The sequence below is a fragment of the Phragmites australis genome, chromosome 3 (genome assembly GCF_958298935.1).
Source record: "Phragmites australis chromosome 3, lpPhrAust1.1, whole genome shotgun sequence".
NCBI lineage: Eukaryota > Viridiplantae > Streptophyta > Magnoliopsida > Poales > Poaceae > Phragmites > Phragmites australis.
Window position 1 is genome coordinate 17,293,707 of NC_084923.1, and position 71,113 is coordinate 17,364,819.

The window sequence follows — 71,113 nt, forward strand, 5'->3', positions numbered from 1 at the left end:
TAAATATAGCGCTTACACAGGAGTAGGGTGTTACGCCTCCGTGCGGCCCGAACCTGTCTGAAACCCGGTGCACCCATTTTTCTCGCATTAGGGCGATCATCTCCCACCAGCCATCGCATTAGTTTCCGTTCCCGCTTATTTCCCAAACAAGCTTTTCCAGGATCATCCCCCCGGCCGAATCTCTAAAAAGGGGTCTCTCGGGATCCCTGCGACAGGAGTTCACCCTCCGACAGCTGGCGCGCCAGGTAGGGGGGAATATCCCTGGATTGTTTGTTTCACTTTTTTCCCACAGGAAAAGATGGCCGGTGGGCACCGTCTCCAGCGTTCCGGCTCCACTTCCAGTGACGGAGCGCTGCCCGACGCCCGAGAGAGCCCCGTCGCTGCTGCGTACCAGCGGCAGCCGTCATCCACGTGCGCGGTTTTTCCCGCTCAAGGGGATCAAGGCGCTGGGCCCATCAGGGCCGCCGCCGCCGCTGCCAACGTACTTTCCGACCCCCAGCAGGTGGTCGGGACCCCGGCCGCTAGGTCCGCCTCTGGACCACGTCGGGTGCCGCCTCGGCGCAGGCTCGCTTTCAGCGAGGCCAGCCCAGGGAGCGCGCTGCTTGCAGCACATGCTCTCCTTAGGCATCCGCCCGTTCAGGCCACGCCGAACACTCCGGAAGGTCGGTGGATGCAAGATGTCGTCGCTTTGGTCGGCACTGCTCGTCGCCAGGTGCAGGCCGGGAGTCCTCGCGCCACTTCTCAGCATGGTGCCGCCAGAGCCGGCTCCTCAACGGGCAACACCCGCACGGGCCGAGGGGTCTCCAGGCGGAGCGCCGTCCCCCTGGCCGTGTCTGAAGCCCGGGACCTTCGTTTGCACCTTGACGAGCGGAGGGGCCACGAGGATGCCCGAGTTACTCTCGAACGTCAGCGGGAGACCCGGCAGGGGGTTGGGGCAGAGGACCAGGCTTCCTCTCTCCCGGCCCGTGGCCACCGGGGATCCCCGGCTCGCCGCTTCTCGCCACCGAGAACCCCCGCTCGCGCTGCGGGGTACGGCACCGGTTGCCGTGCCTTCACCACCGAGCTCCGCCGGGTTAGGTGGCCTTCCAAGTTCCGCCCCGAGCTGCCGGAGAAGTACGACGGGTCCATCGACCCCGTCGAGTTCCTCCAGATCTACACGACGGCCGTCCAAGCGGCCGGAGGCAGCGAAAAGGTGATGGTCAACTATTTTCATGTTGCCTTGAGGGGTTCCGCCCGCTCTTGGCTTATGAACTTACCCCCAGGGTCTATCGGCTCCTGGGATGACATGTGCCACCAGTTCGTGGCCAACTTTCAGGGCACGTTTACGCATCCCGGTTTGGAGTGCGACCTCCACGCCGTCCAACAGCAGGAAGGGGAGACGCTACGGCGATTTATACAGCGTTTCAGCCAGGTTCACAACACTATTCTGCGAGTGGCCCCCCATGCTGTTATTGTTGCTTTCCGGCAGGGCGTCCGTGATGAGCGGATGCTCGAGAAGCTAGGTACGCACGAGATCGAGACCACTGCGGAACTCTTCGCACTGGCCGATAAGTGCGCCAAGGCTGCGGAGGCCAGGGCGTGGCATGCTCCTCGCCCCGCTTCTGACCAGCCAAGTTCTTCCCGCTCTGATAAGCGGGAAAAGAAAAAGAGAAGGAAGCGCGAGGCCGCTCCCGTTGAGCCAGCCCAAGTCCCCGCTCACAGGGTGCCGCAAGAGCCCGATCACCGGCAAGAGCGTCGGCTGGGTGTCGATCGGCGCCCCGTCAGGGCCCCTGCTCGGGCTCCTCCTCGGGCCTCTGTGCCCGCGAGGGCCCCGGCACCGGCTAGGGCGCCAGCTCCAGCAAGAGCCCCGGCCCCTGGCCGAGCTCCTGTTCCAGCGAGGGCCCCCGCTCTCCCGGGGCCCGAGCCAGGTAAATGGTGTCCCATACACCTGACCAGATGGCACGACCTCACGGAGTGTCGTACGGTCAAAGGACTCGTGGAGCAGCGCCAGAGGGAGCGCGACGAGTCCCGCGGAGGAGGCGATATTGAGGTCGCCCCCAACAACGCCGAGCTCGGCTTCCAGGAGCCCGAGCATGCGGTCGCCTTCATTGACGGGGGCGCTTACACACCCTGCTCGCGCCGTGGCATCAAGGTCATGCGACGCGAAGTGTGCTCGGCAACCCCGAGCGAGGAGGCCACAAGACCCCTGAGGTGGTCGGATGCTCCGATTACGTTCAGCATGGCTGATCACCCCGCCAGTACTGCAGCCGTGGGACGGCTACCTCTGGTAGTGTCTCCCACTATCTGCAATGTTAAGGTCGGCAGAGTGCTGATCGACGGTGGTGCCGGCCTCAACCTCCTTTCCAAAGAGGCTTTTGAGAAGCTGCAAGTGTCTTCCCGACGCCTAAAGCCGTCGCTCCCCTTCTGTGGAGTGACCCCTGGGCACTCCCTGCCCCTCGGGCAGGTTGAGTTGCCTGTTACGTTCGGGAGCCGGGACAACTTCCGCACGGAGTGCGTCCTCTTCGATGTCGCGGAGCTCCCTCTCCCCTACAACGCCATCCTCAGGCGACCGGCGCTTGCCAAGTTTATGATGGCCGTGCATTATGCATACCTTACGGTTAAGATGCCCGGCCCCGCAGGCTCTATCTCCGTGATCGCCGACTCCGGCGGCGCCGTCTCCTGCGTTGAACAATCATACATGGCTCTGGTCTCAGCGCAGGCCGAGGTTGATGGCTCTACAGGGGGCCCGGGACCCTCTTCATCCAGACCCCGACTCGCCGCCGACACCTCTGTTCCAACGAAGGTGGTCGAGGTGGGCGAATACGCTACCCAGGTTGTCCGTATCGGCAGCGACCTGGGCAGCAAATAGGAAAGCGCGCTCGTCGCCTTCCTCCGGGCTAACGTAGACGTGTTTGCCTGGCAACCGTCCGACATGCCCGGGATCCCTAGGGAGGTGATCGAGCATCACTTGGCCGTGCGTCCGGACGCCCGCCCGGTGAAGCAGAAGGTCCGGCGGCAGGCGCCAGAGCGCCAGGAGTTTATCCGCGAGCAGGTCCGCAAGCTCCTCGACGCCGGATTCATCCGAGAAGTCCTCCACCCCGACTGGCTAGCAAACCCAGTCATCGTCCCGAAGGCCAACGGCAAGCTTCGCATGTGCGTGGACTACACCGACCTTAACAAGGCTTGCCCTAAAGATCCTTCCCCTTACCTCGCATTGATCAAATTATAGATTCAACTGCGGGATGTGATCTTTTATGCTTCCTAGATGCAAACTCTGGGTATCACCAGATTCGCATGGCCATAGGGGACGAGGAAAAAACTGCTTTTACCACCCCGGTGGGGACTTATTGCTACATGTCAATGCCTTTCGGCCTGCGCAACGCTGGATCATCCTTCCAGCGCGCTATTCGTATCACTCTTAACTCGCAGGTTGGCCGCAACGTCGAGGCTTACATCGACGATCTCGTGGTCAAAACCCGAAACCGCGCCACCCTGCTCGAGGACCTTGCCGAGACTTTCAACAGTCTCCGCTCTACCCGCCTCAAGCTCAACCCGGAGAAATGTGTCTTCGGGGTGCCGGCGGGCAAGCTCCTTGGTTTCTTGGTCTCTGGCCGAGGGATCGAGGTCAATCCAGAAAAGATCCGGGCCATCGAGCAGATGCGACCCCCGGTTCGACTCAAGGAGGTCCAGCGCCTCGCCGGCTGCATGGCAGCCCTCGGGTGCTTCATCTCCAAGCTCGGGGAGCGAGGGCTCCCCCTCTTCAAGCTTCTGAAGAAATCCGGACGTTTTGACTGGACGCCGGAGGCCGAGCAGGCCTTCCGCGACCTAAAGAAGTACCTTACTTCGCCACTCGTGTTGGTGGCTCCCTCCCAAGGTGAGCCCCTACTACTTTATGTTTCGGCCACTCCACAGGTCGTGAGCATAGTGCTGGTGGTGGAGCGCGACGAATGTTCGGGGCCGGGTGCTGGGTCCCAGCTCCCAGAGGCCCCCGACCACTCACTTGTCCTCGTGGCTCCCCCTGGGCAAGGGGTCGAACCCGAGCACACTGCTCTTCCCAGCCAAGGAATCGAGCCCGAGTACCCGGCCAGCCCCGACCATACCGCCGACCCTGGGGGCTGTGGCAGCCCCCCGGGTGGGGCCACCATCCGGGCCCGCCGGGTACAGCGACCGGTGTACTTCGTCAGCGAAGTCCTCCGGGAAGCCAAGACAAGGTATCCCCAGGCGCAGAAGCTACTCTATGCCGTGCTCATCGCCTCCCGGAAGCTGCGCCACTACTTTCAGGCGCACAAGGTCTCGGTGGTTACCACTTATCCACTGGGACCCATTCTCCGGAACCGGGAGGGCACCGGGCGCGTTGTCAAATGGGCGGTCAAGCTGGCGGAGTTCGACCTACACTTCGTCTGTCGCCAGGCAATCAAAAGCCAGGCACTCTCCGACTTCTTGGCAGAATGGACGCCCGTCCCCTGCGTCGTCCCAGAAGAAATCTCTACCTATCCCGGGCACGACGCGCCCGGGTACTGGGTCATGCACTTCGACGGTTCCCTCTCGCTTAAAGGCGCAGGGGCCGGAGTGGTTCTCACCTCCCCAACAGGTGAAGAGCTCCGATACGTCGTACAGTTGCAGTTCCGCGCATCCAACAACATGGCGGAGTATGAAGGTCTCATCGCCGGCCTCCGGGCTGCGGTGGGGCTCGGGATTCGTCGCCTCCTGGTCAAGGGGGACTCCCAACTGGTCGTCAACCAGGTATCCAAGGAGTACCAGTGCACGGATCCTCAAATGGCGGCGTACGTAGCTGCAGTCAGGAAGCTTGAGAGACGCTTCGACGGCCTCGAATTGCGGTATATCCCTCGCCGCGACAATGCTCCGGCCGACGAGCTCTCTCGCCTGTCCTCCTCACGTGCGCGCGTCCCTGCCAGAGTCTTTGAAGAAAGACTCGCACGGCCTTCCGTCCTGCCTGCCGAACAGGATGAAGGGGAAACCTCGAACTCAATTCAGGGGACCCCGGCGGTGCCCTCAGTGGGAAGCCCCGTCAGGGCGCCGCCGTCCGGCGAGTGCGCTGTGCTCGCCGAATGTTCTCAAGATGCCTCGTGGATGTCTGACATCCGAGGGTACTTGAAAGAAAAGTTCCTACCCGAGGATGAGGCATCTGCCGAAAGGGTTGCTCGGCAGTCCAAACGCTATGCCATAGTAGATGGGGATCTCTACCAACGTAGCGCAGGAGGTGTCCTCCTGAAATGCATCTCTCGGGCAGAAGGCGGCGATCTTCTCGCTGAGGTCCACGAGGGCGAGTGCGGTGGCCATTCATCGTTCCGTACGCTGGTCGGGAAAGCCTTCCGGCAAGGTTTCTACTGGCCTACAGCTCTCCAGGATGCTTCCGAGCTGGTTCGGCGCTGCAGGGCGTGCCAGTTCCATGCAAAGCAGATTCACCAGCCAGCTCAGGCTCTCCATACCATTCCCCTGTCATGGCCTTTCGCGGTCTGGGGTTTGGACATTCTGGGTCCATTCCCCCGAGCAGTCGGGGGCTATGCATACCTATATGTCGCTATCGACAAATTCACCAAGTGGCCGGAGGCGGTCCCAGTCATCAAGGTGACCAAAAACACGGCGCTCCAGTTTATCCGTGGCATCACTAGCCGCTTTGGCGTCCCCAATCGGATCATCACCGACAACGGCACTCAGTTCACTAGTGCCTTGTTCGGAGACTATTGCGAAGATCTCGGCATCAAGCTTTGCTTCGCTTCCGTCGCTCATCCTCGGAGTAACGGGCAGGTCGAGCGCGCCAATGCGGAGATTCTGAAGGGCCTCAAAACCCGGACCTATAACGTGCTCGCTAAGCACGGGAAGGGATGGGTAGACGAGCTACCAGCCGTGCTGTGGGCCAATCGGACTACGCCAAGCCGCGCCACCGGGGAGACTCCTTTTTTCCTCGTCTACGGCGCCGAAGCAGTCCTCCCCTCCGAGCTCACTCTGGGCTCCCCTCGAGTGCATGCATACTCCGAGGGTGAGCAGGAGCATCAAAGGCGCGACGACGTGGATTACCTGGAAGAGCGCCGGCGGCGTGCTGCTGTCCGGGCGGTTCGGTACCAGCAGAGTCTGCGGCGTTATCATCTGCGCCATGTCCGGGCCCGGTCTCTCGAGGTGGGGGACCTAGTTCTCCGACGCATCCAGTCGCGCGAAGGAATGAATAAGTTGTCCCCTGTGTGGGAAGGTCCCTTCACCGTGATCGCGGTCCCCCGGGCAGGTTCTTTCAGGTTGGCAACGGAGGAAGGACAGCCACTCCCGAATCCGTGGAACATCGAGCATCTCCGACGCTTCTACCCGTAGATGGTCGTGCTCGCGGCTCAGGTCAGCAAGGCCGGGGGTTTCTCCCCGCCCGAGCAGTCTGAAGGCTTCGCCCCGTGGGGTAAGTCGCTGTCGCCCAACCTTGTAAATATTGCACATTAAGTATTTCAATAAGCAATCGCTATGTCAAAATACTTTTTCTGGATTCCGTATGTTTAATCTGTCTGGTGAGGAGCTCGGTTGTGCGAGAAAAAGTTCGCTCTCTCTCTTTCCCCGCTGACAAAAGAATCCCGATCGGTATGCATGCGAGCAGTCACCGCTGACTTATGTCCGCCATGGTAGGTTGTGGTGTTCGGTGTCGTGACAGGCTCCCGGGCACTACCGAGTTTCGGGGTGCTCCGGGTAATCCCATCGCTCGAGCTGCTCGAGTAGTCCGGAGCTCGGGCCCCCGGAGCGGGCTGTCGGTGCTCGGTCTGGTCTGTCATACCCGGGCGCCATCAAATCATAGGACCTCTGGGTTATGCCTCTGCCCGCTCTTGTCCGCCGGTTTGGGTGTTCGAGAGGTCTCGGGTCGAAAACAAGAGTAGTCTATAACAAGTACCGCACTGGCAGAGCGCGCCAGACAAAGAAATCCTATTTTCTCCTTTAAAGTCACAGGCTGGCGATCACAAGCAGCTCGGCCGCGAGGGCTTCAATGCCCCGGTCTTTGGTCGGCCCCAAGGGTCCTCGGGTGGTCCTACCACTTAGGCGTGGGTGGTCGAGATCACCCGACCCTAGGAGCCTCGTGCACCTCCAGGCGCTCGGGCGCCCCGTAAAAAGAATTAAGTTCCCGACACCTGAACTCGGAAGCACATCCCTCCTGGATCGATGGGCCGGAAGGCCGACAGCTGTCCGGTGAGTGGTTATATTCAGACAAATCTACCTTCAGTAAATTTATGTTCCCGAGTCATTCTCGGGGGCTCTCGCGCTTTAATCTGTTCGGTGAGGTGGTTTCCTCGCACGCAAAAACCCTACCGCGTGTCTACTTTTTCCCAGAACGACAGAGCGGTTTGCAGAAAAGAGTAGCGCGCGTGCGATAATGTTTGACCGAAGCCCTTCGTGGTGGTCGTGGTGTTCGGTCCGCTTTTAAAGACCCCGAGCACTACCGAGTCCTCGGGTGCCCTGGGTAATCCTATCGCTCGAGCTACTCGGGTAGTCCGGAGCTCAGGCCTCGGGGGCGGGCTGTCAGTGCTCGGTCCGGCCCGTTTTAAGCCCGGGCACCACCGGACCGCGAGGACTCTTGGTCACATTCTCGCCCGCACGCATCTCCCTTCTACTAACTGAGTGGTCGCAAAGTGAAAAAGTGTTCAGTAGGCACGGCGTGTTCCAAGCGGGATCGATCTATCTCCCGGACAAGGGAGTCTGTGTCTTCATCTCTTAACCTAGGCAATGCGGACTCGCGGGAGCTCGAGGGCTGGCTGCGCCAACGTCAGCGATCAGAACAACTTCGTTTCTCGGGGATGGGAAGGTCGGGAACGGCCCGACTGAGTACTCCCCGGGACTTCCAGGCAGAATACCAGAAGAAACATCAAACACACAGAGAAATTGGAGTTGCGAGCCCAAGGAGAAGCTGCCATTATATTCACAAGACATATACAAGGCGTTTTCTAAGGGTTCACTCCTAATATTTACATCCATTGAGACGGCAAAAGAAAGACAAAGGCTACAGAAGATCTAGTCGGCGGCGGAGGCGTCGGCTGAATCCTCTGAGTCATCCCCGGGGGCTGGCGGCGGCGGCACCTCTCGCCTAAAGCCGGCCGCTACCACGGAGGTGGTACTCCGGACCGCTGCCCGGGCGGCCTCTCCCTCAGCCTCGACCACTCCCTCCCGCACCGGCTCCAGTGGGAAGTTCGGGTCCCTGCTTCGGTAGCAGGCCAGGACGTGCTCGGCCACGGCATGTGCCAAGCCACGTCCCTCCCGGGCGGCAAGTTCCTGGACTGCCCAAGGCAGGGTCTCGAGGCGCTCGCAGACCTGCTGCAGCCCCAACACTTGCCGTGCGGGGCCGTCGCCCTTCTTGTCGTCGACAAGCCGTCCGAGACCACCCTTCTCCACGGCCCGTCGCATCCGCCGGAGTATGTCCTCCAGCATATGCTCGAGGTTGACCCGCGAGACAAAGGCGGTCTCGAGCTTCTCCCTGGCGGCCCGCAGCTGTGCCTCGAGTCCCTGGTCCCCGGCCGGACCGGAAGAACCGCCAGCCGCGGCGGGGGCGGCAGCCTGCTTCGTCTTGGCCACCACCTCGGACAAGGCGCGTTCGCGGGCGGCCAGTTCCGCCTCGTGCTTCGCATTCTCCTCCGCCCTGGTAGCCGCGGCGGCCGCCGCAGCAGCAGCTTCGCCCTCTCGGCGACTCAGTTCGCCTTCTCGGCGACTCAGCTCATTCTCCCGCCGGGCCAACACATCCTCCTGCTGGGCCACCGAATCCTCCCGGGCACCGAGATCCGACGCCGATAGCTCATTGTCCACTTCCCGGATGGAGACGTCCTCCTCCCAGCGCTTGAATTCTTCTCTGATCTTCCGGAGGTCGTCTTCCCAGCGCTGGAGGTCGGCGCGCGTCTTCTCGGCCGCGCCCTCCCGGCGAGCCAGCTCGGCTTGCCGCTCCTCCGCAGCCTGCTCCCGAGCTGCGACTGCCACCTCCCTCTCCTGCGCCTGCCCCATCCTGGCAAGGGCCTCGGCAGCTTGCTGCCTCGACGCCTCGGCCAAGCGGGCGGCGTCTTCTCGTTCCCGCGCGGCTTCTGCCCGCGCGGTCTTCAGAGCTTCTCGTTCCCGCGCGGCTTCCGCGCGGATGTCTTCTAGGAGCTTCTGCTCCCGCGCGGCTGCCGCACGGGCCTCCTCCTGGGCGCCCGCCAGCTGCGCCTTCTCCAGTGCCAGGCGGGCGCGCTCGGCCTCGAGCTCCCCCTCCTTGGCGTTCACCACTGCGCCCAGCCGCCCAACCGCTATTTGGACGCCTTCAATGGCGGCCAGGAAAGGATCGGCGGGCTGACCGGGCACCGGTGGGGCCCAGGCTTCTCCGCAGAGTGCCTCCAGGGGGGCCGAGCTCTCCGCAGGGCCTTGCACCGCCATCCGCCCCGGGCTCTGCCTGCCCGGGGTAGGCTCCGCCGGAGCCAAGGTCTCGGACGGCGGTCGCATTCCCGCATCGGCCGCCCTGTCCATCGGCCCCGGCAGAACATCCACCTCCACCGTTATCCGCCCCGGGCTCTCCGCGCCCGGGGTAGGTTCCGCCGGCGCCCTTCTCTTGGTCGCCGCCTCCGCCTCTCTCCCAGAGGCCGCCACGTCAATTGGCGCCTCCGCCGTTCCTGTGCCGGCCTCCGTCGGCGCAGCGGGCGGGCTCGGCTCTGGCCCCGGCGCCTGTTCTCTCTCCGTCGTAGCAGCGCCTGCGGTCGGCCTACGGGAGACAAGTGAAAATTGTCAAAACTTAGTTCGGGCCGGAAATGCCCATGGAAAAGCAAGAAAGAAGACTCACCGATACCGCCATTTGGCCGCTGGGAGCCTGATGTCCGGGTCCGGCGCCGTCGGTCCGGACCCCTCCCGTCGCCTCTTCCGCTGGGGGCTCGGCTGAGCCGCTGCGCGGGCCACGGGCGCCGTCGTGCGGGCCTCGGGTGCCGCCGCACGGGTCTCGGTCTCCGCCGTGCGGGTCGCGGGCGCCGATGCAGGCCCCATCCGCACCAGGCGCGGCTCCAGCACCGGAAATGCCGCCGCTGCCGTCGGCGACGGCGGAGAGTCCGGCACTAGGATCAAGGCTCGGGGACGCTTTCCCCGGTCTCCCGACGCCAACTCCTCAACGACTTCAGTGGCGCCCTCCTCTCTGGCACGGCGGCTGCTGCTTGTGGCGGCCCCGTCGCCAGCCCGCGCCGAGCTGCCAGCGACCTCCTCGCCAAGTAGTTCCTCCAGCCCGGGGAGTTCGGAGGCCTCAGGACTCCGGCTTCTTGGCCGGTCCACGGGCCCCTGGGCATCGAACTCCGGCAGCCCCGCCATGATGGCCACCCGGTTGGGGTTGGCACAGAGTGCCATCTCCGGCCACGGGAGCTCCGTCCGGCTCATGTCCTCCGTTCCGGTGATCACTCGGGTCATCCCCCGCAGCTCCACCTGCCCCAGATCCCAGCTCGCGCCAATCTGGGTCCTGGTGATGTCCTCCGGCCCGGTGTAGAACCAGCTTGGCCGGGCCCGCTCTCGCAAGGGCGCCAACCGACGGCGCAGAAAGTCCACAACCACCATGACTGAGGTCAGCCCGCCCTCGCGCAGTTCCAGGATGCGCTCTAGCACCGGCTTCAGTCTCGCATCTTCTGGTGGCGGCGCCTCCCACGTCGATCGCCGAGGTTCCGCCGCCTTCTCTCGCAATTCGAGGCGCTCGTGGGGGTCGATGTCGACGAAGAACCAGTCCCGTCGCCATTCCTCCCACTTGTTGTGCATCACCTGGGGAATATAATGGTCCCCCAGGCCTTCCCGGAGCCGAAGGTTGCAGCACCCTGCGACGTCCGCCGTGGAGTGCCCCCTCTTCTTCCCCACCGGCCGAAGGACGAAGAAGTGGCGAAGCAGCGTCGCCGACGGCATCACCCCCACGAACATTTCGCAGAGATGCGCGAAGACCGCCAACGCCACGACGGAATTGGGGCTTAGGTGCACCATTTGAATGCCGTACGTCTCCAGCACTTGCAGAAAGAAGGCGGAGAACGGCGGCACTAGCCCCGCCGCCACGAAAGAGGTGAAGAGGACGGTCCGCCCAGGGACGGTCGTCGCCGGCGTCAGAGTCGCCGGCCTCACCACCACGGCACCTTCCTGACCCTCCGGTACCAACAGCTTCCTAATCTTATCCGCCGCCTCCTCGTTCCTCAGACGAGACTCCGGCAAGATGCTGTCCGAAGTCTTGTCCCGGCGACCTCCTCCAACCCTCGTCATCTCGTCAGGATGGAGGGTGTTTTTTGGTGGTGAAGAGAGAGAGAAGGGAGAACGCTCCGGTCGCCTGGGAGTTTCCTGAGGGCTTCGGAGCACAAAGAAGGCAGGAGCGCAAGTGCAAGAGAGCGTAAAAAGGGGAACGGACCGATCCATTCCCCCTTTTATATCTCAAAATTCAAAAACTGCCGCCCGAACGGTTCGCTCGGCGAAGCATCGCCTCGATCGACGCCACTGCCAGGCGAATCTCCCGCCGATCGCGCAATGTCAGCGGCTGCCAGGCGTATTTTCCTCGATCTGCGTAGCGACCGCGCGTGCCGCCCGTATGATCATCATACCCTTCGGAAGTTGTGTGGACACGCGTCCACTCATTTTCCCGTTGGGGCGTGCTTGAGGTCTAGGTCCGCAAGGGCCACCTCTCGAAAGCTTGCCACATGGCGTCCGCGCCAGCCTCGGCCTCGGTCGCGACGAAGGGCCCATTCGCAGTCTCCGTCCCATCGGCTACCAACGGGCCCGGGGGCTACTGTCGGTGTATTCAGAACCAGGGGTCCCTAAGTCCCGAGACCAGGCCGGCCATCCGCCGCATTTCTCCACCGCCCCTGTCACTTCGTCAAGACGAAATGATTACGCCTTTCTCCGTGGCATCTTGGCATTCGCATCCCCTCTTTCCCATTCAGGATATGTTGAGGTCGGCGCGCCTATAAAAGGAAAGGATGGAGAACACTAAAGGAGGATCCCCCGACGAACCAGACCGAAGAGGGATCGGAAGTGTGTGAAGAAGAGGACGCAGACGTCCGAACCAGCTCAAGCCAAGCTAGAACACGAGAGCCTCAAGCTCTTTGTAAACGGCTCTCCCCTTGGAACCAGATACATCCTTGAAGAATTCCCTTCAAGGATAAATATAGCGCTTACACAGGAGTAGGGTGTTACGCCTCCGTGCGGCCTGAACCTGTCTGAAACCCGGTGCACCCATTTTTCTCGCATTAGGGCGATCATCTCCCACCAGCCATCGCATTTGTTTCCGTTCCCGCTTATTTCCCAAACAAGCTTTTCCAGGATCATCCCCCCGGCCGAATCTCTAAAAAGGGGTCTCTCGGGATCCCTGCGACAGGAGTTCACCCTCCGACAGCTGCCATAGTGGGTGGTGGTCCAGAGCCAATCGCCCTTGTGGTGGTATCCGCCATCGTAAAGGTCCTCACGTCGTTGGCCGGTGCTATAGGCACCCAAACTCCAAAAGAGAAGGGCGGCAACGAGACCGGTGGCAATGAGGGTGGTGGCCAGATGGTAGACAAAGTTGTCATAGGTGTTGCGGCTCATGTAAGATCATTGTGGTGGACAACATGATGGCGAGCAACACCATGGCGTGGACAATGACATGATCGACGACGGCATGGACGATGCGGTAGGACGACGACGAAGAAGGAAGTTGCAAGTATGCCATGTATGGGGAAAAATGGGTTTGCCATGGAGTAGTGCTCACCATATGGGAGAGGCCTTCGTGCCACTCTGCTTGTAGCTGCAATTGCTCAGTGGAGATCAAATTGTTGATAACGTGTTTCGGTAGTAAAATGTAGAGAGACGGGAATGAATAGTAGAGTAAAGAACTTATCTTCTTGATCAATAATGTGTGTGTGTGTGTAGCACATGAATGGGTGGCAAGGCCTCTGTTGGGGATGACAGTTGCCCCAACAGATGTCTCTTCATTAGTAACCACTGATGGTAGTCAGTTGCTAATCGATCATATGTGTTTATCCTTGTTTGGTTTGTAACACTCCCTCTTGATCAATTATTTTAGTTGTAAACTTCTTGTTGAAAACTCCTCTAAAATCCTATAGGAAAAATATGAGTGGAAAATAATATGTTGATATGCCATTAAAACTCCTTTAAAACCCAAAGGGAAAAGTAAGGAGAAAATGATATGGCATATATTGGTTATTGCTTCATTGTGGCTCATATGAGAAACCTAAATAGGAAAAACTCATTGATGAGGTTAGAGAACAATAACTATGATGTATGGATCATATTAAAACCTCTGAAAATCACTTAGAAAAATAGGAGGAATAATGTAGATATTGCCTCATTAAAAACATTATATGAAAAACTGTATAGGAAAAACTCATAAAGGAAAAGAGTGTAATATAATATGAACATGTTATTATTCAAGGATCAACTCCCCCTTGAACTTTACAAATCTCTAAGTCGTTGCATACCAATTCCATGAATATATTTTTTGAAATGTAGAAGTTGGTAAGAACTTGGTGAATAAATCAGCAAGATTATCAAATGATTTAGTTTGCAAGATTTCTATTTCCCCATTATTTTGCAATTCATGAGGATAGAACAATTTAGGGGCAATATATTTGGTTATATTACTCTTTATGTAACATATTTTCATTTGAGCAATGTATGTAGAATTATCTTCATCAATTAGATAATTGTTGGTGATGGAACCAATACCACATGATTGTTGTATGTGGTTTATCATTCTGTGAAAACATACGCATTCACGTGATGCTTCATATAATGCAATTATTTTAGAATGATTTATGGATGTAGCCACTAGAGTCTGTTTTAAAGACTTCCAAGAAATGACTGTTCCACCGTGTAAGAACATGAAGCATATCTGTGATCTGGTATTGTGGGGATGTGATAAGTAGCCAATGTCAGTGTATGAAATCATATTCATATCTTATTTTCTTTGAAAGAAAAGACTAATATCTATGGTGCTTAGGAGATATTGAAAGATATTCTTGACTTCCGCTCAATGGTGTTTAGTTGGACCAGCGATATGCCAAGCTAGTAAGTTCACTACAAATACGATATCGGGCCTAGTGCAATTTGTAATATATATAAGCGCTCAATGACACTGAGATAAGGAACCCCGGGTCCCAGTATCTCTTCTCCTTCCTCCCATGATCTAAATGGATCTTTCTCCATATCAAGAGATCGAACAACCATGATAGTCTTGGATGGATATGATTTGTCCATATTGAATTTTTCCAATATTTTCTAGGTATATGTGGCTTGGTATATTAGAATACCTGAAGGAAATGCTCGAGTTGTGTACCTAAGCAAAATTTGGTTTTACTCAAATCCTTCATTTCAAATTTCATCTTAAGATGATTGCATACTTCATCTATATATTTTGTATTTCCAATGATATTTAGATCATCAACATATATAGAGATGATGCAAAATCCTATTGAGGATTTGTTTATGAAAATACATAGACAATCATCATTGTCGGAGTATCATTTATGTAGAAGGAACTCTTTTAGTCGGTTGTAGCACATTCTTCCTGACTGCTTTAAGCCATATAGTGACTTTTTAAGCTTTACACAGTATATGTTGAAGTTTGTATTTTGATTCGGAATGTCTAGTCCTTCGGGGACTTTCATATATATGTCCGAATCAAGTGACCCATATAGGTATGCAATCACTACATCCATCAACTGCATAGATAGATGATTTTGAATTGCTAATAAAATTAGATATTAGAACATGATTTCATTCATTAATAGAGAATAAGTCTCACTAAAATTAATACTGGGTCTCTGCGTGAATCCTTGTGCTATAAGCCTCGCTTTATATCTCACCACCTCATTGTTTTTTCTGGACGAAAACCCACTTTTATCCTATAGGGAAAATGTTACGAGGAGTAGGTATTAGTGATATGAATACCACTCTTTGGAGAGCGGTCATAATTCTGCCTGGATTGTATCCTTTTATTGTGTCCAATCCGAGCTCTTGTGGCATTCTGCCATGATCTTGAGATCTGGATCATTGTGAAAGTCATTTGCAATCTTTGAGGAGAAGTAAGTGTCAACAACTTTCGGTCAAATGATTCTCTAGAATCAATATAATTGATGAAAATTTTATCTACCCTTTTTGACTCATCATGATTTTCCATTATGATAGAGTCGGGGTATTCTAATGTCCCAACATCAGTATTTGTATGCAAAGTTGATCTGGGATGTGGATGCTGATCATCCACTGGATCTATAATATCCATAGGCCTTGGGTGTCTTTTAACTTGATGTTGATTTGTATTTACTATTTTGGATGAGAGATTCCTCTATTTTCATGATAGCTTGCAAGAAGGGTTTATCCTTCGTAACCATACCCCCCTTTCTTATTTTAATTTAGGAGTTGGGTTGTTTTATTTGGTTCCTCCACTCTTTCCGGTACATTCTTAGCTAATATAGGATTTAGTGACACATTTATTGTTAGTAATTGCACCTGGCAGGTTATTTGCAATATATTGCAAATTTATGATTATCTGAACTTGGAGTTCAGATTCTTGAGTACGTGGATTTGAGGAGAAAACATCTGTTGTATTCCAATTGATTTTCTAGCATTCTTTCTGGTACTTGAAAACTCCCTCTAATACCGGGAAATGTTTCTCATCAAATACATAGTACTACAAGTAGTACATAAAACCTGATTATTATTTGTGTTGATCACCATGGTGCATGTGCTCATGATAATTTTACTGATGACATTTTGACTGAAAATATGCTTCAAAGTCCAAACAAACAAGTGGTTCCTCCTGAGTAGGAAAACAATTGTGTACGAAGTCAAGTCAACATAATAAATAAGCAAAGGAAGTAAAGAGAGCAATGGAGTAGACATATCACCACTATCTTTCACTAATATATAAACCACCATAGTCAAATACCCGTGCATTGCAACAGATTTAAAGCATACACGGTTGGTGCGCTGAAAACATTGTCTATTATCTAAAAAAAACCATTGTCTGGTAATACCATTAGTATTATACCGGGATTCCAGCTTGCATGGTTAGATCATTGCCTGTTACTAAACAATAAGAACAAAGGTGAGGGACAATTGCCATTTAATTGTCATCTATCTGTTACTAAATCGATGCTTACTATTGATATATACGATATGAAACACGTTAGTCCGCCATTAAAATGGTGTTTTTTGCTATTTCCAGACTATGTACGCGGTGGGGTGGAGTTTGACGGCAATAATCAAGTTTTTTAACCCTTCCAAAAAAGGCTATGCTCATAGGGAGGGCTACATCAACAACTAGATGGATTGTTGGTGGCAGTATGGGATGACGAAGATCAGGTCAAATAGGACGGCAGTGGGCACACTAGCGGCTAGGGTGACAGAAGTGGAGTTACGAGGAGTTAGGACACAACGGCATATTCGGAGCCAAGAGCTATTAGATAAGACAGATAATGTAGCATATTATCGGAGAAAGTGAGGAACATAGATAATTAGATTGTTCGATGAGAGAAGATGATGGTGGGTTGTTGGATGTGTATCCAACTGAGAGATGTTTTATTGGAAAAAAACTCCACTATTTAGTAACTAAGAATATTGTATACAAAGATGTATTTTACATAAATATCTCTAGAGTGTTATTATGAATGTGCTATTTTTGTTATATTAATGTTAGACAAGAAATCAAGAGTCATGTGTTAGATCTTAGGCATCGTAGAGCACTATTGTTCTATAAATTAAGTATTACTTTACCATCATGTTCGGATCTGTTGAAACACTCGAGCATTATACTAGTATTACTAGCTAAGTACACATACGTTGTAACGAAAATATAAATATTAGACGCGGTAACATCAAGCATAAACTCTTCGTGTGGAGATATAGATACGTCATGTGAGCGTTGTCGAACGAATACGTCGAGAGTGATGTTATAGTTTAATTTTAGATTAGATTAAAAAGATAAAGATATTATCCGCTAATTTTCTTCTTAACTTCTTTATTTATTTTTATTAATAAAGCAGGTTTCATATCTGTAACCGGTAAGAAGATGAAGAGGTTGAAGAGCTAGAGTGGATAAAAAAAATATAAAAATTATTTAATTTTTTTTTAAAAATTATTAGATAAGAGAGGAATAGAATAAGAATCGACGCTGAAACTAACTATATTTTATATAATAGAGATTCTCTTTCTTAAGAGAGGGCCACGGGTCCAGCCAGTGAAATTCGCAGCCAGCCAGCCAGCCAGCCGTCGGATCTAGATCCTGCCTGCCACGTTCCTCCGCCTCCGCCGAAAGGAAACGCATACCAACGGCCCAATTAATCATCACAAAATCAACTATATTAACGATAAGAAACGGAGCAGAAATAGAAAAAGGCGGCGGCGGCGCCCTCGTGCTGACCTTCGGCTTCGCTCCTACCGCCGCCGCTGCGTCGTGGGAGGAGAACAAACCGCCTGCCCTGCCCCCTTCCCTCCTCTTCCTCGCCTCTCCGGAGTATTCCCTCAGGCCTAACCCCGCTGCGAGACAAGGACCGCCGCATGGACGGCGCCGGCGGGGTGGGGGCCGCGAACGGCGGGATCGAGGGCGCCGCCGACCGCTGCAGCTCCGGTGGCGGCGGCGGGTGCCAACTCTCCGTCCACCAGATCGCCGGCGGCGGGAAAGGTCCGCTCTTCGTCCCTAATATCTCCAACCCACGGTTGTGCTAGATTCCACGATCTATGTTGCACCCGCGCGATTCGCAGCGCGAATTGGACGGTGAGGCGGGTAGGTGAGGTGGATGTGATGTTTCCCGCAAGATACAGATGTTGCATTTGCAGTCTCTGCCTTTTACCTTAGGTCAAGTGCAGTGTCTGCTTAACTGTAGTAGTCGCAGGATTCAGAAACGGTGGCTCTTTAGGTTTTCGATTTGCAGGGCTAGTGGAACTGAATTGGGCTTGACATACTTGTCATACTAAATAGGTCTTGATACTGAGGCCAAATAAGATGAATAATCCGAATATTGTTAGTTTTTTCCCCGTTGATACTTAATTGCTGCAACTGCAAGTAGGAACCCTTCGAATGAAAGACTAGTCATATGAGAGTACTCAGAGTATTGAGTTTGGGATCCTATTGGGCCGCAAAGTACATCGTCGTTGCACTTGATCTCAGATGGCTGTTTTTTTTTTTACCATCTCGTACACTTGATTGATCATCTTAGCTTCAAGTTTTCTGGTGTTTAATATTTTCTTCTGTGCTGCAATTCGCCTTTGCCTGTCACTATAAGTTCTAGATTGGCCACCTTTCCTTTCTCGTAGAAATGGAGAGAACCTTTAAGGAAAAACATTGAAGAAAACCTTTGGGTTATTCAGGGTCCTTGTGGAGAATCATGCATTCGGCTGGAAGCCATGCTAGTAGCATGAATTAGAATGAGCAATGAGTAGTGAAAACTGTGAAATGTAGGTCGGTTAATGATGACGATGTATATGGTATTACCTGATTTATGTTTGATGCTTAGAACTGCTACGCTACTTTTATATCCTAAAGTGCAATAGGCCATCTATTTGTCTTGGTCCTGCTAATGTTAATTCCTATCTTTCAGCTGCTGATATCATCTTATGGAGGCGAGGGCATGTTACTTTTGGTGTTATATTTGGTGCTACTGTTGCATGGTTGTTGTTTGAGAAGTCTGGACTGTCATTCCTGACTATCTGCTGTGATGTATTGCTCATTTTGATAGTTGTGCAGTTCATACGAGTTAAAATATCTGGGTTACTAAATAGGCAAGCACCCTGAATCCTTCCTTCCATTCTAGTTCAAATTTGGATAGAATTGCCTTTATATATGTTTGTCTTACTTGTTAATTATTTGCAGGCAGCCTAGACCACTACCTGAGTTAGTGTTATCAGAGGAGATGGTTAGCAATGCCGCAGCTTCATTCCGTGTTAAAGTCAACAACATGCTGATGATAGCGCATGATATTACTCTCGGCAAGGACTTCCGGCTCTTTTTCCAGGTTAGATATCATGTTGGTATTTCTCTTTGTTGATTATTTGGTATTCTTGTGGTTGGTGATAAGAAAAATTATTTACAGGTTGTGCTTGTCCTTTGGCTGTTATCTGTAATTGGCAATTTCTGCTCTTCTATCACTCTTGCTTATATAGGTATGTTCTGTACAAATCATACTTTAGACTCATGTTCTGCCTTGCACATTTAGGAACAGACAGTGCCAAGGAGCAGGCAGAATATTATATCTGTTTGTCTGTAGTTCGTCTTTTGTCTGAAATTTAGTGCTAATTTTACAGTGTGTGTATGACAGGAACCATTGTTTTGGTCATAGTACCTGCATTATACAATAAATACCAGGGGCCTGTCGATAGATATGCTGGCATAGTCCACCGAAATATATCAAGGCATTACAAGATTGTCGACGAAAATATGATCAGTCGATTACCGAGAAGTTTTATCAGGGATAAAGATGACTGATTTGGTTTGCAAACGTGAATATGTGACGTTAGTCGAGTAATTTTTTAGCTGTATGCTTATACCGTACGTGTCGTGAAATTAGGGATTTAGGAAAACTGGAAAAAGGAAGCCTGCTGTAGATACGGTTGCAATGTACTCTTGACTCTTGAGCAGCAAGGTTTGAAACGAGAAGATGTGCAGAAAATTGCACATCCGTGTACAGCTTTCTGAGTCAGATTTTGCAACAAAATAAAGTATTTCTTGTTAAAATAATACCCAGCAATTGCCTTTGGGTTGTGAAATAAAGTGGCTGTATAAGTTTGTACAGTCACAACTATTGACACGGGGATGGTACATCTGGTTCACAAGTGCATTAGATCCTATGCCATCTGACACAATGAACTTGTGCTATCATTACTACGTTTCTTTTAGAATCATTATCAGGCGTCACTAGCTAATCATTCAACTCCTGTTGAAGCAAATTTGTTAACAAATTTGAACATCCGTCATACGTCTACAATTGACAAGTGGTAAAGACACGCCAATTGGAAATGCCTGTGGAATCTGGCATCAATTTCATACATTTAATTTCTGAACCTATGTTTTCTAATTTACAGTTGGTGTTCCTCATAAAATATAATGGTTAACAATGGCAAGGAGCTTCAGTATCACCAAACCTTTCATATGAAAATACTTCATACCAAAAGAGCCACACGTAGGCAAAATTAAAATGCTGTTCAATACAACTCATCAAGTGTTGACCCAGTTCTTGGTCATACAAATATATCAAAGCGAACAGCCACAATGGACACGCTGGACAACAGACTGCAGTAGCATCAGAAATTTCAAGACCATTCATTTACCAAATTGCGATAGCATCTCCTTGGCAGTCTCACGCCAAATATAGCAGAGATCATCTGAAAACAGAACAAAATGCACCTGCACAAAAAATATATATATGCAGTCCTATATACGTTTAGTCAAGATAAATTCATTGAAAACAGGAAAAAAAAATGAAAACTAATCGCAGATGTCTAAACTGGTCTACACTCTACCTAGTGAAGCACAGAAGCCCAAATAAGGGAACCATTTAATTGTTTACCATCATGGTGGTTTTCTTTTCCAACACTAAGGGCCTGTTTGGATGCAAAGTCTTTTTAGAGTTTTGGAAAAATAATATGGTTTTGCAAAATACTTTGGTTTTGAAAAACTTATAAGTGTTTGGCTGTAACAAATCTTGAAGTTTTGAAAACCATAGTATTGCCAAAACTGTGGTCCTTTTGGAGTTTTGGAAACTTCACCCATGACCTCCCTTTTCTAAACCGTGGTATTGCATGGTTCTGGTTTGTAAAAATGTAGTTTCTCAATACCATGGTTTTTCAAAACTACGACATCCAAGGCCTAAAAGTCTGTACTAGTTGTGGTAATGCATATTCAGTAAAATTATTGGATGGTTTGTTCCTATATTTTGGTGTGGAAATGGCGTTTGGTCCGTGTACCACGGAACTATAGGACTGAAAAGTTTACAAATAGAACTACTGTTAGCCTCTTTAATATCATCCGAAAATTGTTGTGCAGTTGAAACAGCTATTTTTTATGCTTCCTTGGGAGGATAACTGCATAAGATCAAGTCAGGTAAAACTTTACAAGATAGATCATGCAAAGGAGGACTTGAACGCATGAAAGGTAGGAAGATGAATGAAAACTAACACTTGGTACATACTGATAAACACCACAAGATATAGCTGGGAATGCAATGTACTAAATACCATTCTCTTTAGCAAGCTTCAAGCTATTTCTGCGATTAGCACATCCAGTACAGGATATTTTTTCCCTGATTCAGCAGCCAGCAAAACTTTTCTTTAAATAATTTTTTAAAAGGAGGACTTACTCATAGGCATTATTTAATAACACCTCAGGATGCTTGTCCATGTCATATATGGGCCCAACAGTGTGAATCACTCGGGACACATGAAGTTTGAAAGCTCTGCTCACATTTAATATCGGTTAAAGGGATGCATAAAGCTTACAAGGAAGCATTCTGATTGTTATCAAATAATTGTTTCTTGATCAATAACGTTTACATACACTAGTGGAGACCGGCACGCGAGGGCGCACCGCCTGCAGAGAGGAGGCTTTAAAAAATATATATGCAATGCATGTGTACTTTACCAATTAAACCTACATCAACATCTAAATAATAAAAAGAGCAGCTGAATAAAGCTAGAAACTTAAATGGATTCTGCAACACAAATATTTAATCCATGTTGATACAAATAACATATAAGAGGAAGGCATATTACATCAATGCTACCAGTGGCACTATGACATAGCATGGTAAGCCAAATAGCCTAATTACTATAGTTGGGATCACTCTCAACATGCACGGTCTATTTGCATCTCAATATGCTCTTAGTCCCCAATACCAAAGGAGCCAACAACCTGAAAAAATCACAAAAATCGTACATTCACAATGCCCACTTCACATGACCTAGGAAGAACTAAGAAATGAAATGCAGCTTAGGTTTAGGAGTCTAGCAACCAAATTCCACCCATATAGAATAATAATTACCGAGAAGTTTTATCAAGGATAAAGATGACTGATTTGGTTCGCAAATGTCAATATGTAACGCTAGTCGAGTAATGTTTTTAGCTGTATGCTTATACCGTACGTGTCGTGGAATTAGGGATTTAGGAAACTGGAAAAAGGAAGCATGTTGTAGATACACTTGCAATGTACTCGACTCTTGATGAAAGTGCATATAGTCCTTATATATGGTTTTGATAATATCTATGGACTAACAATGGTGGTGAGAATTGTTAATAGGTTGTTTTATAGGTGATACATGAAGAAGAGATATGCATCAAGATGAATGAGCTTAAAATAATGCTCGGGTAAGTCAATGATAATACCTATAGACTAACAATTAGATTGAGAATTGTTATTAGGTTATTCCATATGAGATGCATAAATGATGAAGCATAAATTAGTTGAGAAATGCCATTATTTCAAAGAATTGTATCAAAATCATTGAGATCTTAGTTATGCAAATAAGAAAAAGAAAAAGCTTGAAGAATGAAAACTAAGTTACTTGTGGATATCAAGTAACTAAAGATATGTCATTATCAATAGAGTGTTATGAACTAACTTGTGTGCTATGTGCTTGAAAATAAGTGGAATTAGATTCTATATGAAGAATGACAATAAGCAAGAAGGCTAAGGTACTTATAAAGATCAAGTAACTTAAGGTATAAAGTTGTTAATTACGTTTTACGGACTAACTCATATGCTTTGTGCTTGAGAGTAAGTTAGTGGTTAGGATTCATAAGAACACATAAGTTGAATTGAAATTCAATATGCCAAGAGTAAATAACAAATATGGGACTTTATATTTGATAAAGTGAATTCATTGAAGATATCAGATACAACGTTGTTTTCTATAGTAAAACGGTGAATGGCAAGTAAGACTCGGCTGTGATGGACTATCCGATAATGAAAAACAAGCAAATGGCTTGGGTCCGAAGGACCAAGACGGTGGTGAAGAGCGAGTGAAGGCTTTGCGCCAATACCATACGAGGCTATGGGAAGTTACGAGTGATTCACATCAATCACATGAAAATCAAAAAGAGATAGAGTGAAGATATAAAAGTTGACAGCCCTCTAAGTTTGAAAGAAAATAAGCGATACTTTAAGGTATTCAAAAGTTTCGAATTGTGTTGATTTTTGGGTATAACTGCTAGTTTTTTAGGGTTAGGTATAAATATCCCCTCACCTCTTTTGAGGGGGTAGCTGCTAGGGAACGAAAGAGAATATCTTTAGAGCTAAAAAGAACTCCTTTTACTCTATTTTAATGTGAGATTTGAGAAGAAAAGTGAGTTAGGTTGATAGACTAGAAGATTAAGTGTAAGTGAGCTAAAATCTATTCTCAAGCACTTAGAGTTCATCGACAAGAAGTTCATGAAGCGTTTGTTACTCTTGGGGATTCAATCCCCTAGGTGGCTAGGCGTCGCCGATGAGCACCTAAGGTTGTGGTGTGCCGTGGGAAGTTTATGAAGGCTTTGATTTCACCTCTGCAAGGGAAGAAATCAAGAGTGGAAGCCAAGCTCAAGTGTGACCGAGATTGGAGAGGAAAAATGGTTGAGAGAGACACGGCTCAAGTGTGACTGAGCTCCTCAACGAAGATGTAGGAATCTCTAGAGGAGATATCTGAACTTTGGGAAACAAATCTTGTGTATCCTTTCTTGTTTTCTTGTTTTTGAGTTCTTATTCACTATTTAAGCATATTGCTCGATCTATTTGCTCGTGTAAAATAGGTTGTAGGTTTTTCGTGAATGTATTTAGAATCATCACTTAGGACACACAACTTCATTTAGTTTGAGCTAGAATTCATTAGATATATATTAATTTCAGTTTCGAGTTCTTTATCTATCTAAACCCTGAAGTATGGATTGAACCCGGAACCTTCAGCGAACAGTAATTCCGAAACTTTCGAATTGAATTCGGAACTTTCGGTGAACAGCATTTTTAAAAGAGTTTTCTTGCATATTTTTTTGCTAGATTTGAATAATCTTTGTTACCTTAGAATTGTAACATTCACACTTATTTAGGGTGATTATACACTAGTTGAGCTTATCATATTTAGGATTTTTACTTGTGAAAAATCTATTAGTTTATTTTCTGCTGTAAGTTTAGGCCAACAATAAAAGGGGACGAATTTTTGTAAAAACGTCTATCCATCCCCTCTATGTGACATCATTATCTTTTCAGTTGATATTAGAGTCAAGTCTCTATTTTTTAGTTTTACCATCTAGAGAGTAAAGATGTCGACTAGCGGATTAGTTCACATAGAACCACTCCTATTGGCTCTAATTATTTTGAGTGGAGCACTCATATGGTTTTAATTTTTAGGACCATGGATCCTCAAATAGAGCGAGTTATAGATATAAGTATTTCTCCTCCTAGTGATATCTTGCTAACACTCATCTTGAATACGCTCATCTTATTTGGACTACTCTTAAGGATAGATATGACAGGTCCAAATATAATGATATGTTCTTACATAGATGTCATTTGGAGAATGCTCTACTTCATCATCACATCATGAAGAGCACTAAATAATTTGTTTCTTTATCCAAGAGGATGCCACTTTGTCATCCATCTCACCAATTGATAAATACGAGCAAGGTAATGATACGGTGAATGAGATTAGTAAGTATTCGATCCTTTCTTTAGACTTTAGCAACACTTGCAATTAAATTTCTATATCTACTAGTGTTGTTAACCTTTGTATATTATCTAGTGCAACATTGTCTATATATCATGATGATATGGTTAATTGATCTCATTGTAATGCATCTATTTTTATTAATATTTGTGAGACTAATATTTTGAAGAAAATAGAAGCTTACTTGAGACAAAGTTTAGGTGAAAAGCCTTAAGAACAATCAAGAAGAAATGTTCACTTAAGAGAAGATCAAGGAGGACGTGATATACATGTCATTGATACATAGATTGTTCTCAACTTGAAAGTGAAGTATCCACTTCTTTAAGGTGCTTATTTCCTCACACCGATTCTCTATTATGACTTATAGTAAAAGGTAAAAAGAGAGCGGTACGTGAGGTTAATAATGCTAATGCTAGTTTTAGTGATAATGATGAGCTCGAGTTTGATCTTTTGAGCAAAAAAGACATATCTAAAATGATTAAACTCATACGTATGATAGAATGGTATGAGAAAAACCTCAAGAGGCAAGAAGAACTCCTCATCGAGAAAATAGAAGAGCTTAAGGCCTTATGAAAAACTTCAAGAATCTTATGGTATCTTTATGGAGATCTTAAAGTTAAACATATTTTTTAATTGATAAATTAGATAATATGTCTCTAGTAGATTTAGAAATATCATGTCCTAATTGTAATATTTTTATCTAAGGATAAATCTACTATTTCTTCTATTAATGATGCATGTGCTACTAACTCTAATTCTTGTATAGTATCTTTGGAGAAAGAAAATGTTGAGCTAAGGATTTAACTTGGAAAGCTTATTAGCAAGTATATGAGTCTACAAGAAAGTCATGACAAGCTTTTCTGCACTCATGAAGATCTTGTAGATTCTCATGCTATGATAGAAATAGCTCATGGGTAATAGTCATTATGGTCAAATCCTATGAATCTCATATGAAAATTAGCTCATTTTTTCCCTAATGTAAATTTGACATATGCTAGTTCTAGCAATTTAATTATTGTCAATTCTATATCCAATAATGAATTATCTACTAATCATTATTGCACTAAAGCTAATGTTTTCCCTAATGTTGCTTGTTATATCGATAGTAAAAGGAAAATAAAAAAGCTAAGAGATCAAGTGCATTCAAGGAATAAAAGTAGAGTTGGACTCAATTCTAACCAGAAAAATAAGTCCAATAATATCAAGATTAAAGGGCAAAATTTGGGCAATCTACTAGGTACCATCGTAAAAATCAGAAAAGTTGGAAAATAACATCGGTGTGAGGATGACATGTGGGCCCTGGGCCTATATGTCATCCTCACAGCCGATAGTATTTTCCGATGGTATTTTCCAATATTGGTATTTTTGTGATAGTATCCACCTAATTTTGCCAAAATTAAAATAAGATTAATGCTCCATCACTTGTTTCAAGTGCAAGAAAGAGGGCCACCATGTGATAGGTTGCCCTTTGGAGAAAGTAGAAAAGAAGATGAGTAAGAAAGAAAAAAATAAGAAGAATTTTGCTCACATTAAGTGCTTTAAGTGCATTAATGTGGGACACTTTACTTTAAGTTGTTATAGCAAAGTTAATGATGAAGCAACACTTCTAAGAAGAAAATCGAGAATCAATAAAAGGAAGTATTATAGTTGCAATGAGAAGGATCGTGAAATTGAATCATATCCCAAAAAAAAGAAGAAGCTTCATCACCATTAAGAATTCAAGCAAGTTCTTATTATGATGAGAAACACTAAAAGAAGAAGCCTTAAGCCATTTTAAAATCATACAAGCTAAGGGATCAAACAAATGGTCATCAAGGTGAGAATTCTTAAGTGAAGAGGTTAGATAGCAAAATATGCTATATATGTCACAATAAAAGACATTTGCCTTCATCATGTCCCAAAGGTATCAATTATAAGCCTCTAATCGTTAATAGTAACTATTTGCTTAGAATGATAAAATTAGCAATGTGTTTGCCAAATTGATTGGTACTCAAAGTGGCTTAAAGAATAAAAATGTTATTTAGGTTACCAAGCCTATTGTGACTAATGTCTTAGGACCAAACAATGTTGGGATCAAAAATCTCAAAATTGATCAATAGTTAAAATGGGGGGCATTGGAGACTTGACTAATTGTTTGAAGATTTATCTAATTAATTAAAGAGTCGAGGTATGTGAAAATATGTTTATTATTTATCTAATTCCATTCTATGAAGATAATTTTCTATCATAATATCTAAAATTCATATTCTTCATCATTGTGTTAAATTTATTGTTCTACACTTATTCTGTCATCCTCCATAATCCGAATGTTCTGGATTCTGGAAATCCTCCTATATGCCTCAGTATCTGAACTTCTACAGAATTCAAAAGTTCCGAATCAATCGGAAGTTCCAGATTCTATCAATCAATCTAGAAGTTTGGTGCTTATTCTGGATTCTAGAAGTTTCTAGCTCTTTGTATATGTAGGTTTTGTATATATGCTTGTTTTAGGATTTATGTTTATTCTAGCATGTGTAGATTTTATTACAATCTTATCATGATTTTATTTCTTATCCATATATACCTTAATTGTTTGCTAACTGTGTTATGAATTTGTTTGTAGCTAGAGGTCTAAGTCCTCACCCGACCTGTCGGGTCTCCATCCGTCCCACCCCGGTTGGGGCAAGACGGGGCGTAGCACCGGTTAGGACAGGGCAAGATGGAGCGTGGCACCGGTAGGGGTGGGGCGGGGGTGGGGGCGGGTCAAGGTTCGCCCTGCCCCGTTTCGCCCCATAGTATATGTTATATGTACGATTAGTGGGTGTATTAATAATTTTATTATCCATTTGTAATAAAAATTTTAGTAAACTAATGTATATATATAACTATTATTACGTTATGTTAGGTCTTGTGAACCTTAGATGTAGTTTTTTATTTATTTGTATGTTGTGGTAGCTATTATCTTCTAATTAAACTTGATCTAGATATTTTAACGATTTTAATTAGGGCGAGGCAAGGCGAGTACATACTTTCTACTATAATATACCATATAAATAAACTGTATATACTCTTTTATCACTATGAATATACTTATATACTCATTCTAAGATACTTCAGTGTAAACTACATAAAAAATTGAAAAGAAGTCCATCGATTTTAATAGATTTTGATAATACATTTATATTTGTACATAAAATGTAATATACTCAAAAAATATGTGCAAATCACCTTAAAAAATATACATATCATATAAATGATCTTATATACTTACATACTCCATGTACATGCTATTTATCACATGAGATACTCCTTATATTTTGAGATACGTATATGGTAGTATATACTCCGGAAGTATCAAATATACTTTGGCGTGCTATTTTACTCGATTCAAATTATACCATAGGAGTCTAAATCAATCCTACATGGCCATAAATGTACAATAAGAGAAATTCAAAGTACAAGGGAACAATTAAAAAATATAACATGGAACATTTCAAAAAATCTAGAGGAGCAATTGAAACTGTCGGAATAACGATATTCTATCGCTGGAACCATCCAAAAAATACCATGGAACACCTTATTAATGCTAGGAGAACAATATAATTATGTTATGTAGGAATAATAGAATTATATTAAAAATTAAAAGTAATAAAAAGAGTAATTCAACAAAAACACAACAACACCCTAATAACGATAAAAAAATATATGAAATATACTAGAAAACAAAAGAGGTTGAAAAATAAAAACACCAGAGTGTACACTTCAAGAAAAGACGTTGCATTTTTCTTTTTGAGGAAAAAGACGTTGCAAACATGATGATACAAAGAAAAAGAAAAAAAGAAGTAGCTCAGCCACTAAACAGAAAAGGTATAAATAAAAGAATTTGGCCCACGAAGTATTGTTTATAGCCCACCAATGCTTCCCGCCTAGCAAGTGGGCCGTAGCCCGTGGGCTGCTGTGTGGCGCGAGGCAGGGAGGGGGTGGGCGGCGAGAGGATTGACGTAGCCTTGGGCGGACCGAATGATTGGCGGCGGAGAAGACAGCTGGCTCCCTGGCAAAGTCTGCGTCTGCAGGCGGTGAGTGCTGACCACCGTTGTCGAGGCTCGCCCGGGCGGGGATGGACTCGGCACGGCGGCTGGCGCGCGAGATATCAAGAGACACGTTGATTTCTGACTGGCTGTTCAAAAAAAATTTTTGCCGAACTGAACACCTAAAAACAAATAGGATTCCTACATCTGTATCAGTGTCATATAACCTGGCTGCGGTGTTTGTTTCCGTAAGATTCACTCTACCTCAGGGCTTGAGCGCACTACCATCTGAATCTAAATGGTATTCCGACACTCACATCCGTGTCATATAACCTGGCTGCGGTGTTTGTTTCCGTAAGATTAGCTCCACCTAAAGACATCCAAATAGGCCGTGTCTACTGGGTCGGCCCGACGAGGCACGGCACTGTAGGCACGGCCTATTTGGATGTCTTTAGGCGGAGCTAATCTTACGGAAACAAACACCGCAGCCAGGTTATATGACACGGACGGCACTGTAGGCACGGCCCAGGCACGGCACGGCCCAGGCACGGCACGGCCCGATTACCGACGGCACGGGCACGGCCCAGGCACGGCACGGCCCGGTCAAGTCGGGCCGGCACGGGCACGGCCCAGCCCGGGCCGGCACGGTCCGGCCCGGCACTATTTTCTATTTTTTATTTTTATTTTTAATTTTTTAGCTATTTTTAAATATTTTTTATCTATTTTTAAATATTTTTTATCTATTTTTATATTTTTATCTATTTTCTATATATTTTTTATGTATTTTTTCATTTTTTATATTTTTTATCTATTTCGGCCCGTCGGGCCGACCGGGCCGTCGGGCCGAAATTGTGCCCAAACCGACCCGGCACGGCACGGTCATCGACGTGCCGTGCCGTGGGCCGAGGGGAAGACACGCGGGCCGGCACGGCACGGCCCGTTACTGTAGATGGGCCGTTTGAGCCATGCCGTAGCCGAACCGTGCCAAGTCGGGCCCGTGCCGGGCCGGCACGAACGGCCCATTTGGCCATGTTTGGCTCCGCCTTAGGGTTTGTATTTGAACAGTGTAGGTCAGTCCCAGCCAACCCATGGCGTTTGAAGTTTGATTTTAAATATGCCATACACATGGTGCCATGCAGGCCAGATTGATTTGCGGCGGGTTCCGAATCATGAAAGGACAAAAGAACAAGTAAGTGCTGTCCGGATGGCCTTTGAGCAATTGCTTGAATTACAACAACGTTGTACAAAACATGGAGGATAGCAAAGCCGACTGTAAACTATGAGTATCGTCTTCCAAAATTGTTCAGTAGCAATTCCAGCCATCTTATACATGGAAAGATATACTCAGCACATTTTGTAAAAAGTCATATATTCATGAATACAGCACGCCAATGTGAGGAATCAAAATCTTTAGGCGCAATGTTGAACGACTGCTCAAAAATGAAATCGCATGCAGCCCTAGAAAACACTATGCTAAAATCTAACCAACTAACAAATAATGGCATCTGTACCCGTTGACACTGAATAGGTATGTCACGAGGCTCGCCAATGTACTGCCTGTAGGGTGTAGGCCAACCATTGATCACAATGGTGGATCTTCAGCAAAGGCCCGAGTATATTAAGATAAAGCCAAGATGGCCGAAAGTCATCAATAATAGCCATGACACCTCTAGCACCTTGGCTCAGCAGTGTCCAAGGATGCAGCCACACGCCTGTATTCTACATCCGCGCTTTGGAAATAATCTGTAGGCAGTGTATTTTCGCACCAGCTGACCATGCCCTCCTTCCCTCAGCAGAGGCTTGAATAAAATTGAGACGAAACCTTCAAGGATTTGACGTCATCAATTATAGTCCATGACTGCTCCTGCAGTTTGGCAGCCTCAGCAATGTCCGAGTTGCAACCGTACACATGGACTGCTAGTCGTCTGCGCTTTGGGGATGACGATCTTATGTATGTATTGTACCAAGCGATAATATCATCCTTCCAAACTGTCCTAAGCTCTTCAGCTTCCAGTTTTGACATGTCAAACATGTACCTAGATGTCAATCATGAGACAACGAATAAGAGGGAAAGAAAGGAGGCATGAAGTAATAATGAAAACCAATCATTGGGGTGTAGCAAAACAGAAATAATAAAAATATTCAGATCACGCATACTTAATCTCATGGTTCGAAGTGAAATAGAGACCTTTTGCTAAGAGCATGCATACCGTGATACATCTAAAGTCCATATTTTTTAAAGAACATTGGGTCTCACAAGCATAAATTAAACGTTGACCAATTTCCATACTAGACTACCACAACAGAAGTTCAAGTACCAGGGGTAACTAGACAGTCACAACTAGTTAAATGTGCCCCTGCTTTCTCCCTCTTATCTGCTCCATTCCTTCGGCCACCAATGCTCACCTGCTGCAGTGACAACTCCAAGCCCACCCGCTGCAGATATAGCCTGGCACTAATGCTGTTTTGTTGGCATAAGCTCGCCCACAGCGATGGTGGCAGGTGTGAGTTTGCCCATGGCAGTGGACAGCAGTGGCATGGCCGTATGAGCTTGTTCTCTGGTGCAGAAGAAGGCAGAGAAGAGATCGAGCAAGGACAGGTAGTCCTTTTTGCAACCGCAGCGTACAAAATCCTAGCAGCAATGCTGCTAGTTTTAAGCAAAATCTGTAATTTTAAGCAATTGCAATGGCCATGGTCTTGGGAGTGTATTCTCATAATCCTGCATGTTTTGTGACAGCACTACATGATTTTCTCTTTTGAGAACCAGAAGGTTTGTTTTACTTATAAGCATGACATCTGTTTTTCGTATAACAAAATTTTACACATGCACTAATCTAATCACAACCACAATTCCATAAATGCTTCACCCTTAAGGTAGATCGTACTAACTGCTTATTCTCATGCAATACTTTTCAACAGTCCTATTCAATGCAAAATGTATGGCACATGGGAAAAGAAACTATACCTCTTATCAACAATCTGAGACCAATAATCACCAGTTTGGTAGCTAAGGGAAGGATCCTTTTCCAGTTTATCAGCTATTAAACCACTTCTATGGTGCTCAAAAGTCTCTTCATCGAGCCCGTCCTACAAAGTTTACAGGTGTTGGACCAAAGTAAAAGATAAAATTGTTAGATGAAAATTTTAATTAATTTTTAAGCCTTAAGAAATTACAGAGTTTGCCCCCCTCCCGCCCGGCAAACAAAAAGAAGAAAAGAAACAAATCGATGGACGATGGATACATTAAAATGCAAATGTTGAAATTCCACAACCACTTCAGTGCTTGATAATCTCAATATGAATAAAGGAAAAAACTATGAACAATTAAATAGCATGTGTTTTGAGATATTTTTTTAGTGTTACGGGATCACATGAACATAGTGCACAATGCAGTAATACTAGGTTGAAGAAAGTTTGAATATGGCTATGCTGCTTAGATACATATGTGATGATTAAAATATTAAAAAAATGCAGATTAACCTACACTGTCAGGTGAAAATCATAAAATAGTCTAATATAATAATAGACTGAAGCAGACATCTTGCGAAATAGGACAGAATCACAAAGCATACCAGCAGAGCAGATAGACCATTGATAAAGTTATCGATCCGACTTTGCAGGTAAACAGGGCTATATTTGGAGGACATAACTCGAAAACAATAGGCCAGCATCCGGTAAGTCATCCGTGGACTAGAGTCCACAGTATAACCAAGCTGCTCCTTCGTTCTATTATCAGAACACCAAGAAAATCATCAATTAGTAAAGACATTTCAAATATAAACAGTAACCAAGTATATAATCTTTCCAGTAAAAAGAAAGTGATGTCCTAAACCAACATTTTTGTGAATAATTTAGATTGTCCATATAAAAATTATGTGAGTGGAACTTTCAAAACATTGTACTTTACGTAGGATAACATTAGTTATATTACTTCATCTCAACAACAGAGAATATGATATTCATACCTCAGCTGATCAAAGCAAGGTTCTTCAATAATGCTGCTGAAAAGATCAATAATAGCTCTAAGCCTTGTTGCGTCCTTTCCAATGTCTTGCTCGATTGGGAAATAAACCTAACAAGAACAATGATGATCAGAAAATTATGTTATTACCCTTAAGCAAAGAAAGAAACAATGCAACCCCAAGGTTTCAGCCTTCCAGCCCTGCTGCCCATGTGAGAGATTTGTCCATTTGTGGGAAACATTTCTCAGTACCATCGCAAAGATCATCTAGATGGAAAATACCATCCAATAGGTAAATGACATGCATCCCCACTCCCGAGGCCCCGCACGCCATCCAACTAATAGCTCTTTGTGATGCTGGTGAGCTAATTTAACGTGGTTGCAAATCTCACAGTAGGTATATTTCACAAACAGGTAACTGAAGTTTCTAGCCATGGATAATGTTAGCATATAACTCTACACTTCAAATTACATCTATAAAAACAATGCAAAAAGGGTTGCACAGTTTTTTAGAATATAGAAGCACCAAAGTGTAGCCCCACCTCAACAACAGAATTCTCTTCAAGATCATTCTTCACGCGCACACTTCTAACAAAGTTTGCACCATTAGGGATGCAAATAACTCTTTCTCCATGCCTTGCCTCCTCTGACAGTGTCTGAGCTGACAAAGTATTGCGGAATATTTTTGATATATTCATTGCCTCCTCTTCTGACAGGTTGCCATGACACAGTCCCTCAATGTGCAACTGCATGAGTGCAAACAGAAAGTGGTTTTATACTGTCTATCAAGCAAGGTGGCATGGAACAAGAAACCAGTAAAATATTTTTTTATCAGAAACACAATGTCAACGAGCATCTTCCATATTTGGACATCATTTATTGTTCTATAAGAAAACATAGTAGCAAAAGTATTAGAGAGAAAGAAAATGTAGATAAGAGGAGGTCATTGTAGCACTGGTACCTGAGAAAGAAGCTTGGGTGCAAATCCTACCAGATCCGAAAATGTCAACTTCATAAGCACTTCTAACTTTTCATCGACATCCCAGAATATTTCACGCAAGACTTGTAGCCTCAAGTAGGTAGAGTGGTTCATAGGCTTCATATTGGTGTTCTTGTAAGCTCTTTCCAAATCCTCCTTGATAACCTAGTGAATGCACAGTGAAAATGGCATGAGATACCAAGGTGTAGCAGTTTATTAAATTGTTACTGCTCTTCGGAAATGTTATTTCAAGTCTTTCAGAAGTTAACAACTAGCAGACGTAAGAGGGGACAATAAAAATGCAAACGTTTACTAAAACTAGAAACTGAGTTCAAATATTAGTCAAGCTCAATAATAGCATCTTCCTCCCTGCAGCAATGGAAAAAAACATAGACTACAGCTACTGGTGGCCAGGTGCAACAAACCCAAGCAAAGCCCAAAAACAACTGTTTGAACATGGTTAAACAAGCATTTAGGCCACAGGCTGCTGACAATTTTAGCTCACTGGAAGTAACTAGGCCCAAGCATAAGGCAATTATCTGAAATTATTATGAACCTATTTTCCAAGAAGTAAAAAGAGAAAGCAACAAGCAGATTTAGAAACTTGAAACAAAAAAAAAGAACTCAAATTGGTGTCTGTCTAATCATTTTTAGTGACACAAATCAGCAAAGAGCATTGCGCCGACTAACAGGAATATCTGAACCTGCTTTGTCAACTGGATATCTAAATTTATGTTTCGATATGTTTCCATTCCCCAAGGAAATACAATATTACAAAGTAGCACCTTTTTAATACAGGACGAAATATATATAATTCGGGACTACAATCAACACAAGTCATTTGTCACAGAACGTTGAAAAAGAAGGTTTACAGGACAAAACTAAGATTTTCTAGCAAGCATCAGAATTCAAAAAATCTTTTTACATTCTGATAGTCATATTTCAAAAGAACCTATCTTTACTCCACATAAAATACATTACCTCAAACCTATCTGTCTTTGGAGAAAAGGATTGACAAGCAGACAAGATGTTTGACAGCAGGATGGCAAGCTTGTCATTGTAGCCATAAAGCTTAAACTCAAGTTTGCTACCAACAACAGATAATGAAGTCTCCAGTTTAGCCACATAAGCCTGAGAAAGTCAAAGTTGGATAAATCTATAGTGGAAAAAAAACTAAGATAGATAAAGGTAATTAACAGAGGCGATAAAATTGCAAATACCAAAAAAAAAAAAAGGGAACGTGGATCAGTTCTCTGATATCTGATCAGAGCAGCAGGGCAACTTAGAGAGGTTCAGGCTTTAGTAGGTCGCTGAGTTGAACTAATTATTTAATAGATCAGGCTTTAATGAGTGAAAAAAAGAACTTCCTTAAACATAAATGCGCAATAGCATTTCTGACCTTAAGTGAATAACAGTTGATTAATAATTTTTAGGAATAAAAAACGTGTCTTATTCTTAAACTCTTTGATAAATACATAAAATTAGGATCTTCTGCAGATACCCACACCTTTCCCACTTACTCCACATCTTGTATAACTCTTCGTTACTCTTAGGATTCAGTTTATATAGAACAAAAGAAGCAAAAAAGAAAGAAAGAAATCACAAACACAAATTGTAAAAACATATTCAGAATCTATCAATCCAGAAGGTGGACTTAAGGTTCAATGTAGGCACAAGAGCACAGAGTTCTATCATAAGTTCTGAGAAGTAAGCAAATTTAACAAAACTCACCTGATAAAGGACCTCATTAAGCTCATCTTTGAGAAGGTTTATGAAGAGATCTGTCAAGACAGAGTTTTCAAGGCTGCTACAGCCATCCTTGACAAAAATTAAAAAATAAGTATTGGCACGAGGGACATTAAATGTCATGTCCATCTTGTACCAGAGCTTTATGAAAGGCTCATCCACAATGCAACGAAGATTATCATCGCTTGAGGATCTAGGAGCGTTAGCATTTCGCAGAGTGAAATCCCCTGGGATAAATTCGTTCTTCCTAGGTAGATGTAAATTAGCATCTATTTGTACAGGATTTCGCCAACTTTCAATCAGAGATGATGGGATGTCTTCCTCAATGTACTGTGAACCAAACCATGGCTCACATTGAATAGCTGCATGCAACAAACTGCATTAGAAATGCAACATCATGAGGCAATCTAGCACGAATATGCAGCTTAACTGAGACCAGTTCTCATGACTACCCTTCAGCTGATGATAACATGTGACTAAACATAAATGTCAAATTACCAACTCCATAACCAGCAGGGTGTTCTTTGATACGCCCCCGCAAACAAAATGAGCTCCATTTATGGAAAAATTATACGGCAAGGTCAAGTATGGTAGAATTCAATGCAGTGCTAGAGAAACCTACAAACTACGAAGATATAGCATCTCAATGTTATTGTCATACTGATACCAGACTAAGAAGCGTAAGCACACACTACCAAGATATTGGATCCCAGTGTTAGACATACCAGACTCCGCATGCACCCACAAAAATCATCATCCATATTTATAAACACTATGCCAAGGAAGAGTTAGGTTGAAGTGCTTTCATGTATATTTTTCTCGGTCTTTTTATAATACCACTATCATTGCACCACACCTTATCAATTACAAAAGACAAGCTTAAAATACCAATTGCAGACTTTTCCATTTAGCCACTCAATATTTAAGGTACATATCTGTGAGTAATCATTAATGAATAAAACAAACAAGAGAAGAGACTTTGGCTATAAATTTTGAGGATCAGTTTGCAGTAGTGTTGTGTACTGCTACAAAATCCAGTTAGCTAATTCTAGTAAGATTTGCTGCTAAGGCTAAAAAAGCTATGCCTACACGAAATCATTATACCCAAAACTACAATAGTAGAAGGAAAAAAAGGAAGTGCTTCTGAAGCGACATCACTGCCAAACGGAGCCTATGCCATAGCTATAAAATACATTATATAGTTAAAGAGCATATTGCATAAACCAGTGTTCATTAACTTGTCGTAGGAGCAAAGTGCTTAAACTGGATACAAAACAATCGCAATGAAGAAAATGATGTCATAAACTGGCTACCTTGGGACTGCTTATCAAATGATTTACTGAGTATGTCAACTCTCATGTTATCTGGATTGAAGAAGCTCAAAGCATGCTTGACCAATGCCGGATCCCAGTCCTCATAAATATACTCTCCACATACGACGTGCTTCTCAGAATAAAATAGCATATTTTCTGCAGAGAAAAGGATCAATAAACATATCATCCACTGCATAAACTAAAGAGACACAAATATGAAAAGAAAAGGTTAAGACCTGCTAGATCAACCGCATAATCATCTGGAGGTTGCTCTTCTGCAAATCTGAACTCCATGTATCCAATGTCCTGAAGTTCCTTAAATATCCATTCTTGAGGATCAGACTGCTTAAGTAACTTTATATATTGGTATACAGCACCAATGACCTCGAATACCTGCAAAGAGCATTACATGACGACCAATATTATAGAATGATATGGAAAATAAATCAGTAATCCGCTAAACAAATGAAAGTTAACAGAAAAAATGCACTACAAAGCACAAAGTATCAATGGCAAAATCTAGATTTCTAGAAGTAACATCATATACTTTCTAAAGTCTCATAACATGATTAGAATAAAGCGTGCAAACATATTATGCGATACTTTAAAAAAAAACATGCATCCACTTAATCCAGTTACATAGTCATACCAGTAACACCTTGATAATTAACTCACATCAATGATAGGGACTAGGGAGATTGCACTTTGCCTTTGCCAACTTAGACAATTTAATTAGTTGGCATGGAATGGTCTAGAGGGTTTGTCCGGATGGTTAGAGATTAGGCCCAATCCAATCCCTTTGAATGGGAACACAGAATGAGCTAACTTTCCTGCTAATCCGTAAGGATTCGGTCTCCAGCCTATCCAAACGAACCTTAAGGGTTCTAGAACAGCCAAAGATCATTTTACGTAATGAAACTAAATTGAACAGTAAAATCCATGGTAACGTTAACTCACAATATATATTCAATGTTCCACATATAACATAGAAAGAGAGGGAAAAGACACCCCTCAAGGAATGCTACGAGAACTAATGTCCACTTTCAGTCCTAGACAAGTTTCCCTGATAATGGCTTTTCTGGCAAAGATTTAATTCAACCAGTTCTAAACAAAACATTATTGAAAAAATCAATGAATATAAAGAAAATTGCTGTATACAGAAAATTACTGAAGGATCTTTGTCTTTACAATGTTTGGCAGACAAATTGGTAGCAAAATTTGATGCAAAATGAAAATAAATTGAATATTCCTTAAATTAAGGTGTTCCCTGCAGATCTTTAGTTGCAATTTTCTATTAAAATCCAGGAAAACAAATTTATTTCAATATTTCTTCTTCACATAAGGTCATGTCAACTATCTTTGCACTGGAACTTTCTTGTCGTGAGGTTCGTACAGTTGCAAAATAAAACAGTCTCTCAAACATATGAGGCACTTTGAGAAAAGAAAAGGAACTTCGCTCATCCAAAATATGCATATAACAAGAAACATCGGATAACCTGCATACATTTTTCAGTCCTGAATCAGTAAGATGTACAGACATTTCAAAGATATAGGCATATGAGGAACGTTGTGATCCTCCACTGCCAACACCAGCACTCAATGAGCTTGCCCAACCTTTAGCTTTCAGGAAATAAAGTAAACTTCCCTTGCCCTCTGAAAATTTAAAAAAAAAAAACAAATGACCAGTTACTAATGGCAATAGTACATAAAGAAAGTTTGCTTTATGTGTGCTTCGAAATCTGCGTTGAACTAAGAAAATAAGTAACTTTAGAGTGTGTTTATGATCATTTTCCTTATAATTTGATTCTACAATGCAAAGAGATTTAGTCCTAAAGAACAAGAGTACCATAACAAAGCAAAGGATTTTTCAGATGCTAAAATATGATAAGAGAACACTGAGCAAGAATAGAACGATAATTTAGAAATTTACCACAGGTGCGGGAATATAGCAACAAGCATTGCCACACTTTCAACAGTACCCATTCCAACCAGGTAAGATAATTGTTACTATCGTATCGAAAAGGGAGGAATAATGTAATGTTGGGAACTTGTGAAAGGTAGAACTTTTACTACTGAATAGCTAAGAACTCCAAAAGGAGGAAACAAACATTGAACAATGTTGGCATGGAAAATCAATTACATGCTTAGCATTCAACCATTGAGCTACAGCAACCTCATTGAAGAGCAGAAGCTAAAAGTACACGTGCTGCAAGCTATTTACCATGACCAAGGAGATGTGCCAAGTAATCTTCTGGTTTCTTCATGTATTCCTTGTGCAAACAAGGAAGTGTCCATGACAAGCAAAGGCTGTGAACATCTCTAACAGCCTCTAACTTGTGAAGTTTCCCTGATTTCCAAAATGGCATGTCAGTCTTTGGACTTATATCCAACAGAGGACCGGCTTTAACCTTGCTAAATAGCTCCATGGTCCAGCTTTCTAGAATGTCAAGGGGTTCTGAAACAAATGTACCATAAAAATATCAAATAGTTAAATAGCATGAGCATAAACTCACTGATATGATTTATAGTCAAAATAGCATTTTTCTAAAAAAAACCCACCTCCTCCAATTATAACCAGTTTCATCGCCCCTCCATGGTAGTTTTTCATGTACATCTGTAAAATCTCTTCCCGTAGATTGATTCCACTTCCCATTGCATCAACTAAGCTTTTCTTGTTTCCTATTGGATAATCTCAAAAGTTCAGCCCCAAGGCAATTCCATGAATAGCACTACATGAAAATGCTGATTTTGTTCAAATATATGTCTAGCTGATGAACATACCCCAGGTAAATCTGTTCAAAGGGTGCCCTTGAGAACAAGTATGGGACTGAAGTTGGTAAAGACGACAGCTATCGCTTTGCCGAACTTGGTTAAACTCTGATGCAATATAATAGTCCAAGCAACAGTAACTATAATGTACAATATGATTCAAAGAGCAAAAAAATAGCTGTGGTTAGCAAGGACAAGATTAACCACAGACCTGAGTCCACCGCTAATATCTCACGGTCCATTGCTTCAGCCTTAACAAGAGGTGATACAAAGAACTGAGAAAATCTAAGAATGAAATCAGTACCATATATATAAGTTTTAAGCTTTGATACAGAATTCAGGTATAAAGAAAAAACAATAGAATGAAGAACGGCAGTGAATGAACGAGAGCTACCTGTCCAAGGCTCCCTTTAGGTATTCCCGTTTGACCTCAAAATGGTAGCACGTGTATTCGGTTTCAGTGAAAGCATTGGATGCACCACCATGTTTGGACAGGTAACTGTCATACTACATAAAAAAAAACTGCTCAGATATATAACATATAGCAAAGGTAAGACATCATAAGTAACAACGGAACGTTTGATATGAACAAAATAAATGCAGAAGCGCAAGGAATATCCAAATTCCAAAACAGTTTGCAGCATATCATAGCAGTGCCAGCACTATAACACCGCCATAGTAGATAAGGGGATGAGGCTGTTCAAGCATTTGCAGTACTACAGCTCCTATGTGTAGCATGTACTAGCGCTTCACAATAAACACATTCAGGTTTCCAAACAAGCACCAACACGCGGCAGGTTTCATGTTCTATTCAAATGGTGCATTAATATGTCACTCGCTACTGTTTGTGAGGTGTACTTTTAACTGTGCACAAAGATTTAAAAAGTTCTAAGACAGATACTTGAAAGATACATATTGATGGGAGATGATTGTTTAATTGGAACCCTCGCATATGGAGATACTTCAGAGAGAATCAAACAAGGGCAATTGAGAAGCTAACACTAGATCTACCAGCACATGTTTTGATTAGCACTAAAATTGAAACATTTTAGTTTCATTGACTAATAAAATAACTTTGTACTTGATAGATACAGCAGAGAGCATTGTTCCCGCCATATCACCACTATACACTATAACAAAACGTGTGTTGTGCTTTCATTAATTGCTACTTAAAACAGAGATCGAAATGGAACACGTGATGGTAAAATAAGAACTGACATTTCAAACACACAAAACTTTCTCAGTTACAGCGAATCTCAAATGTTGTGTAGCAGAACGGAGTGAAGGGGAAAAAGCATGCACACTGTACGGACCTCATTTTCATCTGGAAATTCAGAACTCCCCATAAAAAGCATGTGCTCTGCAAAATCGTAGCACTCTTTCAGATCAACATGAGAGTATGGGTATAAATCACCAGACTAGTTTCACTAAATTTCAGATTTAACAACTGATGATATCTAATCAGATCCGACCTTAAGACAGTTTCAAACAGAAGAGGAGGTAGTTTTCAGTTTTAACTGGTTTGCATGAGCAGGCAAAGTAAGATAGGTAAAACAGAAAAGACAAAGATCTCATACCTAGAAAATGTGCTAAGCCCTGTGCCTTCGGGGGGTCAGCGAAACTGCCCATTCCAACACACATTGCAGCAGCAGCCTGAAATGCAATGTGTCATCTTGTAAGAACAAAGAAAACCAACAACTTACAGTTACAGCATGCACCAGAACTACCAACCAGGCCAAATGACCTTGTCCACTCATGTTGTTGAAAACTGCGTGATGACTAAATCAAACTCGTGGTGTATTTTATACCACAGGCCCACATCAAGTTCGTCTTTCTGAGAACTTAGTTCATTACATAATTGCGTCACTTCGATTTCAAAAAATTACTCTTGACAACTCAAGAGTAGAGCCAGCTGATATCAGGTCCCAACAAAAACATACTCCAGGCCTTGAACAAAACTTTCAACGCTCATTCCATTGGTTATGATCCACTTAGCCGATCCTTCCCAAATATCACTAAATCAAGCTAGATCCCAGCATCCGTCAATAGCAATTATCATACTCACTGCAGATTTAAATTAATAAAGTAATGGTAGAGTTAGAGTAAAACTCATCGCAACCTTCTTAACGAGTGTCTCGGCGCCGCCCTTCTCCTTCCTCCTCTTCGGCTCGCTCCCATCCTCTTCCTCCTCCTCGTCCTCCCCCTCATCCTCGTCGTCATCCCCCTCCTCGTCACTGTACTCTTCGCCGTCATCGTCGTCCTCCTCGTCACCCTCATCCTCCTCCTCGTCACCCATGTCCTTGTCTTCCTGCGGCTGGGTGGCTTTAGGGTCGGGGTAACCGTCGGCGTAGATCTCAGGGTCGTGGACGAGAAGGGCGCAGAGGCCGTTGGCGAGGCGGAGGAGGCGGTAGGAGCGCTGGTCGTTGGGGGACTTGATCACCAGCTCGTCGTCGCGCGACACCACCGCCGCCATCTCGGCCAAGCCGCCGCCGCCGCCGCCGCCTGGAGGTACGGGACGGGAGGGGATGTGGTAGAGAGATGCGGCGACAGTGGGACACTAGCAACGCGCCTCCTCGCTTCTTCGCTTTATATTTCTTCTTTGGCTGGGATTAAATTAGGGTTTATATGGTTTGAATGTTAGTTTTATGCAAAAAGGTGGGCAGGCTAAGCATATTTTTTTATTTTTGGTTTAATTGTACACTGCCCGTCCGAAAATATAAGGCTTGTTTTATTTTGAAAAAAAAACAAACTTAGTATATTTTGACTAATAATTAGTTAAATTATAATTATTTTAAAAAAAAGCTTCCCTTCCCGGTGTCTTCTTCGTCGTCGTCATTGTGCTACCAATGACGGTGGCAGCAGGTCCTCAAGCCGCAGCGGCGTTGCATTTTTCGTTCCTCCTCCCTTCCGTTTCAGCTAGCCCCTTCTCCTAGATCTAGATCTTGCCTTTGATTGACTTGGAGACGCATCATATTATGCATGCTCAGCGATGTGTATTGTTGTCGACAGCTACAGGCGTGCCATGGAGACACATGTGGGCCACTAGATCCGGACGCTATACATTTGCTCGTGCAACCTACCAAGCTTAGGGCCTCTTACCCCTTCTCTCACTGGCGCACTGGCGTATGTGAGGTGGATGCCTTGGCGGGTGCGTCGTGGATAGTTGGATTTGGGAGCTGGGTGGTTGCTCATGCGGTCCATTGGGCTGTGGACACCCTCCGGCTAGTCCCCCTACTAGCGTTGGCATCGGCGGTGTGGGATCACTGGTGTTGATGATGGCTGTTGCTATGCTACTGATGGGTGGTGGCCTCCGAATTTGCCCCTGATGATAATTCGGAGCGCACCCCTAGCTCAGACAAATAACTCTATTCATGACCATTCATCCCATCTGACTTGATTGCAGTTGTGATGCCTCCTCAACTCGCTAATACACCTCCTGCATACCTGCCTCCCTCATTCTTCTCATATTGACTAGCTTCACGTGTCTATGCGCGTGGTGGTGCTTTGGTCGTTAGCAGTAAACCTCAAGCATAAGCTTGCGCACTTCGGCAAAAGCTTAAACTTGGAGAGGTATCACCATTTTCCTTTTCTTGCAATTTCTCATACTTAAAGACTTGTATTCATTTGTGAACATCTGTATTGTTCTTCTTGCCAACTTGCATTGCATTCACATCATGCTTACTTTCTGCATTGCATTTGTTTTTAGTTAATTAATGAAAACCCAAAATATTTTTTTATTCTAAGAAAAAACCAAAAATATTTTCAGTTTCTTTAAGTCCTTTTATGGTCCATGGCATAGGCTCTTAATTCATTTATCCGACGCTCCGTTTTTTAATGACAATTGCGGTAAAAGTTTGGTAATCTATCGGGGAAATTATAGACGATGTGATGGTTATGAATGAAACCTCGGAAGGAGGTATGTAATGAATGGGTTCTCTATTGAAATTTGTATGTTTGTTTGTAATGGAAAGTACATGCTGTTTTTTGTTAGCTTCAGACCTCACATTGTCTAGGTGATAAGGTTTAACCGAAGTTCCTGACAATATTTATCTATCTTGTGAGCATATTTAATTATTATTTTGATTCTTTGTCTTGATGCACAATAAAAATAAATAATGTTGTGAGTAAATATGCAAATTGGAAACAAAGAATTGCCCATCAATAGTAAATGTTTCTCTTTTATGTTAATGGGAAAGTTAGCACTTCTCTAGTCGCAAATGTTGAATGAAATACAGGTGAACTCTCCAAGGAAGTAGGGGGGCCACAGCTGACTATGAGTGAAGGAGAACTGTAGTGATGGCACTGCCTTGGTGCCAACATGATAATAATATAATTCCAATCCTTTGTTTCAAATTTCAAGAATATACCTTGGCAATGATTCGATGGATGGTCAAATTACTAACTATAAGCACAATCGCTACGCCTCGAACCTAAAAAGTCCTAGTGATAAGCCCGAGATGAATAATATGATTTTATTATGTTTTCTCTATTTCTCTTTGACATTGTTTGAGAATGCTCATTTGATATGTTTATGTTCTAAGTGGAATCGTGGATGTATGATCAAGGATAATGGCTAGAGAGGGGTGAATAAGTGGTATTAAAACTAATTGCTAAGCGATCAAGAAAATTTACGAAAATAAACTAAAGATCACTGGAGTAATATGGAAACAACTAAGAGTTATGCCAAGATTTGCAATTCTAGGTGACATGCAACAATTTATATTCTAGGAATATAAATTATATAAAATAAATTGCATGAAAGTAAATTGCTCCAAGGATGACACACGAAATTTATCCCGTGGTATTGGTGATTTGCTGATCACTCCTAATCCACGTTAAGGTCATTTCAAACTTCTAATCGCTTCTCTATCAAGTATCCAATTCTCACACGATAAATGGCTCAAACCAAGCAACTTGATCTTAAACTGGAATAGAACAAGAACTACTCAATACCTCGATTCTACTAGAGTGGCAGTTTGCCTCTCCAGTAAGGCGTGCTCAAAGCCTTCACATCACCGTTGTGGCTGAAAGTACTTGATGTCGACTAGATGGGGGTGAATAGTCATTTCTGAAAAATAAAACTTCGCAGCGGATCAAACAGTGCCTGGATATTCCGGGTCAATCCGGATACTCCGGGTTCCGGAGTATCTGTGTTCACCTAGATTATCCGGACTATACAGGAACTCGAAATCAAAGTAAACCTAAGCAGGTCTAGTTTGGTCTACAAGTTACCACAGCCTCTATAAGATGTATATGCTCCTTTTCAACGACAACCTGCACCCAAAAACTCACAAGCAACAAGATTAGGGCAAATCCCAAAATATCAACTAGAACAAGTAAAATGCAAAAAAGTAATGAAGACAAGGATTTGTTCCCGAAATTCGGCCACCTCACAAAGAAGTGCCTACGTCTCCGTTGAGGAGCTCACAAAGAGCTGTGTCTCTTTCAACCCTATCCTCACTCGAAGTATCCGTGTTCACTCGGAGACTCTAAGTAACACTTGTGAATACAATCAAGATCTCAATCTGGAGTCTGCCCAGAGGGTCCGAAAGCATCAGGACCCAGAGACTCCGGACCAACCCGGAAACTCCGGCTTTAACACCTATGCCAAACAGAGACTCTATCTCGGAGTCTCACTCGGAGATTTCGGGACACTAACAGAATCCGGAGTATCTGGGCTAACCCGGAGACTCCAGTATTAACACTTGTGCCAAACAGAGACTCTCTCTCGGAGTCTCACTCGGAGATTCCGGGACACTAACAGAATCTGAAGTATCCGGGCTAACCCGGAGACTCCAGTTTCAAACAACTCTGCCCTTTTTCCTGGTGTCCATGAGTGATTGTGTCTGTCAACTTTTGGTTCTAAAAATGATACTTTGAGCACTGAAACACCAGCAAGACTATCAAAATGCATTCCTTTTGATAGTACGGCATTCCTAAACTCAAATTCAAAAGTAAAATTAATTAAAGCCTACTGAGTTTCTTCATGCCGCTTCTCTTTTCTTTTTGAGCGACGCCAACTTCTTTTAACCTTTTCAATGGGACTAAAACTTGTTCATAATCTCGATAAACTCATTATTCCTTTAATCATTTGTCATCAATTAGCCAAAACCCACAAAAGGGCCTAGATGCACTTTCAGTGGCTCCTTCACAATCTTCTTTGAAGAGCTCAACAGCCCAACAACCTTCAAGCCGTCAAGAAGGCGGCAAACTTCAAGAGTAACAAGTCGATGATGCTTGTTTGAAGGAACACTAGTGCCTCAATTCTCAAACTCTTCAAAGTTATGCACTAGATGTTCTCACACTCTCCAAAATGTAACCGCTAAGCAAAGAGAGGAAGAGGAGGAAGGCAAGAGCTCAAATGTGCTGTAGTGAAGTGCTAGAGAGGTCCCTTGAACCAGCCAAGCGACTCTATATAGGCCACACTCTAAAATGTGACCGTTTTTGTTAATTTGATATCTCTGCGACACTGCCGATTAGCCTGCCAGCCGTTCAACAGCTATAAAGTCATGATGATGACTTCTGACACAGGCTGATGGTCAGACTGCCAACCCTATCGGTCAGACCACGAGCAGGGAATAAAGTGCCAAAACTCTCTATTCTCAGGCGATCAGACTGGCCGTGCCTGGTGGTCAGACCGCCAGCCAAAGCAAAGGGTCTGAACCCCTCTGTTCCTTGGCAGTTAGACCGGGCCGCACCACAGTCAGACTGGGACTAAGGTCCGAACACATCTCAAACATGGTTGTACAACGGTCAAACCGGCAAAGCCCTTCGGTCAGATCGCGACACTTGAAACTTAAACAGAACAGCCTTTGCTATACAGCGATCAAACTGATCGTTCCAGCGATCAGACCACCACAACTCAGAACACCCCAAAGGTCATCTTTCTTTGGTTTCTCTCGAACTAAATTTTTCGCTCTATATGAAATGCATGTTTGAGCAATTATGGTACTGTAGATGTCTCAAATAAATACACATCAATCTCTCTTAATAGTACGGCACTTATCCTATCAATCCGGTTAATTATCATCTCTAATCTCCTTTGATGGCAAAAGAAAATACCCTACAATTATACATTTACCTTGAGCTAGCTATTTTCATATTGTCCACCTATGATTCTTCTAGCTTTGTAACACCTTTATGACTAATATTTTCATAACTCAAATAAGCATGTTAGTAGACAAATTTCTTATTGTCATTAATTACCAAAACACGAATTAGGGGCATAGATGCTTCAATCTCCCATTTTTTATGTAATTGATGATAATAATACTAAGAAGTGATGTGAATTAAGTTGTGAGCCAACTTTTAGCACATGGCATAAAGAAGACTCAGTGGTGAGTTTCCATAGCAAGAATTTCAAGAATATGAAATTAAAGGATATAAATACTATCAAAATATCATGTTAAGGTAAGCTCCCCTATATATGTGCCCATAAGATTAAAGAGAAGATAAATGGCATAAGTTATAGATTTTAATAAAAAAATTGGCAGAGTTTACCTTGATTTCTTGGATCTGAGGAAAATGACATAATAAATGAGATTTCTAATACAAATATATCATTCAAAATATTTTTCTCAAGACATCCAATAAAGTTAGAACATATAGATAGAGAAGAATATTGAGATAAGCAAATAAACATAATTCATCATATAACAATACTTAAACATAGTCCATCACATAGTTCTCGAGTTCCTGTATAGTCCAGATAATTTGGGTGAACTCGGATACTCTGGAATCTGGAGTATCCGGATTGAGACCGAGTCTCCAGACACTGTCTGATCCGTTGCAAAGTTTTAAATTTTAGAAATGACTATTCACCCCCCCTCTAGTCGACATCAAGGACTTTCAATTGGTATCAAAGCCTTACCTCCTACAAAGCTTAGCCGCTTGGAGGAATTAAAGATGTCGACATCCGGAGAGAAAAGCCCGATAAGTCCTAAAGGTGAAACTTCGAGTGGTGGTTCGAGAAGACAAATGGATACAGGAGATGCTTCAACAGCCGGTGGCTCCAAAGATAGAAAGGGAGTTGAAATTAATTTTGATTATAGCAAATTAAATTCTTCATCTAACAACTTCATCTCTGTGCCTTTCGGGCATGCACCATTTTTTATGGTACTCACTATACCACTTGGAGGCACAAGATGAAGATGCATTTAATATCGCTTCATCCGAGCATTTGGAAAATTGTGTGTGTAGGTCTTGATTTTTCGGTGGAAGACATTGAGCTTACACCCGAACAAGAACAAGCCATCCATAGAAATGCTCAAGCAACAAGTGTTCTACTTAGTGCCTTAAGCCCCAAAGAGTTCAACAAGGTGGATGGGCTTAAGGAGGCCAAATCAATTTGGTGTACACTTCAAGTGTCCCATGAAGGTACAACTAGTGTGAGGGAATTCAAGATAGAATTGCTTGAAGACAAATTGGGGAGATTTGTGATGGAGGATGATGAGACTCCCCAAGCCGTGTATGACCGGATGATGGTGTTGGTCAATAAGATTAGAGAGTTTGGAAGTGATGAACTTGCTTAGAGCCTTCGCACCAAGAAACTCAACTTTGGTCACCCTCATCCGGGAAAGAAGAGATTACAAAAGGCTAAACAAGTGATGTTCTTGGGAGAATACTTGCTCATGAGCTTATGGAGGAGGAAGCAAATGAAGTGAATAACTTAGCCAAGCAAAGCTCCACCTCCAAAAACAAAGAAATAGTTTTCAAGGCAAGCAAGAGCAAATAAGTTGAAGAATCTTGTTCAAGTGAAGATGAAAGCTACAATGATGAAGAGATAGCTTTCTTTGTGAGTAAATTCAAGAAATTCATGAGAAAAGGAGGATATAGCAAGTATAAAAGAGACATGCCCAAAAGAAGAACTTCCAAGAGGGCGTGCTATGAGTGTGGCGAAGTTGTCCATTTCATAGCCGATTGTCCTAAAAAAAAGAAGGGCAAAGACAAAGATGAAAAGAAGAGCAAGCCATTCAAGAAAGATAAGAACAAGGCATACAAGAAGAAGTATTTGGGTCACGCTCATATCAGCGAGGAGTGGGATTCAAACTCCGACTCTGATAATAAAGGAGTCACCACCATCGCCATTCGCGCCCCTACACCAACAAAATCACTCTTTGATGAAATGAGCGACGACGACATCCCCACATGCCTCATGGCAAAAGGGCGAAAGGTAAAATCACATCCCAAGATTCTATTTAGTGATAGTGATAGTGATAGTTGTAATGGAAGCATTTTTAAAAGTCTTAGCAAGAATTCCATGTTTAAATTAAAAAAAACTTATGGAAACAATAGAGGGTCAAGAGGAGATCCTCGAGAAGCAAGAAGACTTGCTCATCCTTGAAAAGGAGAGAAACCTTGAACTCGAGAAACTTCTTGCTGAAGAAAAGGACAAGGTTGAGAAATTGATCAAAGAGTTAAATTTGGCCAATAGCTCAATTGCTAGTCTTGAGAATAATAATTCTATGCTTCAAGAGAAATTTTCAAGTTTAGATGAAAGTCATAAAACTCTTGAAGCACAAATTAATATTCTCAAAAATAGCTCATCCCACTCTAATGATGCAACTTTGCTCTCTAGTGTTTCCACAAGCAATGGTTGTTCTCATTGCTATAACATTGATATAAATGCTTATGCTACTAACATTGAATCTTTGCAAGCATTAAAAAAAAAATGAGAGGCTAAATGCTTTGATCAAGTATGGGTGTATTAAAACTTATAAATCAAAGGATGCACTATATAAGATTATTGAAGCCAAAGACAATAAGCTAAAGAGAGGCCTCGGATTTAACACGCATATAAGCAAGACAAATGAGCGTGTTTTGATCAAGAGCAAGGAATGCCTAAAATTCATCAAGGGAGGCAAGCAAGCTGATCACACCTCTCAAGTGAAGCAACAAAAGGCTCATGCGCCTCAATTCACTTTTTATGCTTCTTATATGCTCAAGAAGATGAAGAAATTCCAAGCGAAGCAATTAAGAAGATGACAATTGAATAAATCAAGCCTCAAGAGTTACAAGAGCAACATATGGCCAATAATGATCCAAGTCAACCGTCTTCATCAATTCAAGTAGAGCCATCGACATCAACTCCAATGCAAAATCAAAATCAAGAACAAGTTCAAGATCAAGATCGTGGTGATTTCAACAAATTTCTTGATGATGAAGGAGAAGACATTCAACCCCAATCTCAAGTGCCACACCCAAGAGTTCATCAAAGTATCCAAAGAGATCACCCGGTGGACAACATACTTAGTGATATACAAAATGGGGTAACCACTCATTCTAGAATTGCAAATTTTTGTAAATGTTACTCTTTTGTTTCCTCTTTGGAACCATTGAAGGTGGAAGACGCAGTTGGAGATCCGGATTGGGTGATGGCCATGCAAGAAGAATTGAATAATTTCAAGATGAATGAAGTTTGGACATTGGTAGAAAGACCAAACCAAAATGTAATTGGCATCAAATGGGTCTTTCGCAACAAACAAGATGAGAACGGGGTCGTCACTAGAAACAAGGCAAGGTTGGTTGCTCAAGGCTTCACGCAAATAGAAGATTTAGATTTTGGTAAGACTTATGATCCCACAGCTAGGCTTGAGTCAATTCGTATATTATTTGCTTATGCTACTCATCATGATTTCAAGCTATATCAAATGGACATGAAGAGTGCTTTCCTAAATTGACTAATCTCTTAATTGGTGTACGTAGAGCAACCTCCCAGATTTGAAGATCCAAAATGTCCTCATCACGTGTATAAACTCCATAAGACGCTATATGGACTTAAGCAAGCACCTAAAGTATGGTATGACCAAAGTCCCACTTTTATGTGATAATGAGAGTGCCATCAAAATAGCCAACAACCCCCGTACAACACTCAAGAACCAAACACATAGACATTCGACACCACTTCTTGAGATACCACTCAACGAAAGGGGATATCGAGTTGAGATGTGAGCTTAATATCCTAGATTCTTGCAACGTGGCTTGATATATTGCATACAATTGGTTGTTGTAGATTTATAGATTTTGTAGATAGTAGTTTGCGAAAACTCTTGTGTGTTATTTTTGAAAAATTCAATTCTTTGATCTTTGGATCATAATTTGCTACTTGTGATCATAGTTATGTAATGTTGTTTATTGGCTGATCACAAGTGGTAAATATATGTCTCATTTGTCCAACAATCTATTCCCCGTTGAATCTCAGCTCTTAATTCAATCTGCAAATTCTCCAGATCTCGGAATGTCCAGACTAGGCCGGAGTATCCGGAATCTGACACTGTTATGTGAGCTTCTGGTTCTGTTGAGTAGACAGAACCCGGAGTCTCCAGGTCCACCCGGAGTATCCGGATTCTGTCACTCAACCCGGAGGGTCCGAGCCACCCTCCGGGAAAGGCTCTCTGTTCGGACTCAAGACTCCACCTAGAGTCTCCGGGTTACCCAGTTTATACAGAGATCCTGACCGTTTTCTTCTTCTTTCTCCCATCTTTTTCACTCATTCTTCCTTCCCTCCACCGTCAGAGGAGAGCTCCGGCGATCTCAAGCCTTGTCCAAGGATTTTTGGCGAACTTCTTGGAATCTTCATCATCTCTAGGTCGGAATCTCTAACCCTCCCTCCGTATCGACCCTCCGTGCTCTTTTAGCTCTAAAAGGTACTTCTTATTCGATCTCTCAATAGTTTGGTCTAGAATCAAATCCCTTTGGTGAAGATGTTCCTTATGATCCCTAGAATCCATTCCTAGAAAGGGTTTTGCAATGTGGAGGAAAAATCGTTCAATCCCAGAGTATCTGGGTTGGCTTGGATACTCCGGGTCTATCAGACTTAACAGCTTGCTTTCAATTCTAAATTCTTTCTCAACCGATCCTTGTCCTCTCTCTTATATATCTTCCATGTATATCTCAAGACCTTTGAGATGGATCGGAATAAGGGATATAGCTATGAGAGGAGAAAGAAGCACAAGAGTGACTCTCAAGCTCAAGGTCAAAGCGATGCTCCTCCTCCACGTTTTGAATCAAGCGATATTCGGATCGAGGAGCCGGCACAATCTGAAAATGTGCCTCATTGATTGACTAAATTGCAAGCTATGAGGGCAAGGGGTACACCAAGTACTTTTATAGGAAAGGGAACAACTCTAAGATCCATAATGAGAATTAGTTGTCTCCAGATGATATGGACTTCATGTATTTGGATCATGGAAGGGTGATTCTTGGCACGATAGCAAGGATGAAGCCCTATTACAAGTACTTAAACAATTTTTTTTTGTCTCACATTGAATCCTAAAGGAGGTGATGCCACAAATATTCAAGATATTTCAAGAAACCCGCTAGCTCGGATGTCTTTGAAGAGGACAGTAGCTAAATCTTTCTTTTGCTTCTCTTTCTTTTTGGTGCTTGATGCCAAAGGGGGAGAGAAATCCTTGTGTCCTGTCTTTCTTCATTATTAAATCCTTCATCGTTTCCGTTGGATATTTGAAATATTTGTAATAATTGTGTTGAACTATGTGTGGTGTGCTTGTAGTTGAACCTTTTAAATTCGTAAGATTATATTTGTGCTAGTGTGATGCCATGAGTTGGTTAATGTAATATTTGTTTCTCTCTTTCTTAGGTGTTATGATATATCTTGTCATATGCATCACGAATATACATGTTCACTTACTTTTGCATCTCACAAATTCTAAGATATAGGGGAGCTCTCGCAAAATTTCTTTGAATATGTGCATTTGATCTCAATTTCTTATTTCAAGTCAATGCACACATTTAGGGGGAGCTCGTCGTATACCTTAAAATTCAAAATCCTTAAATTATATTATCCTTTGTAAGCTTTAATCGGGTTGTCATCAATCACAAAAAAGGGAGATCGAAAGTGCCTCTTGTGGGTTTTGGTTAATTGATGACAAACAATTATGGGTTTAATGAGTTTATCGAGTTTATGAACTGATTTTAGTCCCATTGGAAAAGGTTAAAAGAAGTCGACATCCCTCAAAAATAAAAGAGAAGCGGCATGAAGAAACTCATAGGGTTCAATTTATTTTAATTTTGAATTTGAGTTTAGGAATATCGTGCTATAAAGAGGGATACTTTTTGGTAGTCTTGCTAGTGTCTCAATGCTCAAAGTATTTTGTTAAAATCAAATTTTCAGAGACATCATCACTCACGGATACCGGGAAAAAGGGGCAGAGTTGTCTGAGCCCGGAGTCTCTGGGTTAGTCTGGAAACTCCGGATTCTGTTAGGTGCTTCGGAGTCTCCGAGTGAGACTCTGGGAAAGGTCTCTGTCTGGCTTTAAGTCTGAGCCCGGATACTTCGGACTGTGTAAGTGTTCCAGAGTCTCTGAGTAAGGCTCTGTGAGAGCGTCTTTGTCTCGCTTCAAAGTCTGAGCCCGAAGTCTCCGGATTAACCCGGATACTCTAGATGCTGTTAGTGTCTCGGAGTCTCCGAGTGAGACTCCAAGAAAGAGCCTCAGTTTGCCAAGGGTGCTATAGTCGGAGTCTCTGAGTTGGTCCGGAGTCTCCGGATCCTGACGCTTCAGGACTTTTCGAGCATCCTCCGAACTAGTGTTGTAGCCGATTTTTCTCAAGTGTTACCCGGAGTCTCCGGGTGAGCCCGGATATTCCGAGTCAGTGTAACGGCTAGTTCTGACAGGTTATGTGCGTGAGTTTCTGTGCTACCCGGAGACTCCGAGTAAACCCGGATACTCCGAGTCTGTCTGATAAGCACAGTAACGGCTAGTTTTTTGGGAAAGCGTATAAATACCTCTTCACCCCTCCATTTATTGTTGTTGAGCTACCTGTGAACTAACTCCCTCAAGAGCATTCAATAGCCCTCCAAAACCCCTCTAGTGCTTGATCTTTGCAAGATTTGAGAGTTAGGGTTTGGGGAGTGAGATTTGGAGCAAGAGAACAACAAGAAAATCTTTGAGTATTTTGAGTTCTTGCCAAGCTACGATTTGCGTTCTTTTCTCTTGAAACTTTGTGCTTCTAGACGGCAAGAGGTCACCAGTAGAGCACCAAATCATTGTGAAGTGCCACGGGAAGTTTGTATTACCCGCAAATTGAGTAAGAACCTTAGCTCGATCTTTGTGGTTGCTTGAGTGGGGATAGGGTTGAAAAAGACCTGGCTCTTTGTGAGCTCCTCAACGGAGATGTAGGCACTTCTTTGTGAGGTGGTCGAACTTCGGGAACAAATCTTGTCTCTATTTAATTTCTTTCAATTTATTCATTCAAATTGTTATTTGGGGATTTGCCTCAATATTGTTGTTTGTGAGTATTTGAGTGCAGGTTATTGTTGAAAGGAGCTTATACATCTTATAGAGACAGTGATAACTCGTAGACTACATTAGACTTACTTAAATTTACTTTGATTTTGAGTTCCTGTATAGTCCGGATAATCCGAGTGAACTCGGATACTTTGGAACCCGGAGTATCCGGATTGAGCCGGAGTCTCCGGACACTGTCTGATCCGCTGCAGAGTTTTAAATTTCAGAAATAACTATTCAGCCCCTCTAGTCGACATCAAGGACTTTCAGTGTTTCATATTGTTGTCTTTCGTGTTGTTCCTTGTCGTCCCCCCCCCCCCCAGCCTTTCCGCCTTATATAGAGGTGAGGTACTGACTCCTATCCACCCGTAGTCGATAGGAAGTTATCTTCCTTGACGTTCAAGTAGATAAATTTATTTGAATACTGATCGTATCGAGTTGGGTAACCAATCTAAACTTTCCTGATATGTACTTCCTTAATTCTGGGTATATCAGGCACTGCTGATTTGGTTCCGTGATATCTGAAGCTTCCTAATATGTGTTGCGCATACCTTGTCTGTGTGTGATATACTCCTTATGCGCATATACCCCATAGTTAGATATTCGACAAACCCAAACTCCACACACCTCACTCTAACCTCACTAAGCTACAAAAGCTTGATTCTGATAAAATCTTGATGAGAGCACTCAAAGGTGGAACACCAAGTTCTAATATCACTTCTTAGAACCACAATGCCAACTAAAAAGCCCTCAACACGCTAGCAGGACAAACAGTATTTATACCCAACTCTGAAAAATTAGTCATTGGATTCAACCTATCCAAATCAGAACTTCTGATCTCCAAATCAGAACTTCTGATCTCCAGATCAGAACCTCCAATCTCATGTATCCCAACGGTCAAATCTAGGCGAACTCACTCCTAAACCTGGTAAAAACCACACATCAGAACTTCCAATGTTTATATCGAAACTTCTGATTCAAAACTAACTCCAAACCAAGAACACCAACTCTTCTGAACATCGGATGTTCTAACCGATCGGAACTTCCAATCTATCCATCGGAACTTCCGAAATCAGCACAACTGACCCTCTAAAAAACGGCGATAACTTTTGATCTCAATGTCCGATTTCAATAAGTTTGTACTCTACCAAAAGCTTATTCAGAGGAATACACATTCCTACTAAAATCATGATCTCAACCACATTAGATCAAAATAAGGAACACTCCAAAACGTTATTCAGACACTTCCTCCAATTATACGAAGCTTAATCTCCAAAGATTAAACTAGGTACTACATGGAACATGCCAAACACCACTAAGGCTTGGCTAAAAAATGAACTCTCAATACAAACTCATCCCACACTAAACACATAGTTTAAGCACTTGACACAACAATCGACCAACGCTTTTGGTAGCCCCTCTTGATAGTACAGCCATCGATCCTATAACCCGGTCTCTCACCAAACTCCCCAAGACAGAAAAACTAGAACATATTCTAGTTATACATTTGCCTTAAGCAATCCCATTTGGACTTGATGAACACATCATCCAAGCCCTGACACTTTTCATAGCTTTTCAAGGCTCATTATCAACTCCTTTTCTCTTGATGACGATGATCATCCTCACTTCCATATTGATCCTCTTTCGATCTTCCAAAAGCTTGATAAAGCTCACTTGATTATTTCCCACGCACCAAGCATGAAAGACTTTTCTTTTTCACATCATCTTCATCCGATTCACCACCAAGGTATGAACCATAAGCATCAAGTACACAAGTTGTCCACTAAGCTTGTCTTGATCTTGCTCTTTTAACTTGGCATATTAAATATCTCAATTCAACTTATGCCTTCTTATGGAACTTAGCACCAACTCACTCTCAAGCACAAAGCACATGGGTTAGTCTATAAAACCTATTTGACAACTTTATACTTTAAGTCACTTGATCTTCACAAGTAACTTAGCATTCATAGTTATTGTTAATCTTATTGAGACCATTATCAACCTCCAAGATCTCTTCTACTCTATCTTCTCCTTCATCACATGAACATCACCTAGAGCTTATTCATCTTGATGCATCTCTCTTGATCACATGACATTCTTCAATGAATCCATGCTATATCAATCATGCATCACATATGAAACAGCCTACTAACAATTCTTAACATAATTGTTAGTCTATAGATATTATCATTAATTATCAAAACCACACTTAGAGGCTAGACAAACCTCCATTAGGCATGTTAGCTAAGCGAGCCGTATCGTGCCGGCCCGTGTGCTGAGCCTTCGGCCTAGGCATGGCCCACTTAAGGTCTGACTGTGTCATGCTAGCCTGTGGCACAGTAGGCCCAATGGCCTTTTTTTTGCCAATTAAGCTCGTTAACACGTGAAAAATCAGGAAAAAAAATTAAAAATCAGAAAAAACTCAATAAAAAATAGAAGAAACATAGAAAATATATAAAAAAAACATAGCGTGTCGGAGAGTGAACTCCTGTCGCAGGGATCCCGAGAGACCCCTTTTTAGAGATTCGGCCGGGGGGATGATCCTAGAAAAGCTTGCACGGGAAATGAGCGGAAAAGGAAATAAAATGCGATGGCTTGCGGGGACACCGGGTTTTTGGACAGGTTCGGGCCGCGCGGAGGCGTAACACCCTACTCCTGTATGAGTGTTGTATCTATCCTTGAAGGAGATCCTTCAAGGGTATATCTGGTTCTCGAGGGAGAGCTGTTTACAAAGAGCAGGAGGCTCTTATGTTCTAGCTGGCTGGTTTCTTGATTGTCTTGTGATCGGGGGTGGTGATTTCTTGTTCTTTGACTGACCTCTTGTTTTTCTCTTGTCCTCCTCTTTTTCGTTGTTCGTCTCTCCGTCCTCTCTAGCGTCCTCCTTCCTTTCCTTTTATAGATGCGCCGACCTCGACATATCCTGAATGGGAAAGAGGGGATGCCAATGCCCAGGTGCCACGGAGAAAGGCCTAATCATCTCATTTTGGCGAAGTGACAGGGGCGGTGGAGGAAGGCGGCGCGCATTCGACCACTAGCCGCTGCGGAAGCTTCGGGGTGCCACAAAAAAAAAGGCCCACCGGACAGCCTCAGAGGTGCCCGGTGCGCCCACTCTGTCTTGTTCTCCTGCCAGGGCAGGGTGGCAGGCCGAGTGCTTCGATTCTGGTAACGTTATCCCGAGGTGCGCAAGTGGAAACGGGACGGGACCCGTGCATTTAATGAACCCACGCCCCCCAGCCAGGGCATGGCCGAGTCTGACACTGGGGCGTGGGCAGCCGAGAATGTCAGGATGTCAGAATGCCAGGCCACGCGCGCCTATTAAATGCGGCATCGGGCCCTTGACTGGATGACACTCTGGCGACGGGGCCCTTTGAGTCTTTGAACGATCTTGCGCGAACCTTCTGGGGACCGAGTCCCCGGGGGCTGCCACGTGCAGCCCCGAGCACTATTTCCCGAGCATCTTGGGGGGACCTTCGGGGCACCGAGTCCTCGGGGGCTGCCACGTGCAGCCCCGAGCACCCTCTCCCGAGTACTTCAGTGAGACCTTCGGGGCACCGAGTCCTCGCGGGCTGCCACGTGCAGCCCCGAGCACCCTCTCCCGAGTACTTTAGAGGGACCTTCGGGGCACCGAGTCCTCGGGGGCTGCCACGCGCAGCCCCGAGCACCCTCTCCCGAGTACTTGAGTGAAACCTTCGGGGCACCGAGTCCTCGCGGGCTGCCACGTGCAGCCCCGAGCACCCTCTCCCGAGTACTTGAGTGAGACCTTCGGGGCACCGAGTCCTCGCGGGCTGCCACGTGCAGCCCCGAGCACCCTCTCCCGAGCACTTTAGAGGGACCTTCGGGGCACCGAGTCCTCGGGGGCTGCCACGCGCAGCCCCGAGCACCCTCTCCCGAGTCTCTGCTTTTACCTTGCAGGGTGGTGATATGTGGTGGGCGGCCGGTTTGGCCTCGGGACTTAGGGACCCCTGGTTCTAAATACACCGACAGTAGCCCCCGGGCCCGTTTGGCAGCCGATGGGACAGAGACTGCGAATGGGCCCTTCGTCGCGACCGAGGTCAAGGCGGGCCGAATGCCATGCGGCAAGCTTTCGGGAGGTGGCCCCTGCGGCTTGTCGGCGACACGAAGGGCGACGGCCCCGCGCAGCAAGTGCTGGAGCTGCAGCAAGTTTGCGAGCGTCTCGAGACCCTGCCCTGGGCAGTCCAGGAGCTCGCTGCCCGGGAGGGACGTGGCCTGGCTCACGCCGTGGCTGAGCATGTCCTGGCCTGCTACCGAAGCAGGGACCCGAACTTCCCGCTGGAGCCGGCGCGGGAGGGAGTGGTCGAGGCTGAGGAGGAGGCCGCCCGGGCAGCGGTTAGCAGTACCGCCTCTGTGGTGGCGGCCGGCTTCAGGCGGGAGGTGCCGCCACCGCCAGCCCCCGGGGACGACTCAGAGGACTCAGCCGACGCATCTGCCGCAGACTAGGCCGTCGGCACCCTTATCTCTTTTGTTGTAGATGTAGGAGTGAACATGAGGAGTGAACCTTTTAGAAAAAGCTTTGTCTAGGTCTTGCGAATATGACGGCAGCTTTTCCTTGGGCTCGCAACTCCAATTTCTTTGTGTGCTTGATGCTTCCTCCGGCGCTCTGCCTGGAAGTCCCGAGGAGTACTCAGTCGGGCCGCTCCCGACCTTCCCATCCCCGAGAAACGAAATAGTCGTGGTCGCTGGTGTTGGCGCAGCCAGCCTTCAAGCTCTCGCGAGTCCGTACTGCCTAGCTTAAGAAACAAAGACACAGACTCCCTGCTCGGGAGATAGAACGGCCCTGCCCGGAACACGCCGTGCCCAGCGAACACCTTTTCACTTTGCGACCACTCAGCTGGTAGAAGGGAGACGCGTGCGGGCGAGAATGTGACCAAAAGTCCTCGCGGTCCGGTGGTGCCCGGGCTCAAAATGGGCCGGACCGAGCACTGACAGCCCGCCCTCAAGGCCTGAGCTCCGGACTACTCGAGCAGCTCGAGTGATAGGATTACCCAGGGCACCTGAGGACTCGGTAGTGCTCGGGGTCCTTAAAAGCGGACCGAACACCACGACCACCACAAAGGGCTTCGGTCAGACGTTACCGTACGCACGGTACTCCTTTCTACGAACCGCTCTGCCGTTCTAGAAAAAGGCCGACACGCGGCAGGGTTTGTTCACGGGCCAGGAGACCACCTCACCGAGCAGATTAAAGTGCGAGAGCCCCCGAGAATGACTCGGGAACATAAAGTTACTGAAAGCAGATTTGTTTGAATATAACCACTCACCGGGCAGCCGTCGGCCTTCCGGCCAGCCGACCCAGAAGGGGTTGATTCCGAGCCCGGGGGCCCGGGAACTTGATCCTTTCAACGGAGCGCCCGACCGCCCATGGGCATACGAGGCTCCTAGGGTCGGGTGATCCCGACCACCCAAGCCTAGGCGGTAGGACCACCCGAAGAACCCTGGGGGCCGACCAGAGACCGGGGCATTGAAGCCCTCGCGGCCGAGCTGCTTGTGATTACTGTCCTGTGACTTGATAGAGAAAATGTAGAATTTCTTTGTCTGGTGCGCTCTGTTAGTGCGGTACTTGCCTTAGACTGCTCTTGTTTTTTCGACCCGAGACCTCTCGAATACCCGAACCGGAAGACAAGGGCGGACAGAGGCATAACCTAGAGGTCCTATGGTTCGGTGGCACCCGGGTATGACAGGCCAGACCGAGCACCGACAGCTCGCTCCGGGGGCCTGAGCTCCGGCCTACTCGAGCAGCTCGAGTGATGGGATTACTCAGAGCGCCCCGAAACTCGGTTAGTACCCGGGAGCCCGTTACGACACCGAATACCACTGCCTACCATGTCGGACGTAAGTCAGTGGCGACTGCCCGCATGTATACCGATTGGGATTCTTTTATCAATGGGAAAAAACGAGAGAGCGAACTTTTTCTCGCACAACCGAGCACCTCACCAGACAGGTTAAACATAGGGAATCCAGAGAAATAATTTGCCATAGTGATTGCTTTATTAAAATACTGAATGTACGATATTTACAAGGTTGGGCGACAGCGATTTACCATACGGGGCGAAGCCTCCAGATTGCTCGGGCGAGGAGAAGCCCCCGGCCTTATCAACCTGAACCGCGAGCTTGACCATCTACGGGTAGAAGCGTCGGAGATGCTCGATGTTCCACGGATTCGGGAGTGGCTGCCCCTCCTCCGTTGCCAACCTGAAAGAACCTGCCCGGGGTAGGGTCTCGAGGTGATCCAGAGGCGGACCTAGCGGCCGGGGCCCTGACCATCTGCTGGGGGTCAGAGGGCACGCCGGCAGCGGCGGCGCTGATGGGCCCAGCGCCCTGATCCCCTTGGGCGGGAAAAACCTCTTGGCCGTGGGGCGGCGTTCCGTTACTGGAAGTGGAGCCGGAACACTGGAGACGATGCCCACCGGCCATCTTTTCCTGTGGAGAAAAAAGGGAAACAAACAATCTAGGGATATTCCCCCCTACCTGGCGCGCCAGCTGTCGGAGAGTGAACTCCTGTCGCAGGGATCCCGAGAGACCCCTTTTTAGAGATTCGGCCGGGGGGATGATCCTAGAAAAGCTTGCACGGGAAATGAGCGGAAAAGGAAATAAAATGCGATGGCTTGCGGGGACACCGGGTTTTTGGACAGGTTCGGGCCGCGCGGAGGCGTAACACCCTACTCCTGTATGAGTGTTGTATCTATCCTTGAAGGAGATCCTTCAAGGGTATATCTGGTTCTCGAGGGAGAGCTGTTTACAAAGAGCAGGAGGCTCTTATGTTCTAGCTGGCTGGTTTCTTGATTGTCTTGTGATCGGGGGTGGTGATTTCTTGTTCTTTGACTGACCTCTTGTTTTTCTCTTGTCCTCCTCTTTTTCGTTGTTCGTCTCTCCGTCCTCTCTAGCGTCCTCCTTCCTTTCCTTTTATAGATGCGCCGACCTCGACATATCCTGAATGGGAAAGAGGGGATGCCAATGCCCAGGTGCCACGGAGAAAGGCCTAATCATCTCATTTTGGCGAAGTGACAGGGGCGGTGGAGGAAGGCGGCGCGCATTCGACCACTAGCCGCTGCGGAAGCTTCGGGGTGCCACAAAAAAAAAGGCCCACCGGACAGCCTCAGAGGTGCCCGGTGCGCCCACTCTGTCTTGTTCTCCTGCCAGGGCAGGGTGGCAGGCCGAGTGCTTCGATTCTGGTAACGTTATCCCGAGGTGCGCAAGTGGAAACGGGACGGGACCCGTGCATTTAATGAACCCACGCCCCCCAGCCAGGGCATGGCCGAGTCTGACACTGGGGCGTGGGCAGCCGAGAATGTCAGGATGTCAGAATGCCAGGCCACGCGCGCCTATTAAATGCGGCATCGGGCCCTTGACTGGATGACACTCTGGCGACGGGGCCCTTTGAGTCTTTGAACGATCTTGCGCGAACCTTCTGGGGACCGAGTCCCCGGGGGCTGCCACGTGCAGCCCCGAGCACTATTTCCCGAGCATCTTGGGGGGACCTTCGGGGCACCGAGTCCTCGGGGGCTGCCACGTGCAGCCCCGAGCACCCTCTCCCGAGTACTTCAGTGAGACCTTCGGGGCACCGAGTCCTCGCGGGCTGCCACGTGCAGCCCCGAGCACCCTCTCCCGAGTACTTTAGAGGGACCTTCGGGGCACCGAGTCCTCGGGGGCTGCCACGCGCAGCCCCGAGCACCCTCTCCCGAGTACTTGAGTGAAACCTTCGGGGCACCGAGTCCTCGCGGGCTGCCACGTGCAGCCCCGAGCACCCTCTCCCGAGTACTTGAGTGAGACCTTCGGGGCACCGAGTCCTCGCGGGCTGCCACGTGCAGCCCCGAGCACCCTCTCCCGAGCACTTTAGAGGGACCTTCGGGGCACCGAGTCCTCGGGGGCTGCCACGCGCAGCCCCGAGCACCCTCTCCCGAGTCTCTGCTTTTACCTTGCAGGGTGGTGATATGTGGTGGGCGGCCGGTTTGGCCTCGGGACTTAGGGACCCCTGGTTCTAAATACACCGACATAGCGGGTTATGTCGTGCCAGCTAGATGTGCCACAGCTCTAACTCAGGCTGTCGTGCCGTGTCGTGCCAGCATGATCAATTAAAAATAGGTCGTGCCAACAATACTGGATCACGTGCTGACCCATTAAGTACAGCCCGTCTAAATTGCTTTATCTATGGCACTAGCCTCCTCCACCCATCCTACCACAACAACCTCTCCCCCATATTCCTCTTCTCAAGGGCTCACTGTAGATAATATAATTTGATTCTTCTGTCGCGTTGCCATGACCCACACCGCCATCCTGCCCATCCCACTCTAAACTCGTTAGGGATCACTATTGTCACCTTAGAAGAATTCTACTGTGCCTAGAGCACAAAACTTAAAATGGTGATACAAAGGTGAGAAATCCATGTATCCCCCTTAAAAATGATATCTTGCATATTTTAAAGCAACTATGTATAAGTAAAAGCGTTGTATCTATGAAAGGTGCAAATGTTTATGTCAAGCACTACATGCACACGTAGCGGCTACATAAATTGAGCATACCAGACGGATCACTCTAAACTCATTGGGGACTACTACAAAAAAAAATTATTTTGTGGAAGGGTTGAATACTATATTGATAGGGTATACATGACAACCCTTGAGATTACAGGAAGAACCCTGAAGAAAAAGAAAATTACAAGAAAGAGCCGCATGCTCTTCTTCCACTCCCGTCGATTCATCGCTTGCCGAACCACTTGGACACGAAGAGCTTCGACTACGGGATACACTAGATCGGTCAAATCTAATCGAAGAGACTCTACATGTTGGATTGCCGCAAGAGAATTGAATAGACGAGTGCAGCCACAAAGCCATCCAACTCCTGTAGTGAAGAAGCCTCTAAATGAACATCGACTATTGTCTTCATTGTCTCGGCAAATCAACAAGATGGCGCCACCAAGCAAGCCGGTGACCCAGAACATACCTGCACCACCGATTAGGGCATCGGCGATTCGGACAAAGCAGGACCCAAAACTGGGGAAACCAAATCCATTCAACCCATTCACATCCAAGCGGAGGAAGGCGTACCTCCCTATGTTTCTCTCCGGAGGAGGCATTGTAACCGACACCGTTGCCAGAGGAGATCCGAAGGGAGCAAAAAATCCTCACACGACGGCATTGCCCTGGGGAAACCTAACACCAACCTAGCCTTATCCAAGGAAACTAGGGATACTATACACACCGGCCATCGATTTCACTGTTCCCCTTCCCCTTGTCCACCAGAGGAGAGGGGGAACACCAACCGTCGATTTCCCTGCTCCCCTTCCCCTTGGCCGCCGGAGGAGAGGAGGAACCAGTGGGATCGACGCTAGAACAAGATCGCCTGCTCTGTCGCCTTCTCTCTATTATAATGTCAGGAAGGGTCGAGAGCCTAGGTATGTCAAGAATCTTTGAGAAAGCCCCCTTCCTCTCTTGCTCTCAACCCTTTCAAGTCTCAAACACTACCACTACAAGAATTTTAATCGTACGAAAGACTAGAAGGGTGCCTACTCTCACTCTTGTCCAAGCATTTCCATGCCCAAGAATAGGCTCAATTACTTCGATATATAACCTCCCCTCCCCCATATGGCCCAAGCAAACACCACCCGAAACGATTTTCTTCAAATTTTCTGGTGCCGAAGAAGGGGGACAAATTCATAGCACGTGATTGTACCACGATGGCCATGTCCAGGAGAGTCGCGGCCATGTTCTGGCTGGTGGCGGTGTTGGCCACTGCAGTGGCCGGCGGCGTGGGGGCAGAGACAGCGGGGAAGATCGGGGCGGAGCTAGGGTGTTTCTGCGACTGCATGAAGAACCGGTGCATGACGCTGGGCACGGCTGACAAGTTCGACTGCGCGGGCGCCTGCACCGAGGGCTGCAAGCAGATCGGCAAGCCGGGCCAGCCAAAGGACGACGAGTTCTGCGGCTTCTGAGACGATTCCTTCTTGGGCTGCGGATTAACAGCCGGCCTGGGCGCACCGGTGCGTCGGCCCTGGAGTACTCTGCCTGTGGCGCCTGTGCAGCGGGCATGTTCCAGATCGAGCTTGTAAAGCAGGCTAATGATCCAATAAATAAAAGCAGGCTAATGATGCTAAAAGTATATTCTGATGTAGCATTATGCCGTCTATGATTAGACTTTATGAATACTAAAGGACTTTTCTTTGTCGTATGGTCAGAGCTATATTCTATGTTTCAGAAGAAATCGATTTGTGGCCTTGTGGTGTGCCACTTGCATTTGCAAAGCAACAAGTGACCGACGTGTTCGAGCACAATGGCTATTGCTTACGACGCACATGTTAGTTTTGCCTCTGTTTGATCTCGAACAATCAGAAACAAGTTGTTAAAGTATCCATGAGTGCACACACATTCCATGTTAGAATATAGGTGCTTGGCCTATTATATTTATATAACTTTTAATAAGTTTTAAAGGCTCAATACGCAAAAGGATACAATAATTTTTATATTACTAATAGAGGTGAAAATAGATTAATTTAAAAGGAGTCTTCACCTTCATCCCCTAGCAGACGAGGACTAAAAGAATATGCGTCGGATTGCCTTGCCGTGACTAGGGTCGGGGGAAAGGGCACGGGCACATGATATTTGTGCGGATAGTCTATTAAAATCGAATCTAGTTGCTTGCATATGTATAATGTTCACTTACAATTTTATTATTTTTATATGTAGTAAAATGGTTAACACGATTATATATAAAAACTAATCGTAACATGTGTATATCTGACATATATTTTATTATTTTTATTCTAAAAATTCTTCCATATATATATCTAACAACCATCACATGAGTAACTCATGTAACAAAGTAGGATTTCACCTCTGTCTCGGTTATATCGTCATAGGTAGTCTTCACCCGTCCGTCCCCGGCCGGAATAAATAAATCGCCGCGCGTGCTCCCGGACACAGCACGTCCTTGGAACTTGCTCTCAGCTCCGAGCTCCTGTCCCGGTCTGTTAGGACCGGTCCGTATTAGACCATTTTTAATTATATTTTTTTCTTGATTCTTTTTTTTCTTATTTCTTTTATTTTCTTTTATTTTTAACAACTTTTTCTTGAGAGAAATTGTGAAGAGAAAAGAGAGAATCTCGTCCTAAAAAGAATGACCTTGAAAATCTCGTCGTAAAAAGAACACGAAGAGAAACCGTTGGAGCGCTGAAAGGAACGAGAATCCCTTCACGATGAGAATCTCGTCCACGAAGGGAAGCTGTTGGATGTGGCCTTAGGAGTAGGAGCATCGTGGCTTTATTTGTGTGTATATCTCGGTAGACGTATGTATTATTTTTCTCTATATTTACGGATGTGTTTAGTTATTTGTATGAATTTGTTAAGGTTATATTAAAAGTAAATTAAGCTAATACAGTAATTTTAAAAATATATTTAGTTATCTGTATAGTTAAATGTAGTGACTCTACATCTACAGATACGCTGATCAAGTTGTATGGTTATTACTACGACGGATGCAAGGACCCTACAGTGGTTGAGCTCCTACTGTTGCACGGACAACTGTTGCAGATATTCTACACTGACGCAAACTACACTAGATAGGCGTGGTGGGCTGCCTATCTTCTTCTCTTGTTCATCTCGGGCGGCGAATGGATTCTTCTCTTTATTGTGGCATTGCGACGGCGTCCACGAGATAGGCGGGACGGGCGTAGCAGCTCATCTGTTCTTGGCAGTTGCCTGTTTGCCGCGTTTGATGCTGGATTGCTGGTAAAAAACCTCTAACTTTACGAATTTCTTGATGCGTCTTTCTGGTTTCATCGGTTTCTTTTTGTGTGCATGTATGTTGAAAGGATTTTTTTTGGGCGGATAAATGCCGCAAAATCTCTTCCTTTTCTCAAGTTTGGTGAAGAAAAAAAATTGTTTTCTTGGTATTTATTGATTGAGATTAATGACACCGCCAACTCAATGCATAGTTTGTACAGCTTCGGTGGGTGGGAATAGCCTAGAAGTCTTTCCCTGTCCTGCACTCCTGCCCCGCTGCTTAATTTTTCCTTCTTTATTTCCTCCTTTAAAACGTTACCAGCGTTACTTGTGGCTAGTAATCCAAGGAGGCAATCGGGAGGAGTCTCATACCCTCTCATGGAGTCATAGGTGAGGGGTCTTATGCTGTTATCTCGCATCCTATCTGCACCAAAAGATATGAGATTCTTGGTTTGGTTCTTGAGCTGGTCTTCGTGACAAAAAAGGATTGCATTTTTAGGTTCTTATCCTAGCTCTACTACACTAGATAGAAGGTTTGCCCAATTCATTCGCTTCTTATTCCTATGTTGTGTGGTTGATCGGTAGCACCAGTTCCTTCTGGATCCAGGACTTGTGTCCCATCCAATCCTTGCTATATCAAGGAGATGTTCACAGGGATTGCATTGCTTCTTGGACCTACCAAGAAACAGACAGCAACATCCTTAGATCAGCTACAACATTTACAACCGCTGGTAGCTTCGCATTAGTTTGCGATAACTGCAGCTGCAATAGGTCACATTCGTGGCGAAAACGGTGGAAGAATTCAGCCTTCTTTCTCCAGGATCAGGGCATATGTACTGATCTGAAACGAGGGATTTCAAGCGTGTTAAAAGTGGGGAGAGGGAGACCACATGCGTTTGTCCGTAGCTTCACATGGCGTGCTCCTCCTCCACTACTGCTCCCCTACACGCATTTGGTAGTCCCTTTTTGGAATGCATCAGCACCACACCTTCATCTGCACATCTGATCCATGGACATATATTGATGGGGAGATCGATGTGACCTGGTGAGTGTTGTTGGTTCTTGGGCTCATCCCCTTTTTCACTCGCTTTTTGGGTTTCTCTTGTTGTTCTGCATCTCTTGCCTTCCCTGCCTCTGGGTGTAGGTGTTGGTAACCCGGGCGAGTAAACGAGCGCTTGCAGTGGTCGTAGTGGTGATGACTGCAACTTCAACAGCACGTGGCCGTCCTTCCCTGGCCTCCCCCCATCGGTAACCCAGGGCGGGCTCCACAGCCTTTAACCATGGCATGTGTCTTTTGCTTTGTCTGGTCGGCTGGTCCTGCTCCATCCCCTTCTGTCATTCAGTGTTTCAGCTTGTTGAATCGAGTTCATAGCTCAATTTCTTGCAGTGTTTTTCTTGGTTTTTGAAGGTAGTTTTTCATTTTTATTCAGATTTGTTTGTCTGGGTTTTGGTACGACAGTGGTTGTGAGATGGTGTTTTTCTTGAAGAAGGATAGGAAAGCTGAGCATAAAGGCTAAGCTGTCACCGAGCAATGGATCTTGAGTTCGGGAGGGGCCTGAGATCTCCACAGGTATGTACTTCTCCTAAACCGTTGTGCAGCTTAGCAAACCTGTTCATGGAATGGAGGAGCAATGCTTGCTGAATTTAGTAGCTTGAGCTCTTGCAGAGGGACTCATGGAAGACCACCTTGCTCTTGGCATACCAGAGCTTGGGGGTGGTTTATGGAGACTTGAGCATATCTCCTCTGTATGTGTACAAGAGCACCTTTGCCGAGGACATCCAGCACTCGGAGACGAACGAGGAGATCTTTGGCGTGCTCTCGTTCGTGTTCTGGACGCTGACCTTGATCCCTCTCATCAAGTATGTCTCCATTGTCCTACGAGCTGACGACAATGGCGAGGGTATGCATCATGAAAACTAGCTGCAACTTTCACTTGCTGTGCAGACTTTGCTTGCTAAGATAAGTTTATATGGCATGCAATCTTGCAGGAGGAACATTTGCTCTGTACTCTCTAATTTGCAGGCATGCAAATGTGAGCCTTCTCCCGAACAGGCAAATCGCTGATGAGGAGCTTTCCACTTATAAGTTGGAATGCCCTCCTGAAATAACTGATAAGTCCCGTATCAAGGTGTGCCTTGAGAAGCACCGGAATCTGCGTGTTGCTCTGCTGATCATGGTTATGATCGGCACATGCATGGTTATTGGGGACGGTGTTCTCACGCCAGCTATATCTGGTATCCTCAGTCTTCTATTCTTACCTCTTTTGTTTTTTTTTCTTCTTTCTACAGATTGAATTATTGATAACTGGATACTTACTTTGGTTTTTGGGGAAACTTGTTGCAGTGTTCTCAGCAGTTTCAGGCCTTGAGTTCTCCTTGTCCAAGGATCACCGTGAATGTGAGTTTTCCCAGAAAATTTTCAAATTAAGTTCACTTCTTTATTTGCTATGTTTGCAATAGATTTACACATCGGATAGAGTTGACTATTATCGTAGGGACATTTGTCAAACTCCAGTCTATGCGTTATTGACTTCTTCCTCGCATTGGTACTGAATATTCAAATCTGGTAACTGGGGCTTCCATCGCCCATAGCTGTGAAGTACCTCCAGGCCATTCTATATTTCTAGGTTGAAGGCTCCTACTCTTACTGTGAGCATTGGGTGATATTGGTTTTTCCAGACGATTGCATTGGCTGTCTTGACTTGTGCATATGAGTTTTCCCAACGTATCTTAGTTCATGGATGCACTGCAAAAGTTGATCGACTTTTGGCAATGCTCATGAGTTCAGTTCAGCAATGCAAAAAAAAAATAAAAAAAAAATGTTGATATATTCTCATGTTAGTTAATTGGCCAGCAGCTATACCATAGTGAAACCACTCAGCTGAACCACAAGTTTTTCTCCTTGATGCAAAGTGAAATTCCTGTAGTATCCTTTTTTTTTATCTCCAAATAGATCACAAAACATTTTGATGAAATCTGGAGGAAAAAATAGAAACGGTGAATGGTCAAACTCTTGTAAATTGTCGTGCTACGATATTTCACCTTTTCCCAGTTTAAACTTCCTTGTTTGTCCATAATGATTGATTTCTTCTACATGCAGATGCCGTCATCCCGATAACCTGTGTCATATTAGCATTCCTATTTGCCCTCCAGCACTATGGTACACACCGGGTCGGGTTTCTCTTTGCCCCGATAGTTCTAGCCTGGCTATTCTGCATGAGTGCTGTTGGCCTTTATAATATCATCCAATGGAATCCTCAGATTTACCAAGCCCTAAATCCTTCTTACATGTTCAAGTTCTTAAAAAAGACTAGAAAATATGGTTGGATGTCGCTTGGTGGAATCTTGCTCTGCATGACAGGTAAACTACAGAATGCTTCTAAATATCTGTATCATGAAATGGGAGCAGCGTATATATAAGCTCCTTCATTTTGTTTGAATGGAATTAAGTTCCTTTCTACCGTTTGTATCAATTGTTAAATAAGGAAAAGTTTGGCTAACGGTCTAGCATGCTGATGATGCAGGATCTGAAGCAATGTTTGCAGATCTTGGACACTTCTCATACAGTGCAATCCAGGTAATTTGTTGATCTAGAAAAAAAAGTCATACAATATTTTCTACGTTATTTTTTGTGCTGATCATTTAGGTTTACACTTCTGGTGCAGCTTGCTTTCACTTGTTTAGTTTACCCTGCGCTGATTCTGGCATACATGGGTCAAGCTGCTTACTTATCAAAACATCATGACTTCTACTCAAGCTCCCAAGTTGGATTTTACATTGCAGTTCCAGGTTTGCTTTGTCAATGGTTCATGTATTCTCGTGACTAGTATTCTATGTATAACTTTAACGTCAGACCATATTGCTCTTCTAACCAATAAAAAGAATTTCTGTTACATATTAATGTCTAATAGACCCCTTAGGGTTTTGATAAATAATTTGAAATTTTGAAGGCATAAATTGAAAGTTATTCTGGCTAAATCCACTGTACATCCTGAATCCTATTTAACATTTTGTATGATCTTCAGTAGTTTTGTATTTAGAGGTTTATCAAAATTCTATTTGTACATAAAGGCACCATTTTATTTTTACAGAACATCACAATGATGAATATTTCATATTTGGTCATGCATTTATTCTAAAAGTCAATTCTATCTTGCTTTATGCAATCTAGATAGTGACTATTATGCATTTGCATCCATAATCTACCCTTTCTTAGCTCAATTTAAACTCCAGAAAGTGCCTGATGACTGATACTCTTCTAGTAATTTCTTATCTCTTATAAATTCATTACCATTCGAAGTCATATGATGTTTTCTTTGATGCAAACTTCAGATAAGATCAGATGGCCTGTGCTTGTATTGGCAATATTGGCTTCGGTAGTCGGAAGTCAAGCAATCATCAGCGGAACCTTCTCAATCATTAATCAGAGCCAGTCCTTGAGTTGCTTCCCTCGAGTAAAAGTTGTACATACATCTGAGAAAATTCATGGCCAAATATACATCCCTGAGATCAATTGGCTGCTTATGATCCTCTGCATTGCTGTGACTGTTGGATTTAGAGACACGAAGCACATGGGAAATGCATCTGGTAAGATAAACTACTCGCCATTACTTTTCATTACCTTTTGTCGATCTCTAGCCAAGCACCATGCAAAAAACCTATAAAGGTGAAATCTTGAAGAAGAAATTGATTGATTTTTCGGACTGTTTTGAAGTCAAACTAAACTGCTATAGTCCTATGCACAAAAATGACTTTACCTGCGATTGCTTTTTTGCAATACTATTAGGTATAAAAGTGTAGAACAGTAAAAATGCAATTGTTCTTTCCAGAAAGGATTATACTCAGAGTCTTCTGATTTTCCGCTTTTACCATCCTCAAGTCTCAAATTACCTTTGTGACACTCTGATTGAATTGAGTTCTGAAACTTGCGCTGTTTTAGCAACACAATTCTGTAGTTGCCCTCTTTGCAATACTAATGTTATATATCTGAATAGCAATTACTTTGCAATTATCTAATTTTCACTCAAGACAATGTACCCATGTTTCTATTGCCATTGTCAAGTGTCAGATTACCCTTGGTGACAAGTTGCTTTCTGAACCTTCTGCAGGGCTGGCGGTAATCACAGTGATGCTAGTCACCACGTTCCTCACATCCCTGGTCATCGTTCTGTGCTGGCACAGGCCGCCGCTGCTGGCCTTGGCCTTCCTCCTCTTCTTCGGATCCATCGAGGCGCTCTACTTCTCGGCGTCGCTCATCAAGTTCCGCGAAGGCGCATGGCTCCCGATCCTCCTCGCGCTCATCCTCATGGCAGTCATGCTCATCTGGCACTACACGACCATCAAGAAGTACGAGTTCGACCTCCAAAACAAGGTCACCCTGGAGTGGCTCCTCGCCCTCGGCGACAAGCTCGGCATGGTCCGCGTCCCCGGTATTGGCCTCGTCTACACCGACCTCACGTCAGGCGTCCCGGCCAACTTCTCCCGGTTTGTGACCAACCTCCCGGCGTTCCACCAGGTCCTGGTGTTCGTCTGCGTCAAGTCGGTGCCGGTGCCGTACGTGTTCCCGGCGGAGAGGTACCTCATTGGCCGTGTCGGCCCACCGGGCCACCGGTCCTACCGGTGCATCGTGCGGTACGGCTACCGCGACGTGCACCAGGACGTGGACTCCTTCGAGACCGAGCTCGTCGAGACCCTGGCCACGTTCATAAAGCTCGACGCGCCCTACCGATGTAGCGAGGCCAGCGAGCAGGAGCTGGAGGCCGA

General features: G+C 45.2%; 3 protein-coding genes across 21 annotated transcripts in view; 2 read left to right on the forward strand and 1 right to left on the reverse strand.

Annotated features, from left to right (window-relative positions):
- The first annotated feature begins 17,258 nt into the window (after positions 1 to 17,258).
- On the forward strand, positions 17,259 to 19,681 carry LOC133912463 (reticulon-like protein B16). Of its 2 annotated transcripts, none has more exons than XM_062355198.1 (5): positions 17,259 to 17,596; positions 18,513 to 18,693; positions 18,785 to 18,926; positions 19,005 to 19,074; positions 19,230 to 19,681. In XM_062355198.1, the coding sequence occupies exons 1-5, from the start codon at positions 17,473 to 17,475 to the stop codon at positions 19,394 to 19,396; spliced, it is 684 nt and encodes a 227-aa protein (XP_062211182.1). In that variant the 5' UTR covers positions 17,259 to 17,472; the 3' UTR covers positions 19,397 to 19,681. The 2 variants fall into 2 exon arrangements, with proteins under 2 accessions (XP_062211182.1, XP_062211183.1); XM_062355199.1 differs by having other exon boundaries at positions 17,574 to 17,698.
- Positions 19,682 to 29,791: 10,110 nt separating this feature from the next.
- On the reverse strand, positions 29,792 to 41,950 carry LOC133912464 (nardilysin-like). Its single transcript, XM_062355200.1, has 19 exons — positions 41,495 to 41,950; positions 40,953 to 41,028; positions 40,689 to 40,735; positions 39,770 to 39,882; positions 39,587 to 39,660; positions 39,388 to 39,483; positions 39,166 to 39,285; positions 38,828 to 39,061; positions 38,111 to 38,259; positions 36,843 to 36,999; positions 36,607 to 36,762; positions 35,279 to 35,655; positions 34,529 to 34,678; positions 33,530 to 33,712; positions 33,111 to 33,314; positions 32,573 to 32,679; positions 32,180 to 32,333; positions 31,573 to 31,694; positions 29,792 to 30,643 (listed from the first exon to the last, which is right to left on the reverse strand). The coding sequence occupies exons 1-19, from the start codon at positions 41,846 to 41,848 to the stop codon at positions 30,397 to 30,399; spliced, it is 3,120 nt and encodes a 1,039-aa protein (XP_062211184.1). The 5' UTR covers positions 41,849 to 41,950; the 3' UTR covers positions 29,792 to 30,396.
- Positions 41,951 to 65,189: 23,239 nt separating this feature from the next.
- Positions 65,190 to 71,113, forward strand: part of LOC133912465 (putative potassium transporter 8) — a 6,503-nt gene continuing 579 nt past the window's right edge. Inside the window, exons 1-10 of one of the 18 annotated variants that reach the window (XM_062355208.1) lie at positions 65,190 to 65,356; positions 66,781 to 66,920; positions 67,017 to 67,251; positions 67,340 to 67,585; positions 67,695 to 67,748; positions 68,451 to 68,711; positions 68,875 to 68,927; positions 69,016 to 69,139; positions 69,683 to 69,937; positions 70,459 to 71,113. The exon at positions 70,459 to 71,113 is cut by the window's right edge and continues 579 nt beyond it. In XM_062355208.1, the coding sequence (XP_062211192.1) occupies positions 66,882 to 66,920; positions 67,017 to 67,251; positions 67,340 to 67,585; positions 67,695 to 67,748; positions 68,451 to 68,711; positions 68,875 to 68,927; positions 69,016 to 69,139; positions 69,683 to 69,937; positions 70,459 to 71,113 (1,922 nt within the window). In that variant the 5' untranslated portion in view covers positions 65,190 to 65,356; positions 66,781 to 66,881. The other 17 variants (XM_062355211.1, XM_062355214.1, XM_062355218.1 and 14 more) reach the window with 17 other exon arrangements.

Excerpts from the sequence above, each read along its gene's own strand:
- LOC133912463 (XM_062355198.1), top strand. The coding sequence starts at position 17,473 with ATGGACGGCGCCGGCGGGGTGGGGGCCGCGAACGGCGGGATCGAGGGC. Across the intron at positions 18,694-18,784 it reads ATATCTGGGTTACTAAATAG|GCAGCCTAGACCACTACCTG; the intron begins GCAAGCACCCTG and ends AATTATTTGCAG. Across the intron at positions 18,927-19,004 it reads ACTTCCGGCTCTTTTTCCAG|GTTGTGCTTGTCCTTTGGCT; the intron begins GTTAGATATCAT and ends AATTATTTACAG.
- LOC133912464 (XM_062355200.1), bottom strand. The coding sequence starts at position 41,848 with ATGGCGGCGGTGGTGTCGCGCGACGACGAGCTGGTGATCAAGTCCCCC. Across the intron at positions 39,883-40,688 it reads AATTTCCAGATGAAAATGAG|TATGACAGTTACCTGTCCAA; the intron begins GTCCGTACAGTG and ends TTTTTTATGTAG. Across the intron at positions 39,286-39,387 it reads TTTGAACAGATTTACCTGGG|GAAACAAGAAAAGCTTAGTT; the intron begins GTATGTTCATCA and ends ATTATCCAATAG.